Source organism: Canis lupus, chromosome 15, assembly GCF_048164855.1.
Source record: "Canis lupus baileyi chromosome 15, mCanLup2.hap1, whole genome shotgun sequence".
NCBI classification, from domain to species: Eukaryota; Metazoa; Chordata; class Mammalia; order Carnivora; family Canidae; genus Canis; species Canis lupus.
The window spans coordinates 42,937,557-43,009,645 of NC_132852.1; the positions used below are offsets into that span (position 1 = coordinate 42,937,557).

The following is a 72,089-nucleotide window of genomic DNA, read 5'->3' on the forward strand; positions in this document are numbered from 1 at the left end:
CCAACCACCACCTCTCTGGTTGGACCAGCAACACAGATTGCCAGTACCTTCATCCCCCGAGGCTGGTCCAGGGTTGGGGGCATCTCTTCTGCCCCCGCCCACCCGCCCTGGCCTGGGTTTACTGCTTCCTGACTCCTCCCATTCTCCTGGAGCACAGGACGGTGGACGGGCCGGGTCAGCTCTTCCCCACCTGCAGGTGGACCTGGGGAGGCTCGCGTCCCTCCCTGGGTCTGACCATTGCCATTTGTGGGGTGGAGAGTCATCAGGCAGTTTTCTCAGACCCCTTACTTCCTCATTCATTGGAGATCCCACCACTAGCGGCTGCTGACTGTCCTTGCCCCACCACTCACCCACCTGTGGCAGGTTCTCGGGGCGGGGGGGGGGGGGGGGCTCCTTGCTGACAGCGGCATTCCCCAGCCTAGCTCCAGAAATGAACGGATGGGACTGATGTGTGTGTCTGCACACACTCTGAAGAAGAGGCCAAGGCTAAGTCTGGGTGCAGGGGAACTTGGGCCACATCCAAGGTCCACACCCCATCACGCTGAGGAGCCAGGGGAGAAGGGGTTCCGTCCAGGCAAGTGACAGCCCCAGGGGCCAGGACAGGCAAGTCTGTCAGGAGAATCCCAGGAGAGGTGACCCAGAGAGGAGTCTGGGTGCTGGGGGTACCTGCAACGCAGTAGGACCCACCTCCTGGTTCCTCTAAGTCCCGGGAGAAGCAGGCCCTGCATTCCCATCTAGGAGATGAGGAGACTGAGGCTCCAAGGGGCTAAGTGAAAATCAGTCAGAGCTCTTGCCACTCGAGCAGGGCGGGTATGATCCCATGTGTCCATCTCTGTCCCCAGTGCATGACTGACACGGTGACCTGCCCACCACTGCGGCAGCACGCAACTGTCCTGTGATAAAGCAGCAGAGACATATTGTCCCATGGCTCTGGAGACCAGACCCCAGATCACCGGGTCGGCTAGGGCTGCCTCTGGTGCTGGTGCTGGGGAAGGCGGGAAGGCTCCTTCTGACTGCCGGCCACCTCGGCATCCCTGGCTTGTAGACCTGTCTCAGCCTCCACCCTCACCTGGCCACCCCCTGTGTGCATCTGTCCCTGTGTCTATCCTCCTCTTACCAGAATGCCCATCTGGGAGGAGTCAGGGCCCACTCTGCTCACGCATGACCTCATCTTAAGTGGCATCTGTCATGTCCACTGATGCATGGCCACAGCTTTGACCTCACTACTGGGGGGGACCTGACCCAGTCCGCAGCAGGTGGCAGGCCAAGCTCTGACTCTGGCTAAGTACTGGATGCTGGGGTTCCTCACAAAAACAGGGGCAGAAAACCCAGCTCGGTGACCAGAGTTTTGGGGCTGAGGAGGGGACACAGTCCCTGGGGGCAAGAGGCTGCACAGGACAAGAGCCAGGCACTGGGAGCTGGGGCGGAACCTGGGAGTAGGCCCCATGCTGGAGGGGGCAGCGAGGTCAACCCCACGGAGCAGGGAGGTGTCCACACTGTCCCTCCAGCCATCCCCTCGGGGTCAAAGCTGCAGGCTGAGGGGCAGAGGAGTCTGCTTGGGCTCCACTGGCCAGGAACGAAGATGGGAACCTGCCAGGCCTCGACATAAGGGTCGGTTCTCTAGAGCTAAGAGCCACCTCGTGTACAGTAAGGACACAAATAACTACTCAATTAACGGACAGTCCTTAATTGTGAGCTCTTGCCACATCCCCTGGATGGACTATCACACACGCACAAAGGCCATGCAAAAGTGGAAGCAAGCTCATAATGTACGAGAGGAAACTGTCTGTGCTCTAGGAGGTGTGATGGAGGCTTTTGAACCTCCATGGGGAGTAGGGGGGAAACATACGCAGTTTTAAAAAGGTTGTTTTTGAGACTGGGGTGACTTTTTCTCCAACACTTCTCTCCCAGAGTGACATTATTGTGAATATTATTTCACGACAAGACAGGCTTTATTTTAAAATCTTCACATGAAATGATGAGAGAGGAAGAAATTATACTTCAAATAAGCAGGAATTTCTTTTTTGGGGACACTCTTACTGTTAATCTTTCTAAAACGGAGCGTGCGTTCTCCTGCAGGAGAAGCCGAAGGACTCCTTCTGGAATGCTTAGGGAACTCGTCAGACACCTGCGTCTTCTGATGGCAGTCAAGCCCGGGGCAGAGGGTCATATACAGGGTGCTACAGGCAGAAAGAGGTAAGTAAGGGCAAGGTACCCAACCCAAGGAAACTCTCTGGGATGTTTTAGAACATCACATCTCCAGATGGCTCATGTGATGTTCTCTTCAAGGAGGTACGTGAAGAAAACTGACTGGTGTCCCAGCAGCTCTGCTCATCTGGGTCCAGGATATGCTTTCTCAGCCAAGGAAGACCCCTCAGCCTTCCCCACCTCCTGCAGATACAATGAGCAAGCATGTGGGGCAAAGGCAGACACATGCTTCTGGTTTTTAAAGTCTACCACCACCCACTCACGAGTCGCCTATGCCAATGAATTGCCAACTTAAGAAACTATTTAATTCCATCATGAATCTGTTCCAAGCAATGACACCCTCCCACAGATGAGCTCGCATGTCTTGGTGGAGGGGGCAGGGAGGCGCCTGCGGGGGATATTCTCGCCATCTTGCAGAAGGTGGACCTCTACCCTCCTTTTGTTGCACATTTCCCAGGTGCCTTCCTTTGAGGGTGTGAATTTAAGACGGTTATTGCTTTCCCAAGAGCATTTGCTCTCATCACCAAAACATTATCAGAAGAAATCAATTTTCTCGTAAAGCTAGAGCAAACCTTAAACTTCATGTTTGTGCAACAGGACATCTATTTCTCAGCAGTTCGCTCCTCGTGGTGTAACCCAGACACTTCATTTCTCAAAGTCCGGGAGCACTAGAGACAGTCATTCCTTAAATTGGCAAAAAAGTAGCGACAGGGATGATCATAGCCCAAACCCAGTATTTAGCAGACGCTGTGCGTGATCCCGCTGAGTCCCCAAAACAGCCCGGAACTCAACTGGCAGGGACAAGACAACATGGATGATCAGAGCCCAAATTTTCCGTTTTCTCCCAGGAGCCACAGTGGGAGTTGAGCAGGGTGATTAAGAAAATTAGAAGCAGTAAGAATTTGCTTTTACTCCAGGACATAAAATGAGTCACTCCTTTGATTTAGTAAAGGAGTGAGGATCTTATATGGAACACATAGATGGAAGACAGCCTGAGTGAGGAGGGTGTTGTCGGCACGGTTGATGAGAGGACCGGGGGTTTTGGAAAATGATGATATGCATTCAAGGGTCCTGGCTTTACCGTCATGCAACTTAAAATATTTTTTGTTCATGGTTTTCTCTTGATGGAAAGTGTAGAGGTTTTCGTCACCTTTTCTTTGTGTTCTGACCATTAATAATGGACATTAAATGTATATTTTTAAAAATTTACCTTAAAACAAAAAAAATATTACCTTAAAGCCATGTCCTTTATTCAGTTAATGAGGCTGGAACGTGAGAATAAGAAAGTCCTTGGTAAATTAAATCATGAAATACATGGACACATCACAGTAGATCAATTTACGGTTCCCTAAAGAGACGAGGGTGTGCTGTGGTCAGCAAGACCAGCATGGGAGCCCTGCAACAAGGTCCAGCTCCTTTCCACCTAAGCAGGATGCCACCGAGGCTGCACTGGGCTGTGAGGACAGCGACCGTGGCCTCCGGGTCACCTGCTGCTCCAGCTGGGAAGCAGTTTCGGAAGAAGACACACCCCTACTGAGCCCTCTGCACGTGTGGGGGGCCACTGCTGACCCCACATGCCCTGAAGAACGTGGCACAAAAGAACGGAAGTGTTAGGCCCTAGGCCTGCAGGGAGGTTTCTGGCCCACCTTGAAGCAGGTATGGGTGGGGGGAGGACAGCAGAGGGAGCTGGTCACTGACTGGTCAGGTCGGGGGTGGGGGCATCCTCTCGAAGCCGTTGCCCAGACCGTCTGCGGCTCAGCAGACACACCTGGAGGTCCACAGCTCATCTCCGTCGGGCACCGTCTGTCCAGCCCCAGCGAGGCGGCTGGCAAACCTCAAAGCTCGCCTCTCTGGCTGGTGCGCCCCTAGCCCTGAACTGGGCTGCCTGCCGTTATGGTCCAGGGCCAACGCTCCCTCCAAGGCCGCGGTGCTCAGGGGCTGCTGGGGCCAGCCGGGGTTAATTAAAAGCGAGTGAATAGCAGAAGAGCCTCCTCCCAAAGGACGAACATGTTAATATGTCAGGCCCTTCACAGAGGGAAATGTCCACAAAATTGTGTCTTTCTACCTCAAAGAGATGTTTTCTGGGAACGTGGTAAAACCTAGTGCTGGTGATGAGCTAATCCTGCCTATAGACGGTGGCCATGGGCCCGCCATCCTACTGCGCTACAGGTCCCTATGCACGTGTGCATATATGTGCAACCCTGCACCAGCGTGTTTCTGCAGCAACCTATGCATATGTAAATAGACATGCACGCACTTGCACCCACACCCCAGCCCCGCAGATCTTTGTCTCAAGTATTAGGGATTCCACACGACGTGGGAATATTGACCATTCTCCCGAAGGCCTTCACGCCCTTTAACACACTGGCCTCCGGGTGCGCGGGGCAGTGGCATCTGCGGGCTGCAGAGCTGAGGGCAACAGACCTGCAGTGAGGACGGTATCCTTTGACGTGGAAATGAAATGGGAGTCTCGGAGGCACACTTTCCCACTCACATGATCTGAAGAGGAAAAGCACTCCCTGGGGAAGGCAATCTCACAGGGGGACTTCCTCCAGGCACAGGGAGCAAGGATGACTTCAATGGGACCAGGACCTCTGTGTTAATTAGTCGGTTATTTGATCTCATGTCAGTGATAGGGGGCCTCGGAGGGGAATTAACTGTGCTTAAGTCTGAGACTGCTCAGAACCAAAACACCCTGAAAGGTAAGATTCCACCCAATTAACATGAACTGGGAGCCAATCACATATGCAATAAAATAAAAGCTGTGACGGCCCGCAGCCGGCCAGGCCCCAAAGCCAGATGAAAAGTGGTGAGAAGAGCAGACCCGCTGAAGCCAGCCTGTGGCTCCCTCGCTCAGAACCATCAAGAGAAGAGCACGTTCTGGGAACTCGAGACCCCAGGAGACACACAGGGCCACTGCCGGGCAGGGAGTGGGGAGCGGGGAACGCCTCTGGACCCGGGGGCTCTGCGGCTACCCCTCAAATGCCAGCGGCCCGATCACGCACCCCCTTTGCATGCTCGCCCACTTAGCAAAAAGCAAAGAAATAAACGCACAGTGAGTCCGTGAGTTAGCCAGTGAGCTATGAGCCGAACATGCCATCCCCTAGTCCATTTCCCATTTCGGTCGTTTTGTGGTCAGTCTCCATGCTAGACCAAAGTTATTGAAAGATCAGGGGCATGGCTATAATTTACTTCTGGAAACAAATTGTCAGAACGTCTGAATCACTGGGGGACTGACTTTCCTCTGACAGCATCGACCGCGCCGAGGCTCCCTGTTTAAAAGATGAATCTGTAATTCAGAAAATCCCCACATCCGGCAGGACGGGCGGCTTTGAATTAAGCACCGTTTTCAGGGAAGAATGAAAGGCAAGCCGTCAGTTCCAAAGTAATGAAGGCAACTGGTGAATCTGAGCTCACGAATTACCCCTAATTGTCACAATCACGGAAGAGCTTGTTAATGTGCCCTTTATCCTTGAAAGAATGTTAGAGGCAGAGAGGAGTAGGCAAAAAGCAGAAAACCAAACAAGGAGGTCCAAATATTTTGCATTCCCCAGAGTTGCCATCTCCTAAGCAGACAAAGCCCTGGAAGTTGTTTTTGAACAAAGATGGAAGAAGTGCATCTCTGAGCGGGGACCCTGAGACGCTGACAGCCCATGGCCACCGAAGTCGGGACACACGGCCTGCCTGCCATGCACACAAGCTCAGCTTCAGGACTTCATGGAAGATCCAGAGACCTAGTTATGAATATTGAAGGTGAGAGGAAACATTTCTTTAACATATCAGCTCTCCGCGATTCTGCCCTGTTTCCTTCATCGCGATGACAGTAGGAAGCAGAGAGCCCCGTGTGTGGGGACGGGCCCCTGGCGGTGTCCACTGAGCCCAAAGAGCTTTCCTCCAAACCCCCACTTAGGGTCTGCTTCCCCACCCTTTGTCAGATTTGCTGGTCCTGAGACACACGAGTCACACAGAACTCCAGCTCAGGGTCACCAGTGTCACCATAGACCGGAGGAATCTTCTTGCCTTGCTGGTGTGAACAAAACCGCATGATATACCACCTGTGTGGGGAGGTGAGGTGCCTGCATGCGGCTCCCAGCACTGCCAGGCCCGCGAAGGAAAGAGAAAAGAGATGCTCACATAGTCGATGCCCCAGGCCCAGTTACGTGCTGGGAAGTGTCCACACATTCGTGAGGAACTTGTCATGAGTCCAGCTTTATAGATGATGATGTAGAAAATCTAAGAGAGTTCATGCAGCTAGTAAATGCTGGAACTGGGATTAGAACCCAGGATTCTATCTTAAAGCCTACGAGGCACTTGTCCCGGGTCACATGTTCATTCAGATTTAAGCAAAAGGCAGTAAGTGTTCTGCAACGTGACAGTACCTGAGGATAGAAGCTGGTTAAACGTGATATATAGATATATATAGATATATATATGATATATATTAAATTAAATATGTTTAAATTTTATATATACATGCATTTGTATATTTATATATAAGAGTTAGTTAAATATATATATTAAAGGTCAGTAGCATCGGGACTGTTTCTTCTTATCTGTAATTCTCTGGGAATTGTGCCACCAAATGATGAAAGGATGAGCATCTGGCCAGTTACCAAGAAATAACCTACTTTTATCCTTGAGAATATCAAGGGACAAATGCGCTGACTCACACAGAGTTGCCAGGAAGACCCATTCTGGAATGTCTCCTTGTATGAGGGCAGTGGGGACACCAGGGATGACCCCGGCAGGAGAACACACAGCAGCTGCCCAGCACTGGCTAGCATCTGACCTGAGGACCCCTGTTGTGCAGGCAGTAGGTCAAGCTGGGAGTCTGGTGACTTTGGCCAAATATCCTCCTGTCTCTGGCACCCCATTTTCCCATCTGAGAAAGCTCTTCCATCTCCCCCAAGTTGGAAATGATATGATCGAAGGCCAAAAGTTCTAACTGATTCAAAATAGCCATTGATTCAAACCTGGGCTCTGCAAACAGCAAGGTGGCCAGATAAAATACCAAATACCCAGGGCAAGTGCACCCAAAACAATACTCAGGACATACTAAAAAAAGTATTCATTCTTTATCTGAAATTCAGACTCAACTGGGCATGCTAGATTTTCATTTGTTAAGCCTGGCAACCCTTCCTGGGCCAAACTCCAACCTGCTGCCTGTTTTTTTAAATAAAGCTTTATTGGAACACAGCCACAGGCATTCTTTTATGGGTCATTTATGGCTCTTTGCAGCAGGACAGCAGAATTGAGTAGTTGCAACACAGACTGTCCACCCTTAGGGCCTGAAGTAGTTACTATCTGGTCCTTCACTCACACATACACAGAGACACATGTTTTCCGACCCCTGATTTATTTTTTTTTTAAGATTTTATTTGTTTATTCATTGGAGACACACAGAGAGGGGCAGAGACACAGGCAGAGGGAGAAGCAGGCTCCCTGTGGGGAGCCCAATGCGGGACTCGATCCCAGGACCCCAGGATCATGACCTGAGCTAAGGCTCAACTGCTGAGCCACCCAGGTGTCCCTCAGACCCCTGATATAGATGATGTTTATCATGTACAGAACGGACCCAAATGCCATAATTGTAGCCCATAACCCACAACTTGACTCATTGTACCGACCTGTTATTTGATGTACTTCCTTTCCCCACAAACAGATGATAAACTCCTGACATTACTACTTTATATGACATTGGACTGAGCAAAGTCCTTAAGACTGCACTTGTGTAGTTGATCAATATATAGTTATGAATTAATATACTCATAAGTATGTGCTTCTCTGGCACCTGGGACTTGCGTGAGGGTGGATGAATAAATGATGCACGTGGACCTCAGAGCTGGAGCCACAGGTAACCTATCAGATCGCAAGGCCAGGAGCTGGCCCCAATCCCTTTTCAGCCCGTCCTTAAGGGTGTCGCGGAGTTGCGATGCTGCCCCATTGATCAGTAATACAACATGGGATCCCACATTCAAGACAATGCTCTTTCTTGTTAACAGAATAAAGTCCTCAGGCAAGATTTAGCGCATCGGTTTCCAGCAAGGACTGTCCAGTTGGTAACTTGCTTCAATTAGGCAAATATTTTTCATACACGAAGCATAACGCATTTGGTTTCCATGACTCCAGGGAAACATCCACTGTTCTCTTAAAGGCTCATGCTGAAGACAACCTCCTAAGGCACATGTACTCCTCCATCCTGCCTTAAACCCTTTCCTGAAAGTTTTTCCAAGAGCTTTGAAAGGGCCGCTCACTCACTTTGCAAAGAAACCCCAAGATGGGCCTCATTCCTCCATTTCAAAGGAAGGGTAGGAGACCTTTCTAAGTCTCACAGAGGAGGCAGCGAGAAGCAACAGTTTCTCCAGCTGACAAGTGCCCTGTGGGGACAAGGTAGGAATGAAAGAAGACCCTTAAAACTTATTGAATCTTCCTCGAAGTCACCAGTCCAGGTAGGTCTCGTGGCCTAGCCCCGGGCTGGGCGCAGAAAGCACAGGCCCACCTGCCTCTACAGGTGTCACATGAGCCCCAGCAAACGTGCGTTTCATTCTCCGCCAAGAGTGGGAAGGAGCTGAGGAATCCATAAGAGCTCCAAGAAGTCGTTGGGCTCCAGCACCATTTATTCCCACTCCAAATGCTCTCTTTCCTCTTCCCTTTTAGTCCTACATTATTCCCAACTGAAGGAAATCGAAGTCTACAAGGTCATTCTTATGCAGAAAATTATGGGCAATTAATTCTCTTTATAGTTACATCTCTGCTTCTGGAAGAATAGTTGATGCTCGTACTGCCTCTAATATAAGATGACTTTTCTATGCCCTTTTCAAGAACAAGGCTGTTGTAGAAAGTCATGGACACTCCCCTAACATTGCTATTTCACGTCCAAGTGCGGACGTTTGCTTAGTCAACAGTGGCCCAAGCAGGAACCTTTGGGCTAAAGTGCTATATTTATTTTCTCTGAATAGCACGCAAAGCACACCATGGAGGCCCTGTTCTATGTTCAGTGCACCATCAAAAGCCCATTGATGGCATGGAGAAGACCCAGCATTCTTGTTACTTCCGTTTCTCTAGATAAAGTGTCAAGAAAACTGGAATGGGAGTCTGAAAACCTGGGTTCTGGCCTCCAATCTGCCACTGTTATTTGACCTTTGGACAAATATTCAGACAGCTATTTGACCTCTGGTAGTTTACTTCTCATTTTATTAATTCTCTCATTTATAAAATGAGGAGTGTGAACTACACATGGGACAGTCAGGCCTGCTTGGCTAGGGCTGCAACTGGCCAAAGCCATTTTCCATAGTTGCGTAGAGCACAGCCTCTGTACACAAGTGCATGTGCTGTCCCTGGGCTCTGAGAGCCTCCCAGAGATGTGGCATTCTGGACAGCCGCTGCAGAGAGGGTGGAGATGTGGGTGCCCTGGCTCTCCCCTGCTGACAATCAATCACAAATACATAAACCTACACCAATTTCATTGTGCACATGCAGATTTCATTAAAATGTGAGGTCAAATTCAGCAGGTCTGAGGTGGAGCCTAGGACTCCACACTTCTAAGAAGCTCTCAGGTGAGGCTGGTGCTGCTGCTCCATGGATCACACTACTGGGCAGTAGGGGTCCAAACACAAGACAACACTGCTGCAAAGGCATTTGGTTTGGGTCATGGAATAGTCACCTTGTGCCTTATGAAGTAATTGGCTTCAGATGATTCAAGAAATGAGAATAAGGTCATGGGCTTCCCCTATTCACTGTGCTCCAAAACAATCTCCACCAGCCATCCCTCAGAAGGGGGCTGTTAGCATTTGGGGACAGGCAAGAGGATGAGGGTGAACCACCATAATATGCTCAGCAGCAGGTTAGTAGCCCCTTTCAGGGTCCAGAGGACAGCTTAAGCCCGCTATCAGGACACATCTAGTAGCTCTTGCTAATGGAGCACCAGCTCCTCCAGCATTTAGCATGCTTCCAAGTGCACTTCGGGAAGCCAGTTTCAACCCACAAGGCTCCACATGGTCTTCATGTCCTCATTACCTTCAAGACGTCTTGAGCGCAAGTGAAAAATCCTGGGGTTGCCACTTGAGCATCCCCACAGAGAACTCTTGCCCTGACAGGGGTTGATTGTGGCCAACAGAGCCCCCAGCTTTCTTGACATTCAAAGCAAAAAAGGAGTCTCATCTGTTTACTCAGGCTTGTGCCTGAGGGAGCTAAAATAATTTATCGGTATTGAAGCTGCCATAAAGGAGGGTCCCTTGGGAGGAGGTAAAATGTGTCAGCATGTTTTCTTGTTGGTCATAAACGGTGTAATTGAGTTCAAGTCATAGAAGCAGCCAAAATATCCTATCTAAAAATGGGAAATCATTTTCTCAAAACTCCTAATAATTATTCAAGAACTTGCAAAATGTCCAGTTCTATGCTAGCCACTACTTCCATTTTGATTTTTAGAAGGTCCTAAAGCAATCTTTCGTTGCAGGAACTGTCCAGAAGTCATTGAAAGAAAGATATGTCCCACATCTAGGGTTGTCAGATAAAATATAGGATGCCTAATTAAATTCGAATTTCCCAAATATTACACAGGGCATACTTATAAAAAAAAGTATTCATTATTTACCTGAAATTAAAATTTAATTCGATATTTCACAATCTCACACTTTTATTTTCTATTCTCAAGACCTAAGTTACGTGTTTATATTTAGTCTAGAATCCAGAACTCCTCTGTTTGAGGTGGGATGGCAAGGCAAACACCATGGTGAGTCCTCCCAACGATGAGCACTAGAAAGCCAAGGAGATTTGATTTAAAACTTCTGTTTAGCATTTACACATATGTCTCTGTTTGGAAGTACTAAGAAAATCTTAAAGTGTAAATATCTTTATTTAAATTACTCCTTCAACATTGAGAAAAGCAATTATCTAAAAATAGAAACAAAATGGTTTTGTGGAAATAGAAAATACTATTCACTCTACAGACAACAAAATACATGTGGATTTTAAATCATACTTTTTGCCATCAGCCAGCACTGTCCACCTCCCCATCTTGATCCACCCAGTCCCACAAGCCCAAGCTCTACCTGCCATCTGGACTCTGCCTACCACTCACCCTCACGTCCAATCATTCCAGCCCTCAGGGATTCTGTTCATTGACACCTCTCAAGTTCACCACCCCTCTTCAACGTCCAGCCAGTCCCACTGCTTTGGTTTGAGCCCTCATAAACTCTGGTCTGGATTCTTGCTGCTGACCTCCCGGTCTTCATGTGGTTTGTCTTTAACCCACCTTCTACCTGGGATAGAATGATCTTTCCAAAATATAGACCCTGTGCTATTTCGATCCAGCTCAAGGTCTTTCATGGAGTCTGCCCCAGCTGACCTTTCCCATATCTCCTACCATTTCCCTACATATGACTCTTGGCTTGATTATGTCAAACTCCTGCAGTTCCCTAAACACTTCATATTAACACATGACTCCATGCCTCTTGCCCAGACAATTCCTTCTCCTGGGGCACCATCCCTTTCATCTTTGCCCAAGTAGCTCATGTAGGTCCCTCAGGTCCTAAAGAACACCCAGGTCAACTTAGCTGAGTCTCTTCTGGGTCCCTATGCATGCCCAACCATAACCCTTAATACATTGTGATCAAATGATGCCTCCTATGCAGTGCACTCCTTGAGTACGGGGTCATGACTTAATCACCGTTGTATCCTCAGTACCAAACTTTAGTGATTAACATAAAGTAGAAGCTAAATAAATATGTGTTGAATGAATGGATATATATGGGGGAGGTGGGTTGAGAAAGGGAGAGGGAGCCTCCAGCCTCCCAATCTGATGTAGGACCAGCCCTGCAGGACCAACAGAATGTAGCAGAGGTGTGGAGTGAGGCCATCAAAACAGGGTCATAAAAAGCATTGTGGCTTCTGCCACAATGACTCCTGGGTAGCTTTCCAGGGGAAGCTGCCACATGCAGCAAGGATACTCAACCAACCCCACAAAAAAGGCCATGCAAGGAGAGTCTGAGCAACAGCCTGCCAGCTGTGTGAGGGGGCTGCCCTGGGAGTGAGTCATCCAGCCCCAGTCCAGTCTTTAGATGAGATTGAGGCCTGACCAACACCTACTGATATTCTATGAGAGATTTTTTTTTTTTTCTATGAGAGATTTTAAGTGAGAAGCGCCCCATCAGGCCCTTCCCAGACACCTGGCCAAGAGAGACAGTGACAGATAAAAATGTCGATTGCTATTTTAAGCCATTAAGCTTTTGTGACAATGCAGCATAAGAAAGAATACACACATGTGCACACACACTCACACTGGTATAAAGTAATTATATTGATTTTTAATAACATACTCAAGGTCATTCGTTCATTCATTTGTTCAAAACCTTTTGTTGAACACTGACCATGAGCTAAGTACTATGCCCCAAAAGAAGGATAGAAGTGAAAAGATGAGACCCCCATCTCCAAGTACTTGGAGGCATATCCAAATTAATGTTTGGGTAATTTGGTGAGGCAGAGCACTTGGCTTTACAAGAAAGACATGTCTGACTGAATCTTTTTCCTTTAAGAAATAACATATAAAGCATATCTAAATATCCAGTTAATTGCCTTAAAGTCATTTAATTTTTTGTTTGTTTGTATATTCATAAATGGCATCATCCTGCTTAATTATTAACTTTTTCATAAGAGTTGGCTCCAAGTGAGTAAACCATTTGCAAAATCCAAGTATACCTTCAAAAGATGAAGATTTGCCAATATTGAGGCTAATCCAAAGAAATGCCAAAGTCAATTCCAAAAGAGGCGTTCCAAGAGTAAGCATTTGCCCACTTGCTAAAACATGGGGTAAGCATATGGCTTACCCAAGGGATCCTGTAAAAGACACAGCATCCATTTTGAGGGAAATTTCTGTGTTTGTTAAAAAGTCACTCCCAGGACATCACTTCCCCCGCAGGTGTATTTTGGAGGAGCACATCTTTATCTGACTCATCTAGCAAGCATGTATCCCATTCAGCTTGGTGAGCTCCTACTCTGTGCCACTGAGCAGCACTGAGGGTACACAGCAGGAAGAGAGGCCACTTATGTTCCAGGATCTTGCATTCTCCTGAGGAAATATAGTACGGACACTGAAACAACTTATGAGCAAAACAAGATATGAAATCCACAGAGAAGGGCAAGGTGGGAAAAGCCATTTGGAGGTTCAGTTTTTGAGACAGAGAGACAGAAATGGATGCCATATGGTCAGACAGGATGGCCAGCTGACTTCAGGCTATGATTTCAAGGACTCGGGCTCTTTAAGGATGCTCTGACCACCCCCAAAACCTCTCCCAGGGCACTGGTGTAAGGTCATTCACCAGGCCTTAATAGAACGCAAATATATTAATTTTTCCACGTGCAGAAACCATGTGGTGTGTAGACAGAGGTAGGCACTGGGGTTCAGGAATCCTGTATTCTACTCCCTCCACGTTTTATTGCCAACATGTGTGCTAGTTACTGAGATATTATAAAACTCCAAGATAAAAGATGTAAAATGCTTTACAAAGTTAAAACGTTCCATGTTGATCCCAAGAAGCATAGCCTGTAATGCGCTAAACATGACAATCTAAATGAATCAGACAAAAATCACTCACATGGAGGTCGAAACGTAAGGTGGTTAAGTCTCAAGGAATGGGACAGAGGTTAGCTTGGAGGGCTGCCTGAAGAGGAGAGGCTCAGGCAGGCCTTTATGGGAATCAGAAGGGAGCTTGAGGGTTCTGGGGGTTTGTAGGAAGATACTAGAACATTATACAAACAGACACCAGAGAGTTCCAACAGAGACTGGAAAGACACAATGATCTTTAAAATTTCTCAATTGATGAAATTGTACCCAGCTCCATTCTTCACCAATTTGCTGTCCCTTTATCTGACTAGGACTCTTAAAAGGACTGGGTCCTAGACTCAGCCGTGCCATGATGATCACAGATAAGCATTGTAAAGTATTTAAGGTACCTTCCTACTTTAATTCATATCTTCCTACCTTAAATTGCTGAAAGCATAAGGCAGCTCAGGGCTTCCCCCAACATCCCAGCACAGGATCCTTAATTCATCCTCACATTTCAGAGATCTGGATCTACACCAGTGTGAGCCCCTTCTGCAGTAGGCAAGGCTGAGGCGCAGCGAGGGGCTGTCACCCTCTGGAACTGTGAAATGAAGCCTGCCTCCAGCACCTGCCACCATCCTTCCTCTCCCATGGCCCCCCTCCTAGGAGTATGGGCTGCTCAGGTTCTATTTCTTTCCTTCTCCTCCTCCTTCATCACAATGTCTTCCTGGCTAGCCCACATGTTAAAAAGGAACTAATCAAGTCACATCAGCATGTACATGACAAATGATAACTTAATAAATTTTGTCTACTAAGGATATTTTAGTAGAGACTAATCCCCTTTATCCATAGAAGTACAACAGCAAGAAGGAACTTCTCGGGCACTTGGCAGAGCAGTGCAGAGGATGTTTTAAAGAGGGGATTTGGGAATACCTGGGTGGCTCAGCAGTTTAGCGCCTACTTTGGCCCAGAGTGTGATCCTGGAGTCCCACATTGGGCTCCTTGCAAGGAGCCTGCTTCTCCCTCTGCCTGTGTCTCTGCCTCTCTCTTTCTCTGTGTGTCGTTCATGAATAAATTAAAAAAAATCTTTAAAAAAAAAAAAAGAGTGGATCTTCTCTGAGCACACCTGAGTCACCTGACAGCCACCCACACTTCTTCCACCGAGCTCACCTTGCCTGCGAGGCTCTTCTGCAGCCACCAGCACCTGGAGGAGCATGTGCACGCCTGTGTTTGGCTCCATCCTCACTCTGACGTCTAGGTCAGAGCAGTAGCAGCTCTAACGCAAATAACACCCACATTAGAGATGCTTCTTATGGAAGGAGGGTGTGAGAGCATGAATTGCTCTGGAGGACCGGGGTAAGGGCTTGGAACACAACCCTTTGAGGGCTAAGCCAAAGTGCTTTCTTGGCTTTCTTGTCAGTTTCTGCATTTCACATCCGCGGACACCAGGGTCCCTGGAGAGAGAATCTTTTCCCTGCCTTTGGAAAAGAGCGAAACTCAGGCTTCTTCCCATAGCCCTCAGTGCAGCCAACTAAATCCCCAATTAGCAATTCAAACGGATTAATTTGCACTCTTCCCCGCTATTGAGCAGGTTTGGAGCATCTTATTTTTGCTGCCACTTAAAGGGAACCAGCTGGATTTTCACAGAAGAGGTTGACCTTTTAGAGGTTTTTGCCACCCCCCACCCCTCGAAAGCCGAGCTGCACATTCAACCACAGAGTGTCCAGCAGAGAGAACTCCAGAGATGACCCTGAGTCCAACGTCTCGCTTTCCAGATGAGACCACTGAGGCCAAAGGGAAAGCTTAACTGCCTGTGGCCACAAGACCAGTGAGCAGAGCCTATGAGGACCTGGGCTGCTGGCTGCACCACCGGGGTTCACATGATGGTTCTGGTCTACTTTTGAGTGCACTGATAGAAGAGATTATATGAACTTTGATTTACCCCCTAAGAGAATTTTAGAGCCATTATATATATTTTTAAATAAACTTTTCATTTTGGAATTCTTTCGGATTTATAGAAAAAGTTACAAAAATAGCCCAGAAAGTTCCCATGTTGCCCTCACGCAGCTTCCCCCAACGTGACTCTTGATACCTGGGTCAAAACTAAACATTAACACCCGTGGCGTTCTATTAACAGACTCTTTATAGATCTCATTTGTTTTCTCCCTAATGTCTTCATTCTGTTCCAGGATCTGATACAGGATTCTGAGAGCTATTATGAATCCTGAAATCTATAAAGAGACCAAAGACCTTCTCTGCCCAAAGCCACTTCACACCTTTGCCGTATTAGTGTAGGTGGCTGGTGACTAATTAGCTGATTCATTCATTAGGATCCAAGACACACTTATTAATCACAGGGAGCATTTGTTTCAAGAAAGCTGCTCTTATTTCATTAGTACCTGTTACTGGAAGGTCATGTGTTTGGATTCCACGTATCCTGCTTATCATATCACCATCAACAGTCATGGGCAATACTACTGTATATGACACTTTCAACCAAGGCAAGAGATCCAGCAGAGGATAACAGTTCTGTTTCACAATAGAGCCATAAACAAGAGCTCTGAATTTTCTCACTGTTCTTCTGGCTGCAGCGAGGAAAGAACAAAGAGGCAGAACCATGCGAAGATGTATTTTTTTGCTGAGCCTCATCTGTGGTTTCCTATTCTCATTAGGCCGGTTAGAACACATGAAATGATCCTTGAGGATCTACAGTCTATTTTCATGTGATGTCTGAGATACAAAAATACATTTGCAAATTCAAAGATAATTTTTTGTACATTTCATTAACACCAAGACAGAACATTTTTCTTACACAGAGAATCAATCTTAGCAGCAACACACTCTTTGAACAACAACCAAAAAGATGGCTTTCTGGGGCAGCTCAGGTGGCTCAGCGGTTTAGCGCCGCCTTCAGCTCAGGGCGTGATCCTGGAGTCCTGGGATCGAGTCTCACGTCAAGGTCCCCACAGGGAGCCTGCTTTTCTCTCTGCCTGTGTTTCCACCTCTCTCTCTCTCTCTGTGTCTCTCATGAATAAATAAGTAAAATCTTAAAAAAAAAAAAAAAAGATGGCTTTCTGGGAGCACTGATACAAAGAATTTAGTACTCCACAGGGTGCCATGTATAATTGAGGCTTCTTTAGTCCTCCCCAGTCCACACCAAATAGTAGCTGCTCCTCTCTCCTCAGTCCATGCTTTCCCTGAATGTGGAGACAAATCTTGGTGAGGGGTGGAGGATGCAGGTCAGGATAAAATATGTTCAGTGAGGGGTGGGCTGGTGGAACCAAGAAGGAGCATTTGTGGAAGCCGACCAGGGAAAGGTGTCACAGGGCCACCGCCACACATGTCATGATATGGCAGCATCAGGGATTACTTCATATGGGAAGACTTTCAGTAACTTCCCAAGTGTTCTTTGGAAACATGAGCATGGCCCCCGCTGGTAGAAAACCCTGACACAGGCAACCCAAGACAGGCAGGCAGCTGAGGAAAAATCTCTTCTGTTCAGTGCCAACATCCAGGCTATACTGGTGTAGAGTCATCTCCTCAAATGTGTGGTTCAGATGGGTTTCACATTTGTATTTAGAGTCATGAAGTTTCATCATCCAAAAGGACCTTAAAGGCCACCCAGTCCAACCTCTTGGTCAGGACACCATCCCATTAGATAATCTGCTAGCCTCTATATAAAATACCCCAAACTGGAGCCCTTGTCATCTTCTTCCTTGTCATTTTTTTTCCTCCAGAAATATTTCTTAATCATTTACAACTCGCTAGCAATAAGCATAACATTTGGAGATATAAACACATACACACACACAAGTATATATATATTCCAGAAGTCAGACTAAGGCTATAGTGATTGCCTGGGAGGGCTGAGCCACCAGTATTTCTTACTTCTCCCAGCTGTGTGTTACAGAAGCTATATCCCAGGGAAGAACAGCTGAGAGGTCTGGGGAATCTCTTCTTCCACCCAGGACCCACTTAGAGTTCAAAAGCTCCAGCTTGGGTGCAGCACACCAAGACCATGGGCCCCAATCACTCTTACCAGAGCATACTTATAGGACAGAGATTCCATTCCAATAGAGGCAAGCCAAGACCAGAGGCCAACACCCCTCACTCAGTCCCCTGCTGGCAAAGCAGGGGTGTCACTCAAAAGAAGCAGGCTACTGTCCCCTCCCCTAGTTATAGAAAGGGGATTCAGAGATTTTTCCCAGGAGGTAGGAATAGGCCTCAGGAATAGAGAGCCTTGTAGCTCTTTCCAGGGAAACTGACTTTATTTGGAACAGAGCATAAAGAGGTTCAACCTACATATGCTATAAAAAGTGATGGAGATTTTGATAAATAAGAAATTAAGAAGAAGCTGGTAGCTTTATGAATATAAGCTGACCTACAGACCAGAGAATAGTTTACCAGTGAGAACCAGTGAAAGAGATAGCTAAGAGCCTTCCTGGGACTAGAACAAGACTCAGAGACAGGCCCCAAATACTTACCCTGCAAAGGGGCATGAATTTAATTGAACCTGACTGTGGCAGTTTATGCCCAGGGGCATTGTCAAAAACAATAGAGCAATGAGCCAATATCAGTGGAGGCTAACAACTGAGTGTGATACCAACCAAGGAAGACAACTTAACAGAGAGAACAGGGAAAGAGATAGTCAGAGAGGGCCCTGCTAAAACCACTGTCATCCGAGGGTGACTGAACACACGCCTAAGACTGTGCCCTCTGGGGAGTGACATCAGAGGTTGCACACTGTGAATCAAGTCCCCAAACAAATAAGCAAATAATAACGAGCCCTGCAGATGGAAGAATCAGTACCCAGGGTTGCTAAAATATATTACCTAATATGTCTAGTTTTCAACAAAAAATCATGAGACATGCAAAAAAATAGGAAAGTATGACCCACATATAAAAACAATGAGGCAACAGAAACTGTTTTTGAAAGGGCTCAGATGTTAGACTTAACAAAGACTTCAAAGCAGCTATTATATGTTCAAAGAACTAAAGGAAACTATGCTTAAAGAAGTAAAATAAGGTATAATGACAATGTCTCATCAGGTAGAGAATTTCAATAAAGAAATTGAAATTATTAAATAAAACAACCAGTGTAAATTCTGGAGTGGAAAATTATACAATAAGCACAATGAACAAGTCACTGAAAGAGTTCAACAGTAGATCTGAGCAGGAAGGAGAAAGAATCAATGAGCTTGAAGGAATATTGATAGATATGTACACAATCTAAAGGGAAAAGATTAGTGAAGCCTTAGAGAAATGTGGAGAACACACAACACACCAACAGGTGCATAATGGGGTCACCGTAAGGAGTGAAGTGACACCAAGGAGCAGAAAAAATATTCAAAGAAATAGTGGCTGAAAACTTCCTCAAATCAACGGAAAATATTAATCTATATATCTAAGAAACTCAACAATTTCAAGTATATGTACAGAGAGAGCCATAAACAGATGCATCATAGTAAAAATGTTGAAAGGCAAAGAAAATTTTGAAATCAGCAAGAAAGAAATGACTTGTCACTTACAACCAAATGCTAGTAAGATTTACAGCTAACTTCTCATTAGAAACAATGGAGGCCACAAGACAGTGGATGGAATATTCAAGGTGCTGAAAGAAAAAGCTATCAAGCAAGGCTCTTATATCTAGAAAGACTATCTCTGAAAAAAGAAGGTGAAATAGACATTTCCAGATAAATAAAAACAGATGGATTGGTTGCTAGTAGACCCACCTTACAAAAAATGCTAAAAGAAGTTCTTCAGACTGGAAGCAAGTAACACCAGATGGTAATTTGAATTCACACACACACACAAGAGTGCTGGTAAAGGTAATTATGTAAGTAATTATAAAAGACAGTATAATTACATATATCTTCTCCTTTCTTCTCTTAGCCAATTTAAAAAAGCAATTATATAAAATAATATGATATAATTGTATTGTTGGACTGTGACATAACTATGTAATATATTTGACAATACACATAGGAGGTGAGTGGTAGTAAAGCTATATTAAAGTAAGAAAATAACACCAGATGGTAACTTGAATGTGCAGGAATAAATTAAGAGAACAAGAAATGATAAGAAGATTAATATAATGAACATCAAATATATATATATATTTGGTCTCCTTTCTTCTACCAGCTTTATAAAAAAAGATACACAATTATATAAAGTAATAATTATAACAAGATACTGTTAGGCTTGTAACATCTGTATATGCAATGTACACAACCAGGGGACTATATAGGAGTAACATCTTAATAGTTCCCTGAGTTTTTAGTATAAATCTGAAGTTGATTCGAACTTAAGAGGTATACTGTGAGCCCTAGGAAATAATTTAAGAATATATGGGAGTTATATGCTATTGATGAATAACTGAACTCTACCTCTGAAACTAATGATGCACTACATGTTAATTAATTGAATTTAAATAAAATAAAATTTAAAAAATAAAAAATAAAATGGGTCTCTTGTAGGCAAAAAATATATATATTAGTGAAAAATCATTACAGAAATTACAATGTCATACTAGAAAATAGCACTTAGAACAAAAGAATGCCCTAAAGGAGAAATATTGAAACAAAAAGGACACAGACATATGGAAAAAAAATTTAAATGGTAGACATAAATCTGACCATAGCAATACTAACAACAGTACAGGTGAAAGGATTAACAATATAGTCAAGAGACAGATTGTTAAACTGTATTAAAAAACAAAGATCTAACTAACCATTCTTCCCACAAGAGCTGCATATAGATTCAAAGATTCAAAAAAATTAAAAGTAAAAGGATAGAAAAGTATACACTATGCAAACAGTAATCATAAAAATCTGCTCATCAGGACAAATAAATTAAAAATTTTAAATGTTACTAGACATAAAGAGGGACATTTTGTAATGATGAAAAAGTCAATCCATCTGGAAGTATAAGAATTATCAATGTGTATGCACCTAACAACAGAGCCCAAGAACACATAAAACAAAAACTAACAGAATGAAAGCAGGAAAGAAAATTCCACAATAGTTGGAAACTTTGATAATCCACTTTTACAAATGTACAGAACCACAAGGCAGATCAACAGGCAAGTAGAAGACTTGAGCAGCCCTGTACCTTGACCAACCTTAACAGGCATCTACGGGATGTGCAACAACAGCATACACATTCTTTTCAGGCACACGTGGCACATTCTCCCAGATGAATGATGTGCAAGACCATACAGCAAGCCTGACTAAATGTGAAGGGATATAAAAGTATGTTCTCAAAAAAATTTAAAAAATAAATAAAAGTACGTTCTCCAACATCAATGGAATGAAATTAAAAATCAGTAACAGAAAGAAATTTGGTAAACTTAAAATTATATGGATATTAAATAGCATATCCTAAGTAACAAATGAGCAAAATAAGAAATACCAAGGGAAATTAGAAAATACTTTGATTGGACTAGAAGAAAAACGCATAACAATACAAAAACTTATGGGATGCAGCTAAAGCAGTACTTAGAGGGAAATTTATAGCAGTGACTACCTATATTTAAAAAAAAAAAAAAAAAAAAGACCTCAAACTGATAACCTACATTCCCATGATAGGACATTAGAAAAAGAAGACAAAACTAAACCTAAAGCAAATAAGGAAGGAAATAATAGAGATAGATCAGAAATAAGTCAAATGAAGAATAGAAAAACAATATAAAAAATTAAGAAAACCAAAAGTTAATTCTTCGTAAAGATCAATAAAATTAACAAACTGTTGGCAAGGAGACTCACGTTATTAAAAAGAGGACATTTTAAAAGAGGGACATCTCTACTAATCTTGTGAAAATAAAAAGTATTACAAGATAGTGCTATGAGGGGCACCTGGGTGGTTCACTTAATTAAGCATCTGCCATCAGCTCAGGTCATGATCTTGGGGTCCTGGGATCAAGCCCCCCATTGGACTCCCTGCTCAGTGGGGAGCCCATTTCTCCCTCTCCCTCTGCCCTCCCCTCTTGCTCAGGCTGTCTCTCTCAAATAAATAAATGATTTAAAAAAAAATAGTGCTATGAACAAGTTAGATAATTAGGTAAAGTGGACATATTACTAGAAAGATGAAAACTATCAAAACTTCCTCAAGAAGAAACGAGAAATCTGAATAGACCTATAACAAGTAAAGAGATATCATTAGTTATTTTAAAACATCCAGCAAAGAAAAGTCCAGGACCAGGGGCACCTGGGTGGCTCAGCTGGTTAAGTGTCCAACTCTTGATTTCAGCTCAGGTCATAATCTCAGGGTCATGAGATGGAGCCCCATGGAGCCTGTGAAATGAAATCATAGGAAACAGAACTACAGGTGGAGAAGGAAGGAAGGAAGGAAGGAAGGAAGGAAGGAAGGAAGGAAGGAAGGAAGGAAGGAAGGAAGGAAGGAAGGAAGGAAAGAGGGAGAAAAGGATTGGAACGATCCTTTTGGAATAGTTTGGAAAGGAACTATCTCTTTTCACAGATGACATGGGCTTGTATGTAGAAAATCTTCATGAACCCACTGAAGAAATTATTAAAAATAATTTTAAAAATTTCAAGAGCACCTATATAGATAATTAACTTGGCCATTAATATGTACAATGGGTTTTGAAACCTATTTCTCCATTGTCTTAAAGACTGATTTTTTTATTATTAAAAATAAATAAATAAAAGTAAATAAAGTTTAGTAAAGTTGTAGGATACAAAATCAATATGCAAAAATCTATTGTACTTCTTATACACCAGCAATGAACAATCTGAAAACGAAACCAGGTAAGTAATTCCATTTATGGAATTCACTACCTAGAATAAAATACTTTGAAATAAATGTAACAAAAGAAGTACCTAACTTATACCCCTCAAACTATAAAACATTGTCAAAAGAAATCAAAAAGACCTAAAAAATGAAAAGTCATTCATGATCATTGATTGGAAGACCTAATTTTGTTAAGATGGCAACACTCCCCAAATTAATGTGTGGATTCAACACAACTCCTGTAGTGTCACAGGTGCCTTTTTCCTACAGACATGCTGATTCTGAAGTTCATATGGAAGCAAAAAAAAGACCATAATAGCCTAGATAGCCTTGAAAAATAATAAAGTTGGAAAATTCACACTTCCTGACCTAAAACCTACTACAAAGTTGCAATAACCAAAAGAGTGTGGTACCAGTATGATGCATATTGATCCACGAAATTGAATTCATAGTCCAGAAAGAAACCCTCACGATTATAGTTCATAAAATTTCAATAGGAATTGAGACAATTCCATAGGGAAAGAGTATTTTTTTTCCAAAAACGGCACTAGGGCAATGGGATAGATGGCCAAGTGCAAAACAGTGACCTTGAACCCCTGCCTACCATTTGCAAAAACTAGCTCAACATGAACCGTCCACACAACCGTAAATGCTAAAACTATAACTCTTGTTATTATTCTTGTTTTTAAAAGAATCAATGTTTTAAATTTTTTATTTTTAATTTCCAATATAAGAAACAAGAGTTCTTTGGGGTCTTTGGGGCACCTTTGTAAGGGTGCCACAGGGGTCCTGTTCACAAAGAATGTGTGGAAACTGCTGAGTCCAAAGGACAACCCTGCAGACCCCACGGAGCGCAGGGTCAGGGACTCGGGGAGGGACAGGTGCCTGTGCCTCTGAGGATGGGGCGCGTCAGGAAGGGTGGATCAGTGACCTCGCAGTGTTTCTGCGGGAATGAGGCTCTTGACAGTGCAGCTGCTCAGGAGGTGGGGACAGGCAGAGGCAAGTGATGGGACCCCCCAGTCCCACGAGGAGGACCCGGGGGGAGACAGGGGAGGGGAACGCGGCAGGTGACAGGCTGGCAGTGACAGCGCTGGGCTTCCTGTCCGACTTGCTGAGGCAGAGATGAGAGAGGAAGCCAAAGGGGAGACCGGAGACCCGGAGCAGAAGCTGGGGCGGGGGCGCACTGACAGAAGCCAGGTGGGAGCGCAGCTGGGCGGGCGGGCGGCTCCTGCAGACACTGAGTTGGGACAGCGAGGTGGGGACCGTGGCCTCAGCCACGGGAGGAAGTTGTCGAGGGCTCTGTGCCTCACAGGTGCAACCCGCTCTCCATCCATGGCTGTATCCTGGACACAGGCGAGCAAGGATGCTTCCAAACCCCCCGTCGACCAGACTGTCACTGATGGGCATGCCCTTGTGGGGCCGAGGGGGTGAGTGTGTCCTCCTACACATGTTGGCGGAAGCCACCCTCCCTCAGGGGCGTGGGATGCTTCCAGATACTGACACCGCACTGCCTCCCTGGACACTGGCAGGTTCCCCAACTTGGCAGGCTACTTAATTGTCCTGCCTTGGTTTCCCTGGTTGTTGCATGGGGACAACAGAGCCACAAAGGCCAACAGGGCACAGACAGCAGGTGTTAGCTTGCCTGTCCTGCTTGTCGACGAGCTGGCCCACTGGCCTGTCCACCTTTCTTGCACTCAGAGCTGTCAAGCACAGAGTGCAAGGGGTGCGGGAGCCGCTCATCCGGTCCCTCATGGGAAGAGGAACCCAGACACAGAGGGGACGTGGGCAGCCAGGACCCTGGTGCCACTGTTGGCACCATGTGACCAGGGGACACCAGGGCCCCTGGGAAGCTCTGTGGAACAGTCAGACTTGTGAACGCGGCTCACAGGCTGATTTCCTGGCGCTTAGCCGGGCTCTGGCTTGCCAGGCTGCCAGGGAAGAGAGTCATGCCAAGGCGGTTGCATAAAGAATGCAGCCACGCTCCGCACAGAGCCGTTTCTCACACCAGGAGCCGGGGGGATGCGGCGGACGCCTGGCCCCTCCTGCTGCAGGGCCCTGGCGTTCCTTAGCTCTGCGCATCCACACATAAGTTTACCTCTAATTTCCCAAGGATGACAGCTCTGAAAACTGAGGGCAGCAAGCAGCTGGGAGGGGTTGGCAATTCTTCTCCATCAGCATGGAGAAGGGGCTGCGGGACATGGCTCCTGGGGCCTGTGTTGGGCAGGCGTCACTTCCGCTCTCACTGTGAAGGCCAGGGTCAGGTGTGCCCGGACCGGTTGCCCCTCGCATCTGCCCGCCTCCTGGACCGCAGCCCTCGGGCCCCCTCCTGCTCCCGGGAGCCAAGTAGGGCCTTGCCTTCGCCTTCGCCTTCGCCTTCACAGATGCCGGTCTGGCGGGGGTGGAACCTCTTACCCCTCCCCAGGCTATCCCGCTGAATCTAGCTGCTGCCACATTTTGCCAACAATACCATAAAAAGATCCTGGAAGTGAGAAGGACCAGGGAGCAGCTAGACACCCTGACTTCCCCCAGTTCCCTGGCAAATCCTTCCTTTGCAACAAAAAGCTCAATTTGGCCAAGGGCATTTTTTTATTTCAGGATCTTTTTAAAGAGGAGTGGAGAGACCGGACTGGCCTCACAGTCCCAGGTGAGCCTCAGACAGAGATTAGAGGCGCTGCTGGGGGTACAGCTGCCCCTGCTCCAGCACTGAGGCCCCGAGACTCCTTCCTGGCATGCAGGCCAGCTGCCTGCGTTCCGGGAGCACCTCTGGACAAAGTGGGTCTCTCTCTGTGGAGAGCCGGGTGCATCCGGTTCCCCAACCATCACTGGCCCTGAGCGCCCTCCCCATGGTCTGCAGGCTCCGGGAGGTTCTGTGCACCTCACGCCCTTGGCAGCAGGACCCAGACCTTCCTGCGGGGGCTTCTCCGGGCGGCGGCTTCCCTCCCACGCGTGAGGTTTGATGAGCTCTGGGAAAGGTTTGATGCTGATCCTGACCCCTTGTTTGGTACATGTTCCCCAAGGGTTTGGCACTGGGTGTGCTTCTTATAAATCCAAATGATATATTTGGGTTCGAATGAATCAATAAAAATGTCCCTACCTTGGCAAGGAGGTGTCTTGGCTTTAGGAAGGAAAAGGAAATAATCCTGCTCCTAACGCTGAGTGGGTGATGCTTTTTGATAAGAATATCCATTAAATGAGTAGGAACACGTTTTCTAAAAACAGGAATCTTTAGGGGGAGGTCTCCTGAGAGGCGTGAAGGGGCGGCGGGGGGGATTGGCTGTGGGGGTGGGGGGGGCAGCCCGGGGGCAGGAAGTCAAGTGCTCCAGAAGCGCCTGGAGCAGGTGGGCAGTGTCACCTCCCAGCCTGGGGCACCTGCGGCCTCGCAGGTGGTAAGGATGACACTGCCATAGCCACCATTCGCCGAGGACCCTGTGCTAAGCGCTGACACAAATTAGCTCCGTTAATCCCAACAAGCAGCTGCAAAGCACACGGTTTACTGCTCCTGTTTCACAGAAGAGGAAAATCAAGGCTCCGTGTCGTTAGCTCCTGGTCCCGGATTGCACGGCCAACAGGTAGCACAGCTGAGACTCAAACCCAGGTCTGTGGGACCCCAAGGAACTGTGGCTGTTCGCCCGGTGCCATGGTGGTTCTGCAGGGGCTCATCACTGTACTGATCACGATTTACTTAGGGATTTATTTAGCATTTCATGTCCTGAAAAACACATGCATGTTGTTCACATATAAACCTGTACACAGGTGTTCACAGCAGCTGCCTTTGTGGTGGCCCCAAATTGGAATCAACGAGGATGCCCTTCAATAGGAAATGGTTCAACAGGCCATGACCCCCTCCACACTGCTGAGTTCTGCTCAGCAATGAGGAGGAAGGGACCACTGAGCCACAAGACAACTTGTAGGGAAAAATGTGGGATCTCAAAGAGGGCGCGATCCCAAAGAGGGCGTGATAGATGCTGTGCCCTGCCTGGTGCTCCCACTGGCCTGTGCCCCATCACTCTGCGTGACCGCTGCTGTGTGCAAGCCTACAATGAGCTCAGAAAGTTTCTCAAACCCGAGTGTGAACCTGTGAGTGTGGGGATCTTCTGACCTGGGTGTGATCTTGTCTGTGAGTGTGGGGATCTTCCGACCTGGGTGTGATCCTGGGTGCATGGAGATCTTCAGACTCTGCTCTGATCCTTCGTGCTCAGGGATCTTTAGATCCAGGTGTGTGCCTCACATGCTCAGCGTCCTGATCCCGAGGCACCCGCACACACAATGGATGGTGGGTTTCCAAAGTCTAGGTTAGAGACCTGCTCTCACACTCTGTTTCAAACTCTGAGTCTGGCCTAGAGCACCTCGAGGCTGAGTTCAGAGGGGCAACAGTTTGCAACCTGACCTGGATTTTGAGCCCGACCTCTTCCTGCACCCTAGGCTTCTGCCATGGAGGTTTGTCACTGAAAATGAACAAACAAGAATGGGGTGACACTCTGAAAGGAACAAACATTACTTTAGGCTGGACTGTGGCCCTTAGAGCAACACAGAGTTGGAACCCAGGGGCCCTACTTGGGGATGGGGTGGTGTGTGGGGAGGGCTAGGGGCAGGCTGGTCCCCGAGTTCAGTCTGTGTGCCCAGCAGGAGGCACCACGGCCAGTACACACAGGGCTCCTGAGGCAGGCCTGGGTCACACTCTTCTCTGCCAGGTGATGAATGTGATGAATGTGGGAGTCACAGTCCTAGATCCGCGTGGGGGCACAGCAGCATCCACAGGCTGAGGGACCCCCCAGCTCCGGGCACCCAGGCCATCGCCCTGCCCTCCCCTCCACAGCCTTCCCTGTGCACAGGGCTAACTCCGGCTAGGGTAAAGGGAATAGGAAACGGCTGGAATCTTCTGGAAGCGAGGGACAAGGCCCCTCCCTTTGTGCTCAACGCCACGTTCTCCGTGAGCTATCCAAGGCACATTGACTCCATGGGGCTCCTCTCCGGGCCTCAGTGACTCTTGGGCTCGGATGGCCCCTGGGTGGACTTGGTAAGATCTGCCTGCCACCACAGCAGCCCTGCCTCTAGCAGGACTCTCCATGAGCCAGGGGGACAGAGGGGCAGCTCTGGGCTCTGACTTACTCCTGCCGCCCCGCCCAAGACGGTGCTCCCCGGCCCCTCCCCAGTCCCAGGGGCCCTGTGTGTCCTCAGAGCTGTGACTGCAGCCTACATACCAGTGCACCCTTAGACTGCAGCTTGACTCCACGTCCCTGCTTGATTCCAGTTGGGGCTGCAGCACTGGGACTCGCCCTGACCTCCTGCAAATAATTGCACACATTTGAACCAGTGAACCCCAGGCTCCCTCCCGCGCACACACGTGACACACACACCCACGCAAGCAGGATGAGCTGCAGGTCTGCTCCTCCTGGGAGAAGACCCAGTGGGCCGAGCAGCCCTGCGTGCACACAGCTGGCCTCGGGGCAGTGTGCAACCGTTATCGGCAGGACAGAAGCCCGCCCCCAGGACCCTCAGGGCTGGGCACGGGCAACATGACATAGCAACAAACTCCAGGACACCTGAGAATGCTGCTGCCCCGGAGGGGGGAGCTCCTGGAGGCTCCAAACCCACCTCGCCCTTGGGGGACCCCTATTTCCAGCCGTCCTCTGTATCCCGCACGTGTTTCCGAGATGCCGCACAGCCTGGCCTGGAGGGTCCTGAAACCAGAGCAGGAGCCGGCCCGCCAGCACAGACCAGTCTAGGGACAGGCCCTGCCTTGGGTTCTCCCCAAAGGCCTGAGCAACAAGGACGGACAGCGGGGGCCACGCCAGCCCCTGCCCCGCCCTGGGGAGCAGCACAGGCTCCGCCAAGGATGCCTAGATGGGGGGCCCTCCTTCTCCTTGTGGGGGCGCAACGGGGCGGGGCACGGGGGGCGCGGGGAGGCAAGGTTCAGTTTCATCCCCAGTGGCGCAGGTGCACACAGCTGTCTCACGGGCATGGGGGACAGTCACACGTCACCAGGCTCCCGCAAACGCGTGGACCTCACACAGGAAAGGCAGCAGCCGCACGCGTTCCCGCTGCCTGGGCCGAGGCGCGAGGCCCCCCGCCGCCCCCCGCCGCCCCCCGCCGCCCCCACCACGAGCTGCAGCCCTCGCGGCGGCCTGTGGCCTGTGCGCTGGCGCCCTGCGCTCCGGTGCTCGCGCTCGCCGCCCGCACGCCCACGGTGCGTGTTCAGGCCCGTGCTTTCGAGTCGCGTTTGCTCCGAGGAAACCATGTCCCTGTGCTCATTACCCTCATCTCATTCTCGGCTTGAACGAACGCTGACCCGCACAGTCCCGGGGCGTGTCGAAGCCCAAGGGGGAGGCGGGAGGGGGAGCGGGACCGGGACCGCTTCCCGGGAGCTGGGCTCCGCGAGTGGGCTCCGGCCGCTGCCCGAGACCCCCAGGCCCCGAGGCCCCCGGAGCAGGGCCCGCGCAGGTCCACGACACCCGGTCTTCCCGCTTTCCCAGGGAGCTCGGGGCCCTGCGTCTGGGAGCCGCCCTTGCTGGCTGCCCTCGGCTCGGCTCGGCTGGGCTCGGCTCTGCTCTCCCTCGCCGCCACCCCGCCCGCTGCTGAGTCAAGTTCAAACCTCGTCCCACCTCCCAGGGCAACTTTCATGTGGTTTCTGTCTAATCTGAAAACTCGCCCCGCCGCCCCACTGCCTTTGCGCTCCTGGACTGTGTCTGAGGTCTCCGTGCGGCGCCTCGTGCCTAGGAGCCTCCGCGGGCCTGTGCACTGCGGGGGCCGGTGCGGGACGCCCTCCGCGGGCCTGTGCACTGCGGCGCCGGTGCGGGACGCCCTCCGCGGGGCCTGGGCCGGGGTCCTTGACTGGAGGGGGCGGGGCAGGCCTCCGCACCCGGGGGGAAGTGCGCTTCCACCAATGGGCACCCTCTGTGGGTGCTCGCTCGTTTGAAGCTCACTTAGCCCCCGGGCGACCCGTTAATCCCCGAGTGGGAAGAGGAACAGACCCTGCGAGGCTCGGCGTCTGGAAGCCGGCACTCGCACCCGGGCCCGCGGACTGCCACGGGCTGCGCCTTCCCCGCCTGAAGCCACCACCGCGCGCCGCGCCGGCTGCAGGGCACCTGTGCAGCTCTGCACGGCCGCGCCGACAACCTGACCGCAATGCTGGTTCTTCCCTGGAAGTGGGGCTGTTTTGGGGGCACCATGCTGCAAATTCCTCTCTAGAGGGGATCCCTGGGTGGCTCAGCGGTTCAGCGCCTGCCTTTGGCCCAGGGCGTGATCCTGGAGTCCCAGGATCGAGTCCCGTGTCCGGCTCCAGCATGGAGCCTGCTTCTCCCTCTGCCTGTGTCTCTGCCTCTCTCTCTCTCTATGTCTATCAGGAATAAATAAAAACTAAAAAAAAATCTTAAAAAAAAATTTCCTCTCTAGATGCCAAAGAAGCTGCACCGAGCACGTCCTGTGCAGACGCCAGCGCAGGGAGTGCCACCTCAGGGCTCCCTCTCTCTCTCCCTCGAGACAGCCCACTGGGTCCTCGGCTTTCTCCTTCCTCTCAGGAGCAGTGTCGCATGCTTCAGAACTTCCCCTGGGATAGATTTAAACTATGCTTAAGGTTTGACAAGTTACACTTGCAGTTTTCAAAAGAAATAGTTTTCTTTTTCTTTTCTTTCTTTCTTTCTTTCTTTCTTTCTTTTTTTTTGTGAAGAACTACCTTTCTTGGCATAAAATAATTGGAAAGTACCATGGATATCTCAATAAAACACATCAAAAGTAACTTTCTCTGGCTTGTTTTGACACGTCCACTTGTGGTTTCTGTCAACTTTAGCTAAACATCAGGTTTTCTCAGACAGAACAAACCATTAAAATATTCAACAGAAAAAGCAAATAGATATAATTCCTTTTCTGTTTGCCTATTTTCAAATAAAAGGTAATATTGAAAGGAGCGGCCAGCCCAACTCAAAGCACATTTTTCTGATTCATATGTTCGCCATAATTATTTGCATAGGATTTAAATGTCTAAGCCCTGGATCTCACTGATTTTTTTTTAATGTTGCATTGTGAAGCTGAAGCATACTAAGCTAGTTCCATATTTACAAAAGATTGTCCAGTTCTGTTGAGCCTGATAAAAGTCAGAAGAAACTTGTGTAGGTTTGAGGTTAGACCACTGAAGTAGGGGCTTGAATCGAACATCATCTTGGGCAAGACGAGGGGAATCCAGTGCATTAGCCCAGTAATGCCATTCTTATGACTTCCCCAGGGGACAAGACAAACCCACATCCAGAACGGGGACCCTGGAGACAGCACCCTTGTTGCACCGAAGTGACATGAGCTCTCTTCACAACAGGGGGTTGGGTCTCTCAGTAGCAAAGGCAAAACAGAAAGCTCGCCCAAGAGCATAGTGTTCATCTTCTAACAGGAAGAAAGCTTAACAGATTTATCTCGAGACAGAAAACAACATGAAACACAATGACTTGCCCATAGGGAACTGGCAGGAACCCGTGGCCAGAGTCCTGTGTCACACACAGAGCAGCCTTCGAATGGGGCTCAGAAAACCAAGGGACAAAGCCCTTCCCAACCTTTTGAAAAGGCAACAGCCACAGGCAGTTGTTTATAAACCAGGGGAGACACTGCACCAGGAGGCTGAGTCAACAGGGAGGGAAGCTTTGCACCCCCCCCCCTTCCGAGAGTGGCTTCCCCAGGAGCAGCTGCCGTGAGGCGTGTGGGGCCGGCCCTGGGGGCTTGGCGCACCCTCCATGTACTCCTGGTAGTAGCACCACGAGGCTACTCCTGGTATCATCCCCGTTCTGCAGATGCACAACGTGAGACAGAGAAAACATCCTCCCGAAGGTCGGAGAGTCACCAAGCCCGAATTGGTGCCCAGGACGCCCAGCCCCCAACTGGCGAGCTCAGCCGGCCCTGCACAGAGGTTAGGATCGGTTTGGGGGCACAAGCCCACTAGGGCCTGTTCTTGCCCTCATGGAGCTCACCGTCTCCCTGGACGTCAATCAGCTGCAGCTGGGCCCACAGGGGTGCATCAGGTGGGCGGCAGGAGAGGGGACAGGAGGCAGATAGGGTGCAGGCAGGCTGAGGCGACAGGCCCTCCAGGCCTTAGGGCCAGCAGGCAAGGAGATGGCCCGTGGCAGGGACACTGGCGAGAAAGAAAGTTGGGCAGACGTGCGTTCTAGTGCAGTCTGGGCGCTGGGCGAGGACGCCTCAGAGAGGAGGGCAGGACAACAGTGGCTCCTGTGGTGGGAGGTGATGAAGGACAAGGGGGCACCCCTGAGTCAAAGGATTGGCTCCCCAGGATGCAGTGACTGCAGGAATATGGGGTGGAGACAGAAAGACCAGATGGAGGAACAGACACTGATGCAGAGAGGGAAGCCCGGGGCGAGCCCCACGGCTGGGGGAGCAGAGAGGCCGTTGTTGGTGGGAGGAGCCCAGGACGCCAGGTAAGTGGCAGAGAGTGAGTAAGTTCAGTGGGACATGCCCTGCGAGGACCGGGTGAAAATGCAGGTGGGCAGCGCCTTGCCCTGGGCCAGGAAGCAGCGGAGGCCCTGGCGGGTGGGGCTGACGGGTTTAAGTGCCACCTCCGCACAGAGGTCCTCAGAGCTCACGGCATGTCCCTGCTCCCTGGGCCGCTCCCTGGGCCTCCATCTGGACATCCCCCCACCCCCTGGCCTTCTCTGAGCCAGGAGGCCCCGGGCTCAGCGTGGGGGTCTGCCACGGGGGCACCGTGTCTCCCGGATCCGTGCGCCAGTGCCCAAACGCCTCACACCTCCAAGCACGGCCTGATTTGGAAACATTGTTGCTGCGGGTGAGGTTAGTTAAGATGAGGCCATCGGGATGGGCCTAAGGCAACACGATGGCGTCCTTATCCAGAAAGGAGGTTGGGACACAGAGACAGGCAGGGAGAAAGCCACGTGGACATGACGATGGCCACCAGCCCACTCAGGAGGGAGCCGAGAGCAGATGCTCCCTCTCAGCCTCAGGACGAGCGCCCCACCTCCGACACCCCGACCCCAGACTCCTGGCCTGGGGCACTGTGCGCAGGGAAGCATCTATTGTGGGGGTGTGCAGGGCCGAAGTCCCAGGAACCTCACCCGGGGTGCAGTGCCACATGGTCCTCACAGCAGCCGCGTCCCCCACTGGCGCTGGTGGGAGAGAGGCCCCCAGGAATGCTGCCCCTCCCACTGCAGGGACGAGGTGACAGAGGCGAGAACTCAGAGCTGCTGGCGGCAGAGACGGTCACCATGGAAACCAGACTCCTGGCTAGGGCAAAGGATGAGTTGGGTGTCCTGGGCCAGAGCGCGGGGGCTCCCGGGTGGAAATCCACCTTCCAATACGGGGCAGGACTGAAAGACATTTTGGGGGAGACACAGCTGAGTCCTTATGTAACAGCAGAGTCGAGGAAGTGCAACTGGATGAAGTCACCAAGCTGAGTGCCCCCAAATAGCTGAACGAACTAATCTGCTGGAAAGCCTAATTTAAAACAGCCGTGGAAGTGGTGGCAAATGCCTCCCAGCTACAGAAACCCTTTCTGAGATGTAACTGGTGCTGTCCACCGACCTGGCCCTTCTAGCTGGTGGGGCCAATGCATCGGGTGGCCCCTGATTAAAGGCCACGCGGTGGCACCACCAGAGACTGACACTTGTCTGCCTCCCGCTATGGCAGAGAAGACCCATGAGGACAAAAGCAGAAGGGAGCGACTTGGGACCCTGCCCCGGTGGCCCCGCAACGCGACGGAAGGTGGATGTGATCCAGGCCGCCCTCCAGCCTTGCATGACCAGCAGCCCCATGCGTAAAGCAGACGTGAGGGTATATCCCTTACAGGATGACATGGAGCAGAAGCTCTTAGAGTCCGCAGCAGGTGCCATACAGCCATTGGTTCTCCCAAGGAGATTGGTCCGCATCCTGTAGACTGGGCCTGGCCACAGGACAGCTGCGGCAGTGCTCTGAAACACGGAGATCTGAGGATTTCACGGGTGCTCGGCTGCAGGTTGAACTGAACGCCATTGCTAGAGCCATGAGCTCCACAGCCTTGAGTAGCTCCCAGGGGCTTCGTGATGGGGTGGCACGAAGTGCAGCAGGTGTCAGGAACGCTGCAGGCAGGCCCAGAGCACTGGCGGGTCCCCGTCTGGATGCCTCCTGCCCAAAAGCCTAGTCCTGAGGCCTCTCTTGGCCCGGGGCCCCATTTCCCTCGGAGATCCCTAACCTGGGATCTGCACCAACACTGTCTGAACAGGCGTATTGTCCCATGAGCTCCACAGGGGAACAGGAGGACTGTGCACTCAAAACCCTGGGGGCAAACCCAGGACACAGCAGGCACTGAGTGAACGTGGGACGCACGGATGATGAGCTCCGGTTTTTCCAATGGTCTCGGGACCATCGCCGAGATCAGCAATTAGCAGAAAGAGGAATGTGACCGAGTCCGGATAATTCACGCAACACCAGTAGCAGCCAGGCAGGGCAGCAGGCCTACAGTATCAGGCACAATAACTCATCTTTGTTCTTCTCTCTGTTTAGAGTCTTCTCAGTCAAATGCTGTATAAATATACAATTTTAGTTTGGTCCTTTCAGTTTGGGTTGCATGTGGAATAGATGTGTTAGCTTAGGATTTGTCACCATAACATACAAAGTGCTAGAAAAAAGATGAGGGGATAGCTAAATCAAGGCTAAGAATAGAATCTCATTTATGCAAGTTGATTATACTTGTAGCAAGAGTGATAATTAGAGATATTTTGAAGGGAAAAAAAGAGCTCAAAAGTGAAGATAATTGGAAGATTTACTTCTCCTAGCTAGTAGATAGGAGAGAATGAGATCTTTAATTACACTAATAAGAAAATAATTATTGATAGTCACAAATAACATCTCTATCGGTTCAGGGACACTCAGCATCTATGAGAACAGAGTGATCAATCTAAAACCTGCAGAAGGTTTTTCAGAATAAGGACAGGCTTCAAGGGAATAAGCCGGCCGGCCTCCCGTGAGAGATGCCACCCCCACTATCGATGTGTGATAGGTGATCACTGGCGGCCAGAAGGAGAAACCCCACAGATGGGAGGGGTGGGGATGCTGGGGCGGGATCACGGGGAGCCCTGGGAACCTCCAACTGAAGCCCCCCACTCGTGGGTTCTGTGGGAAGTCACAGGGATGCCCCATGTAGTTGCCCATCTCCCTCTCTACCGGGGCTCGCTCCCCATACCTCTTTCAGCCCCAACAATGCATATCTGTGATCATTGTCCTTGCTTTGTACTTGGAGAAATGTTTTTTTCCCACCAAACTCACCGGGAGGAGACTTCTCAGAGAAGTGGACCTGCTGTGGGCCAGTTCCTCTTGTCCAGCTCCGGGCTCCCCAGCTTCCCTCAAGCGTCCCCCCTTCCCCCACAACTGCCTGGGTGACCTTGTCCTGCCTCCGCTCTGCCCCCGCAGCAGCCCCCAGCCCTTCCCAGCTTCTAGCCACAGCTTCTCTCTGGAAGACTCGACTAGTCCCAGCTCCCCTGTGACTGGAGCACAGAAGTCCCTTCATGGGTAAGGACCCCCACAAAGCTGTCTTCTCAATTAGTCACTGTCTGGTCTAGACATGGGCTCTGTGAGTGATGGATAGACACCAAACCTGCCAACATGGTGGGGAGACCTCACCGTCTGGACCAACTGACCTGGCCGTCCCCGGCCATCCTTGGCCATCCCCACTGTCATCCTAGGGAGCCTCCCAAGTCCCTGCATTGCTGATGGCTCCTTGTACCCATGGGGCTCATGGCTGACACCTTCTCATGGCACGAACCTTGTAAGGCCAGCCTCAGTCTACCCATCTCTAGTCCACCAGACTGGTTCCTGGAGGGCTGGCCTCCTGCATGACCACAGGGCATTCCCAGGGACAAGCAAAGGCCTGGCACTCCATAGTGCTTGACAGAGACACATGCACTCTGTCACAGACAGAATTCCCGTGAACCTGAGGCACTGACTATGGAAACCATGGTCAAGCAGCACTTCGCCACAGGCAAGAAATCAGAGCAGGGCAGAGAGGCAGGTATTTAGCCCTTGCTCCACACCGCCTTCCGTGCTGTGTGCTTGCGTCCCTCCTACAAGGACTTCATCCCTCCTGCAGGGACTTCATCCCTCCACAAGGATTGAGTCCCTCCACAAGGACTGAGCCCCTCCTATAAGGACTGAGTCCCTCCTACAAGGACTGAGCTCCTCCTATAAGCACTAAGCCCGTCCTACAAGGACTAAGCCCCTTCTATAAGGATTGTGTCCCTCCACAAGGACTGAGCCCCTCCTGCAGGGACTGCATCCCTCCTGTGGAGGCTGACAGGCACCGCCCATGAACCTGTCATTGGCCCTCCCTGACAAGTGGTAACTCACCTCACCTCCTTCCTCAACATATCCAAGTCTTTGTCGCTTCTGTTGGTTGCTCTCACTGGTTTGACATCCACCGCCACCTCCTTGTGGGATACGTCGTGCTCAGCCCTGGGGACCCAGAGCCTAGCGAGCCCCCTGTACTCCAGATTCTCTTGGAGAAGCTGGACTGACTGATCCTCAGCGTCCACTTTACTGTCTTCTGTGGAGACAACCCCATGAGGAATCATAAACAAACAAAACTCACAAAAGGGCCGAATGGCAGAATTTCCTGCGTCTGGAGGAGAGCAGGACCAAGGAAGGCACAGTGGGGGTGAGGCGCCCTCTAATCGCTGACCCGGGGGAGGTGCCTCAAGGCTTCTCACCAGAAGGCTCTTGGGGCTCAGGCTTCGAGCCTCGCCAAGCCCTCCAGGATCCAGGTGCACCTCTGCGAAGAGCTCACGAGTCAGAAGTCACCAAGGAAACCCTGCAGCCTGGCGAGGGGCCCCTTCCAGGAGAGCGTGCAGAGCGTCCACGGCAGCTGTGGGGTGTCATCCACAGACCAGGCGTTCCACACACATCAGTGGAGGCTGTCAGGGAGCGACAGTGACACCAAAGGGCAGATACATCTTCTCTAGTGCTACGGAGTCGTGTACTCTGTTAGAGAAACAAAGTGGCTTTAGAATATGTCTCTGTTAGGTTTGCGTCTAAACTAAGGCCAAATCCCCACCCTCCCCCAGGAGCCCTCACCACTGCCCTGCTCCCCACGGTCATCTCTCTGCAGCTGCAGCCAAGACAGAGACTCCTTTCCGAAGCACTGCTGCGCACACCGAGCCACAGGGACCCCCCTGCCGTGCTGTCAGCCTCCTGGGTCCGGCGGGCTCACGCATTCATGGAAGTGTCTCAGCCATCGGCTAGGCATCACCTGCCACAGATGTGCTGAGTGCTGGTAATGAACCCGGTAAAGAATCCGGGGTTCAGGGTGAGGAGCTCATCCACTGACCCGTGGTCTCTGACTCGTCGCCATACTGTGAAGCCTCACCGCCAAGTCCAGGCCTGTGAGCCCTTGTCCTAAGTGTCCTGGGGAACCAGAGGGAGGATGAGGAGGGGAATGTGGCCACACCTGTGGCTCCCTGCAGAGGGCCCCGGACACAGCACAAGTGATGAGGCCGTCAGGCTGGATGGAGCGGGTGAGCCGCAGCCACACAAGGCAGACGAGTGTGCTGGATGCCAGACAAGGCACCAAGTCACCCTAGAGCAGGGTCAGCCCCGAGACGAAAGGATCTTAGCATCTGCCTCTGATTCTGTTCCAGAGAATAAAGGGAAGTTTCACACCAGTGGGTGAGCTGCTCCAGGGGCTATATTTGAAGAATTACCATTGAGGAAAAAAACCACGACCAGCGCAGCTTGGTCACCATAAGCACCATGTGCTGGTGGTTAAGAGCACAGATCAAGGGCTAGAGCACACATTCACGTGGGACCTGAGCCTCCCCTGGCCCCCACCCCCACTCAGGAGGCCCCGCACTCACCCCAAGGTTCCAGGCCATGGGCCTCTGGGCCACAAGTGCCCCCAAGAAGCCAGAAAAGGTGCTCCTGGCTTGAGTCCCAGCTCCTCTACCTGCTAGGTGGTGCCTTGGGCTGAGATTCTGTGTCAAACAAGGCGCCAGGGGATGCCCAGGACCAGGGTGAGCTGCAAGGCATCTGACCACAGGGAGCACTCTGCACACGGGAGCCCCTGCCATTTCCAGGCAGACCGCTGCACCGCCTCCAAAGGAAACCTGGCTTTCAGACTGTCAAGAAAGATTCAGATGATGTGACGAGCACGACGGGTGATGAGTTTGAGCAGATGCCTCAGCAGTGAGGCAGAGCTTCTTGTGCATCTGGCTCTGGGATTTATTTTTAGCCTTAAACACAGGCGTGCACATGTACTAGGGAGCTGGGGCTCGCTTTCCCCAAGGTCCTCCCTAGGACACTCCAAGACACCTGCAGCTGAGTTGGCGTTGGAGTCACCTGAGAGTTTCACCCCAGACATTCTGAGTCCGTGTCTCTGGCATCCAGATAGCACCACTCTCGGTGGGGCAGGTGCTCTAAACCAAATGTCTTGGTGGTGGGTAGAAGGCACCTCAGGCATGCCATCAGCCAAGCAAGGGAACAAAGCAGATTTGAATGTAAAGTGGTCCAGGACATTGAAGCAGAAAGCTGGACCTCATATCACCTCCTCCCTGGGATTTGCCTCTCCCTCCCGCCACAAGAGTAGCAGACACCCGGGCCTTCTGCTACTTCCTCCTCCCACTTGACAACCAGGGTGCTGAGGTATCATGACTATCGTGTTTCAACATGGAGCTAACATGTTCCTATCTCTCTTCTCCCAAGACTGTACCCCCAGTCTGACTTCCCATTCTGCTGTGTTCAGAGTTTTCTCTTCCTTTGTGTTTTCCTCAGCTCCACACAGAGGCTTGCCTCTCAGGCAGTAGCACCTCTTCATTATGTGGCAAGTATTTGTTGAGTGCCTGCTGTGTACACTGGGCCATGTTTAGGGGACAGGAAGAAGAGAGTCCCCGATCTTAAGAAGAGCATAGTCCACTGGAGGAAAGATGGAGAGAGATCATGATGGGCATGCAGAGAGCAGCTGCCCAACCCGGACTTGAGGCAGGAAGCCTTCCTGGAAGCTGCAAGGTGGGCTTTGGACTGGAGGGCAAGCAAGAGTTCACCAGGTGGAGAGGACGCAGAAGAACATTCCAGGCAGGACGAACAAGTCTTCCATGGTCCGAAGACGAGGCAACCAAGTAGAGTTTCCAGCATGAGGCTTTCTAGGAAGGCCACTCAGGGTGAAGGTAGGGTGCTCAAGTCTTGTCCTGAAGACAGCAAAACAGGAGTGGAGTTGTGCTGTCCCATGAGGCAGCCACCATCACCTTTCTATTGAACATTTTAAGTGTGATGGTTCCCGACCAAGATGCACGGACACCATGATAGACGCACCCGGTGTCAAAGACCTAGAACCAGGGAAGAGTGTATATAAGCCATCTCAATAATTATTACATTGAACACACGTTAACATGATAATATTCTTGACATGTTGAGTTGAATAAATCTATTAGCAAATGATTTTTTTGAAAAGCCTCTCTTCAGATGATCTGCACAGCCAGGGAGGGGATGGGCACTGCTGCGAGGCCCAGGGCTTCCAGACAAGGTTCGCTGCACACTCTTCCCCCACAGCCTCCAGACATAAGGCACTTTTCCTTGACATTTGACTTGTCTGAGGAACCTGGATGAGTTTATGGAAACTGGGTGAGGAACTGGGAAGGAGCAGTACAGCATAGAAGCTCAGGAGCCAGAGAGATTTTGGAAGCGTGCTGGGACAGGGACAGAAAGAGGCACCAATTACAAAGGGATCTTAGAGCCTCCAGGATGGCTGGATGGGCCTTCTCCCTGGAACAGTGGGAGTGGGCAGCCTCCTCCACTAAGACTCCTCCAGACCGTGCCCCCTGCCAGCCGAGCATGAGCTCTCAGTGCTACCCACGCCCTCCACACACTCTGCACAGCATCCCCCTCATCACCCAGCCCAGGGGCCAAGTCAGCACTTAAGCTCCTGCATAAGGTAAACAGGGCCTAAAATCACTGTCAACAAGCTATCTTCTCTGGGAAGATCTGCCTTCTGGAACAGAGATTGCAAAAAGAAGTGAGTTGCTTCAAAGTAAATATAAATATTCCTCATGTGGGGAGCAGAGGACAGATGTGAGGTCTGGAAAGTAAAGGAGATAAATAGTAGATAGATATAGACAAATAGTTGATATAGATGATGGATGCATAGATAGATGGATAGACAGACAGATGATAGATTATAGATGATGGATACATAGATGATGGAAAGAAAGAAAAGAAGAAAGAAAGAAGGAAGAAGGAAGAAGAAAGAAAGAAAGAAAGAAAGAAAGAAAGAAAGAAAGAAAGAGAGAGAGAGAGAGAGAGAGAGAGAGAAAGAAAGAAAGAAAGAAAGAAAGAAAGAAAGAAAGAAAGAAGGAAGGAAGAAAGAAAGAAAGAAAGAAAGAAAGAAAGAAAGAAAGAAAGAGAGAAAGATGATAGATAATTGATACATATAGACAGATAGATGGTAGAGATAGATGATGGATACATGATGGATAGATAGACAAACATGATAGATGTAGATAGATAATAGATAGATGGTAGATTGATAGATAATAGATGATAGATGAATGATAGATATAGACAGATGATAGATAGATAGATAGATAGATAGATAGATAGATAGATAGATAGAGGCAGATGATAGACAGACACACGGGTAAGGTGGGTAGATGACCAAGAAGCAGACAGGGGGGATGAAAGGGGCCCTGCACAGGTCAGTGATGCAGTGCACCTCAGTGTGAATTGAAGGACATGACGAATTCAAGCCCTACATCCATGAGGTACAAAGTCACCATCATCAAAATTTTATTAATTCTTGCCAGAAAACGAGAAACTTGCTGTCACCCGTGTCCCCACACAGCAGACTGGTCCGAGGGTGGGAAAGCGTCTGGGAATCTGAAGTGATGGAGTTCTCCATCTGGCCTCCCCTGGGAACCCCGGCGTCACTGCTCGCCGGGATCTCCTCGTGGCAGAGTCCAACCTGCCGCCCAGACTGGGAGGAGAGGGACAGCAAGGGAGGCTGCCCCAGGGCCTCGTGCCCTCCACCTCTGGGGGTGCTTGCTCACGGTCCTCTTACATGCAGTAAGGGTGCTATGTAGTCCTTATCACCTGCCCAGAACAAATGACTCTGAGCAGGGGCTCACCCTTCACCGGCGAGATCAAACCTTAGGGGGCATCTTCAGGGTGAGGCGTAACGCGGCCCAGGGCACCCACATGACAGTGACATTTGCTGTGAAGAGTCCACAAGAAAAGGCGGTGGTGTGGGCAGGGTTAGCTAGGGAACCTTGCTGGGGAAGGTAAAAATTTGTGATGAGACTTATTTTTAACTGAGAAAGGCCAACATAATTAAAATATAATAAGTCCCATTAGGAGAGGGCACACCTGTGTTTGCTTACTCCATGGGTGCAGTCAACTCAATTTATCCCAAATTCCAGCAAACAGAAGAACTAATAAAGATTATTTTCATCTACAGCTGTAGACCTATGTATGCAATGCTAATTGATGTTTATTAAGACATCTTTGGGGAAACAGAAAAACCCCAAAGGACCTTATTATCCAAAGAGTCAATTACTTCCAAATTGTTTGGATGTCAAGAGTAAGTTGGTACATTGTCGATTCACATTCAGTCTGGTATTTGAGAAATAAATGAAGATGTTATGTGTCTGTTCACTCAGTTAATTATATTCCCCATAAATCTATCCATACAGAAAATCTGTGACTAGACAGTAATTTGCTTAGATTCAGTCTGCATATTAAATGATCATCTGCTTTTTTTCTCTTTGTTTTTGCTTTATTTCCTTTTTGTTTTCCTTATTTATATTCAGTTACTGCTTCCAGCCTCCTAAAAAACAGAATGTTACTGTAATTAATTTCTAATAAGAAATAATATGGATACAGACATCATGTAGAAAGTTAATCTTTTTTAGCCTAATTCCACAGAATGTCCTCAGGAGCTTAATTCCATAGTCATTAGTCAGGCAATCATGTCAAAGGCAAATTCATTTCTAGCAAAATGGGAAAACAGATTATTTTAGATCCATGAAAAATAGAAAAAAAAAAAAGGACTTTGCTCAAAATAGCTGACCTATCACAGATTTTTTTTGTTGTTGTTCAGATTTTTTCAAAAACAAGGTATTACGTAAGTATGGTATGATGGGTTAATTATCCGATGTTTGACCAGCATGACACACATCAGCTGCCCTGTATCACTCATTCCCAGTCCATGCTGGGCTTGTGGTGTTGGACATACTATCATCTTGATCTACTGGATGGAGAACAGTTATGAGCTATTGCTACTGTCCCAAAGCCCAAGAGGATGATGCATGTTCCAACAAATGACAAAAAAAGATAATCAATGCCTTTTACAGAAGACAAATGGATTATTCATGCAAATGAAACCCTACAACCGGCCAGTGGGATTTTGCAACACCAAGCTTATGAAGGAAAATAATCCTCAAGTACCAATTTCGCTTAGAACAATATAATGTCGTAGAATGCCCTGGAAGTTGTCTCAGCAATTGTCCTCACTCCTGCACTAAGATCAGTGTCCTGGGACTCGGATCTCAAGCCCTAGGTCATGCTGAGCCTGCCCCCCTAAGATGCCCATGTCACGTCAGACTCACAGGTGGGTCTCAGGGGCAACCCACATCATAGAATCATGTTTGCTGTTCTACATTTGCCTTCTGCTCACACTCAAGAGCCGAGTTTCAACTGTGCCTAGTTTTTTTTTTAATAGTTCTGAATATCTCATAATAAAATGCAATATGTAAATTCAGTATTGTGCGTTCACCATTCTGGTCAGAAGTTACTCTCATGATATGTGGAGAGCTGCCTGGGGCTTCCAATGTCACTATTTCAATCTCTCCCTTTCTACAAATGAGAAGACCGAACCCAAACAGGTAAACTGACTTATTCAAAATTATGCCACTAGAGAGGATGAAAGCCAAAACTAGAACCGTCCTCCAAAGCGATTTTTCCCATTATATAGCTTTATGTCAATTGTATTTTAAAACGAAGGGAAATAGAGAGTTTGGCTCACTTCAGTGGCTTTTGAGAAACTTCTCCTGAATGAAAGTTCAATTTAATTTTATTTTTTAAAATATTTTGTTTATTGAGCAAGAGCACGAGTGAGAGGGTTAGGGTCAGAGGGAGAGAGAAAGAGAGAGAGAGAGAGAATCCCAAGCCGACTCTATGCTGAGCCTGACGAGGGCCTCAGTCTCAAGACCCCAGTATCATGACCTGAGCCAAAATCAAGAGTTGGTCGCCTAGCCAACTGAGCCACCCAGGCGCCCCGAAGAGGATGAAAGTTTAATTTTAGAGCTCTCTTATGGTGTAGAGTATTACATGATTCAAAATCTACTATAAAAGAAATACATTTCCATTCCTCAAAAAATCACAGAATTGTCTTATGCCCAGCAATTCTGCTCTGGAAGCAGCAACTATTTGCAATAGCCAAGAGGTGGAAGAAACCAAAGTGTCCATCAGTGGGGAAATGGATAAGCAAGATGCAGCCTATGGAGTGTTATTCAGCCTTAAAAACGAAGGCAGCCTGACACCTACTATGATGTGGATGAACCTTGAGGACGTCATGCTCCATGAGATAACCCAGCCACAAAGGACAAACACTGTGTGATTCCACTTGTGTGGGGTCACTGGAGTGCCCCAAATCACAAAGACAGAAATGGGGGGGGTAGGTTCTGAGGGCTGGGCATACAGGAAGGGGCCTTGTCATGTGTGTAGTGGTGACGGAGTTTTAGTTTTACAGGATGGGAAAGTTCTGGAGACAGCTTGCACAACAGTATGAATATACTTCACGTGAATGGACCATACTCATAAAGATGGTTAAGATGGCAAATTTCAAATTATGTGGCTTTCACCACGATTAAAATACTTTTTTGAAAGAACCACCATTCCTTCCATGTTGTCTCTGAATGTGCCCTGAGCACAGTCTCGCACAAGCTCCAACGCAGGCCTCAGTTCCAGGAAGGCTTGACAACATCTGTGGCCCCCTTTCCCATCCTAGGGGGCTGCTGCGACGCCCAACAGGGAAGCACAGAGATGCCCCCTTTCTCTCCTCCAAGGCCACCCCAGGAAGTACGTTGGTCTCATGTTCCTAGTTTCCAGATCTGCTAAGCAGACCTCTAGTCTGAGACCCCTCTCTCTGTGATATAGCACAGCCAACACCACCAACTGAAGTGTCACCACGAAGCCTTTTGGACAGAATTTTTCACTATTTTGATTAAGTATATATATTAGACTCTTGGAATTAATGTGTTTGACATGACAGATGCATTTCTGTGCTCATTTAGAATTTTTAGTCATTTGCTGTTTATGTGGTGCTGGAATCAGGGGTCTTGTGAATTTTATTCCTCTCAGATTAGCAATTTTTTCATATTCTGTCATTTTATAGTTATTTCTGAGTAGTCTTCAAGTGTAACATGCAAACAGCATTTTAAGGAAACAAAGGGTGGCTGGTGCAGGCATGAGGACTCATTCTAGTTAAGACAAGCCACTAACTTTCCACTGATTCAATTTTAACGTTTTCTGATTTTAGCCGGAGCTCCCAAGAGGGTTTCCACGGAGCCTCGGATCTGTCTCCTCTTTCCCAGCCTCAGAGCTTGTGCCAGACTGAGATCCTCGTTGGGCCCACTCCGTCCTGGACACAAAGATGCCCCTTCAGTCTCCCGTGGCCTGTCCCTCACCCACCGCACCACCCAACCTTGCCTCCCTGGGCCACGCTCGCTGCCCGCACCCCTTGAGAAGCCTCCCCTGACACCAACCCATGCTCCCCGTATTGCTGCCCAAGCCTCCCAACCGTCCTGACTATGAAGGGTCCTCGTGCCACCCCAAGCCCCCCCATAGACCCTCTCCCAACCTCTTCACCCCCTAATGCCCCTGGCTCTCCAAAGCCCAGTTTAGATGCTCTTATGTATACACCCAAGAGAAATGAAAACCTATGTGCACACAGACTCGTCCACGAATGTTCACGGCACCGGTAATCATGATCAGCCCAGGCTGCAAATACTCCAAATACCCACCTGATGCACGGAGACCGAAGATGTGGCACATCCATCCAACCCATCACCATTCAGCAATTGTGAATAGTCAATTGCTGACATGTGCTCCATCGAGGAGGAAGCCCGGAAGCTGTTGTGAAAAGCCGGACCCTGAAGCTCACCTACGGTATGAGTCCATTTTCTGGGATGCCTGGGAAAGGCAACTGATGGAGACAGAGCAGGTTGGTGGCTTTGGGGGCTGCAGGGGAGAGTGAGAAGCCACTGCAAATACCCAGCAGCGGTCCTTTCAACACGGCGTAAGTGTTCTAAAACTGGGGCAGGGGTGCACGCCGGGGTGTCTGACACACTGTTGAACAGTGCAGTGACAACTGTGGACTTTATGGTGTGCAAGTCGTACCTCGATAAAACCATTAAAAATGTCTTTGAAACCTGTTCACGTCCACCCTCCCCTCTGTGACCTCACTGACACGGCCACAGAGCGTACCCAGGCCTGTGCTCTTCTTGCCCTCAAGTTACAAGGCTCGTTGGAAGCAAAGCAGCGCCCCCTGAGTCAGGCTGATGCCAGAACAAAGCCACCCTGCCCACCCGCGGGCCCCCAGCATTTTCAGGGCTTCAGCTGTTGGGAAGTGGATCTTGGATCCCTGTTGCCTCTCCCTCACCCTCACTACTCAGTGACTCCACTACCAGAGTGCGAGTTTTTGGAATTCCCAAATTGCATCTTTTTCAGACCTCTCCATCCACCCCTTTCATGCGCCAGCTTGGGAAAGTCATCCCAGCCCCCATCCGCAAGTCCTCATTTCTGCCTGCATGAGAGCATCCCGCGTCTGTCTTCACCCACCGACTCCATGTCCCTCAGGATTCAGGTGTATGCTTGCTCTCACTCACCAGGTCAGGACTCGCATCAGCAATAACCAGGTTTGGGCACAAAGAACAGAAACCCAGGCTTATACGGGCTTGAACGAATGGGTTGGTATTTGCCCCATAAGAACAAGCCTGGAGATGGGTGAGGCGAGTGCCCGGGCCGCTGGGACCTCTGTGCATCCATCTGCAGGACGGCTGCCTTATTAATGCAGACAACTACCAGGCACACCCTATTCCTCAGGGACAGAAGCGTTGAATGCTAGAGGTGAAGGCTTCTCCCGAAGATGCTTCGCCTTTTATTTGAGGAAGGGGTGCCCACCCCAGACTGATCTGCCTACAAGCCATTTGGGAGCCAAAAGGTACTAGCAACTTGCATGTTTGGCAAAACACACTGTTCGCCGAGAAGAGTGGAATCTCATTCATAAAGAAAAGGCAGATGTGGACACTCTGTGCTCTTCGGGCAGCACGTGTCACAGACAAGGGTCAGAGAGAAGAGAGCCCTAACTTGCGTACCCATGTCCTGGGGCCACCATCACGCAGTAGCACACACCAGGTGGCTTCCACGGCGGAGACGTATTGCTCAACCCCGAGGCTGGGAGTCCGAGATCTCCGTGTGGGCAGGGCTGGTTCCTCCTGAGGCCCTGATCCCTGGCGTGTGGATGCTGTCGTCTCCCTGAGTCCTCCCATGGTCATCCCCCTGGGTGTGTCTGTGTCCCAACCTCCTCTTCCCATACAGACACACCAGTCAGGTTGGATCAGCACCCATCCCAATGATCTCATTTTAACTTAAGGGTCTCTTTAAAGACCCTATCCCAAAAACAGTCACGTTCCGAGGTTGTGGGGGTTAGGGTCTGACGATTGAATTTCAAGAGACACAATTACTCCCGTAATAACTGAAAATGACCCAGGAGTCACTCTTGAGATGGGAAAACTTGTCCAAATGTACCAACCTGAGCAGTTCTGCAAAGTACATTTATCTATTTTCTCCGTAAAAATATCTATTTGCTCAAGTTTGTTTTTTTAACAGAACACGGGAAACATCTAGACACCAAGTGTTCAGACTCTCACTCCGATCAAGTAATCCTTTTTAAAAGTTATAAAGTAGGTCAAGTAGTTAATTGTATGATTACTTTTTATACTTGTGATCGAAATCTGGCAAAACTAAAGACAAGTTTAACTTACACAATGTGAAGTAGAAAACTATTAAGTGCCCAGAAAAACTGGCTTAATTTTCTACCTAAATATAGGTACAGAGATTATTATAGCTGTGCCCTTGCCAGGTACAAATGGCCCTGGCTTTTATGATAAAATACATTCCTGTTAATCATGTAAGACAGGTTGCTATAAGCCTGTGCTTCTGAATTCATGTTCTGGAATATGATTGTCATCATTAGTAGGAAAAGACTTGAAAGAAATAAAGAGTATTTCTTATACAGAATTAAAAGAAAAAAAGGATGTAGCTGCCAAAGGCTGAGAAGCACAAAGCAGGATTCCAAGGTTCAGGAAATGCTTGCGATATGGCTGCGTGGCTTCCCCTTGCCACCTACCTGAGTCACCTGGCTGAGATGCCATCCCGTGGACTGATCGCCCATCTCCTCGGGGCATCCTGCATAGCCATAAGGCATAAAGCATTTTGGGGGAGAGAAAGTCTCTCCCTCTTTCTTCTTCGCATGGTAACAAGTTTCACAGGTCACTGGTCTCTGAGGCCCCACTGTAACTATCCTGGGGGGTATTTTGCATTTGACCTCAGCCCTGGAGGGGATACTTAGGGTGGCTGAGCAGAAGGCAGAAGAAGGAATAGATGGAAGTGTCCCCGGTCAGGCCAAGGAAAGAAAAAAAAAAAAAAAGAAAAAGGGCTGAAATCTCAGCTCAAGCAATTTGGAGACTTGCCAGTGCCACCTGGCAGAAATGAAATTTGGGAGTTACAGGTGAGCTCATACCTGGGCTGCCTGAAGACATCTACTCTTGTATCCCGCATCTGCCAAGCAAAACCTCGCCAAAGAGCCAGATGTGCAAACTGCCACTCGTGCTTTGTGCAGTTGGCCAACATCCCATCTTTACGGAACTCACGGTCAGGGCAGTGGGACACATGAAAGACGATGTTCTGTCTGTGTTTTGGGACTGGGGTTGCACACAATTGACACAGGGCTCAGGGAACGACAGGTTTGGGGAGTGAGTCCAAGACCTAGTACGTGGTAGGCGATCAAAAAGTGCTTCTTCAAGCTTTCCCTGAACACGCTCCATGTGTGCGTGTCCAAGGGGCTGCGTCTTCTAAGGTGAGGCTGGACAAGTGCCCCATGTGACCGAGTAAGCAGACATGTCAGGCCGGCCCCTATGTCGTTAGGAGGACACAAGCCTCCTCCCAGAGTTGGGTCAGCACCAGTGATCCTCATTTGGAGCAAGTCTGGGTCGCCTGCCAAGGGGGCAATGATACCATCCGTCCAATGAGATAGGAAATCCCAAAACACACATGACACACGGCCTTGCAGACACAGTGACAGCCTCGTCTGAGAAGGAAGAGGGTTTCATTGAAAGACAAGTGTAATTGTCAGAAATAACACTTTCAATAAAATGTCTTTGAGTTCTGGTCACAGCTCTTTCACATGAACTGCCCCCATTTCGTCACAAAAGCCCGAGGGGGGACCAGCCATCTCCTCTGCATTTGGCAGATGAGGAGGGTCTAACCAAGGCCACCAGGGTGGGCCAAAGGGGACCAACGGGTTGGGCCAGGCTCCAGACCCAAAGATCTTTCTAAAAGTATTTTAGACATGTTTTATAAGGGCAGAGATGGAGCAAAGGAACGTGCTAAGCTTTGCTGCACTTCATATAAAGAAGAAAAGCCTTTACATTCTGAGTATTTCACAAAACCAACAGAGAGAGACAGTGCGTTTTCCAAAGACACTTGCCAGTTGTCTAAGAAGAGTCAGTAGTATGTTCACGTCGTGCTACGGAGTTCCAGAACCTCTTCATCCTTGCAGTCGAAACCCCACACCCATTAAACCCCAACCCGCCCCCTGACCCACCCCCACCCTTCTCCGTCCCTGACTGGCCCCTGGCAGCCACCTCCCCAAAGTGGCACCTTACAGTATTTGTCTTCTTGTGACTTGATTGCTTCTCGTAGCGCGAAACTCTTCCACATCGTAGCACATGACAAGGTTGTCTTCCGTCTGAGGCTGAATAATATTCCACCACATTTTGTTCATCCATTCTCTCTGACAGACACGAGCCTGTGGCTTCCTCCTCTTGGCTGCGGTGAGTGTGGGAGCACAACTTCTCTTCGAGAGTCTGCTTGTAATTGTGTCAGATGCACACCTAGACGTGGAATCACCGGGCCCCACGGGAACTCTTCCAGGAGCAGCTGTAACCACTTTCCCCTTTCCCTGGCACCCGTGCCGCCCTCCACACCTCCATGTCCCCGCCGACATGTGCCTGCCAGCTGTGTGATGAAAGCCATCCTGACAGGTACGAGGGCACATTCCACTGAGGGTTGGATCTGGGCTTCCCTCAGGATGGGTGATGCTCAGCATCTTTCCACATGTCTGTCGGCCAAATTGAACTCCAATAAAAAGAAATAAAAAGAAGATCTGGTCTATGTATACAATGGAATATTACTCAGCCACTAGAAACGACAAATACCCACCATTTGCTTCGAAGTGGATGGACCTGGAGGGTATTATGCTGAGTGAAATGAGTCAGTCGGAGAAGGACAAACATTATATGTTCAAATTCATTTGGGGAATAAAAATAATAGTGAAAGGGAATAGAAGGGAAGGGGGAAGAAATGGGTAGGAAATATCAGAAAGGGAGACAGAACATGAAGACTCCTAACTCTAGGAAATGAACTAGGGGTGGTGGAAGGGGAGGAGGGCAGGGGGTGGGGGTGAATGGGTGACGGGCACTGAGGGGGGCACTTGACGGGATGAGCACTGGGTGTTATTCTGTATGTTGGTAAATTGAACACCAATAAAAAATTAATTTATTATCAAAAAAAGAAAAAGAAAAAAGAAAGCTAACAGATGGAAAAAAAAAAAAAAGAAGTCGCACAACCACATTCAACATCATTGTTGGAGACCTCCCTGTCCGGGTCCTTTGCCCACTTCCTAATCCAGTACGTAGGGGGTTTTGTTGTTGCTCAGCCATGGGAATGCCCATCTAACTCCACATATTAACTCCACATCACGTATATGAATCGCAGGTATTTCGTCTCTTCCCTCTTCCCTCTGTTGACTGTGCCCTCTGCCATACACAGTTTTTGAGTTTGATGTCATTGTCTTTGTTGATTTTTGGTTTTGTAGCCTGTACTTTGGGGGTCATAGCCACAAAATCATTGTGGAATCCCGTGTCATGAAATTTCCTCCTTTGTTTTGTTATAGAAATTTTGTTAGTTTGAGGTCTTATGCTGTGATCTTTAACCTTTTTGAGTTGATTTTTGAGAATGGGGTAAAAAAAAGGGGGTCTAAGTTCATTGTCTCATATGTGTATATTTGGTTTTCCCAGCGCCCCCTGTGGAAGAGACTGTCCTTTCCCCATTGCATGATCTCATTCGGCTCCCTGCCAGAAGATGCAGTGAAATGCCGGGACACCTGCACCCCAATGTTTCTAGCAGCTATGTCCACAATAGCCAAACTGTGGAAGGAGCCTCGGTGTCCATCGAAAGATGAATGGATAAAGAAGATGTGGTCTATGTATACAATGGAATATTACTCAGCCATTAGGAATGACAAATACCCACCATTTGGTTCAACATGGATGGAACTGGAGGGTATTATGCTGAGTGAAGTAAGTCAATCGGAGAAGGACAAACATTATATGGTCTCATTCATTTGGGGAATATAAAAAATAGTGAAAGCGAATAAAAAGGAAAGGAGAGAAAAGGAGTGGGAAATACCAGAGAGGGTGACAGCACATGAGACACACCTAACTCTGGGAAACGAACAAAGGGTGGTGGAAAGGGAGGTGGGCAGGGGTTGGGGGTGACTGGGTGACGGGCACTGAGGTGGGCACTTGATGGGATGAGCACTGGGTGTTATGCTATATGTTGGCAAATTTAACTCCAATAAAAAGAAAGAAAAAGAAAAGGAAAAAGAAAAAGAAAAAGAAAAAAGAAAGCTAACAGATGAAAAAAAAAAAGTCGCACGACCACATTCAGGAGGATTTATTTCTGGGCTCTCGGTCCTGTTCCATCAATCTATGGGATAGTCCTTAAGTCCGTGCCACACTGTTTCTGTAAATTTGTAATATTTTGCTTTGAAACCACAAAGTGTGAGTTCTCCAAGATTGTTTTGGTTATCCAGCTATTTCTGTAAAAAAAAAAAAAAAAAAAAAAAACACACACACACACACACACAACTGTTATTGGGGTCTTGATAAGGATTGCATTTAACATGTAGGTCACTTTGGGTGGCGTTGACATCTTAACCATTTTGTGTCCTAATCCACAGACACAGGGTGTCTTTCCACTTGTTTATGTCTTCTTTAACTCCTTTCAGCATATAGTTTCTAGTGTATAGTTAAATTTGATCCCCGAGATACTTTTTAAAAAAACAAAACCTATGAAAAGAATTAAAATAAAAGTAAGATAAAATAAAAAGATAAAAAACAATACCGTGTGTTCATCTCATTCAGCAGCATGTACATTAAAATTGGACTGAGGGATCCCTGGGTGGCGCAGCAGTTTGGCGCCTGCCTTTGGCCCAGGGCGCGATCCTGGAGACCCGGGATCGAATCCCACGTCGGGCTCCCGGTGCATGGAGCCTGCTTCTCCCTCTGCCTATGTCTCTGCCTCTCTCTCTCTCTGTGTGTGACTATCATAAATAAATGAAAAAAAAAATTAAAAAAAAATAAAAATAAAATTGGACTGATACGGAGAAGTTAGCACAGTCTCTGCATGAAGGTAACACACAAATCAGTGAAGTGGTCCACGCTTTGCATTCTTCATCCAATGCTTATGCCAATGCTTACGCATGGGGAAACTGAGGCTCTGATAAGCCAAGCGACTTACCCAATTGGGCCTTTGGGTTTCAAACCCTACCCCAGCTCCGCCTCCAAAGAACAACTACTGTGTCTAAGTGTGAGGATTTTTCTTCCATCTTCTACTTTCTTCAGTAATGTCAATCTAAATTACTGCTGAGGGGTGTTTAATCATTCCTTTTTAAGGGATGGGATTTACGTATCATAAGAGCCATAATGATTGCATATTGTCAGCGTTCTTCAAAGTAGACCCTTTGAAATCCCAGCCCAAGGCAGGGGCCATTTGGAGCCCAGACAAACTTCCACTCTGAAGACCGGCCATGTAGTCACCAGATCCACAATAAAGGATTATATTTTCCTGGAATTTTCAGCATAGGCAATGCACTTGAACTGAATACTGGTATTGTTAATCACAGGGAAATAGAGGGATAGCAAATAACCCCCACACATCACGACAGCCATCTTGAGGGTAAAACAGGAGCAATTCTATTCCAAGGATGTCAGCACCGAGGCCAGCTGCTCATGTGTGGCAGGGCTGCTCACGGCATGTGGAGCGGCTCATGGCCCGTCATCTCGGCCGGGGGGCAAGAGCAGGTGTGTGCAGGTGCTTCAGGTCTGGGCTCCCGGGCTGCAGCTCAGAGTATCAGCGGGCAGACTGACATGCCACGCCCGCAAAAGCATCTTGACATCTAAGCCCTGCACTTGTTGAAGCCCGCACCCCCACCCGACACCCCCCAGCCACAATGAAGGCTTGACGAGTGTGCCCCTTTCCAATAGGTGTGTCTGCCACCCCAAGTCTCCACAGGACATTCAAAGGTCCCGCCACCGCCACCATGCTCCCCACTCTCCAAGGCCCGTGCAGGAAGGGACAGGGTCAAGGTGGGCGGAGGAGCATTTTCGACCATTTCCCCTCGATGTGTATTGAGTGACATCCTGGTGGAGTGACAGAACATCATCCTGCAGAGCAGCCCAGGAGCCAACACAGAACACCCAGGGCCATGCGTCACCACGTGCCCTGCAGGGACTGTGCTGTGAGTGTGAGAGGAGAAGGCTGGCATCCCCAGCCCCTCGGGCCCTGCGAGGCTGCTCTCCTTAGGCAGCAGGCTGCATGGACGGGAGCCCCCCACCCCTGCCTCCCCACCAGGGGAGCAATCTCTCAGTTGAAAAAACCCCCTCTGAGATCTGCCCCCAGACAGACTGGCCCTCACAGGAGTGAGGACCCCTGTCACCCAGCACTCAGGAAGGGGGAGTTACCCATGGGCTGAGGGTGCCTAGAAGACAGCAGGAAGCCAGACCTCCACTCTCCAAGGGGCAGGCGCAATACGGGCAAGCATCCAGGGGCCACTGTGGTGGAGTTTGGGGTGGGAGTGGGGGGTTGTGGGGTCTGGGGGTGGGGGGTAGCCAGCCTGGGCACCCAGAGCTGACTAGGGAGGCCCTGGCAAACACCAGCATCTTCCTCACGCAGTAGCCATGTGTGGCTTCTGACCTGTGAAGGACGACTCAGGGCAAAAGCAAGATGAGGAGCAGGTGATCCGCAGAGAGAGGCACCCAGCCCCATCCTGCCCACCTCAGCAAGTGCCGGCTCTGAAGTCCAGCCTGGCAGCATCAATCCGAGAGCTATCCAACATCCCACACCTGTATCTCCAGTAAAGTCCACAAGGAGTGAGTCAGAAGGTAGCAATGATTCCTTCACAGCTGTGGTGTGCATATATTTCTGAATCAGCCAGCCCACTGGCAGACACTTGGGTTGTCACCTGCTGTACAGTTGCCTTTGGTCGCTGCCGAGTTTAACTGTCCTGTGGAAGGAAGAGGGGTATAAGCAGACCCATGGGGCTCAGGCGAGCTGGGGTCCCTAGGGGTGTTGTCCCCAGAACATGTGTAAGTGTATAGACTGCAGCCCCCTGGAGCTCGGGAGCAGGTGGCACAAGTCCAAAGCCATGACGAGCCGCCACCCAGAGGTGCACCTGATGTCACGTGTAACTTCAGGCTTCCTGAAAACTAGAAAGCGAGAGGACCCAGGTGGAGCCAGAGGGTAACCCCCTGACCAGCAGGGGACTCTACAGATGCACAGCCCTCGCCTGCAGGTATGGGAACCCTAGCCCGAGCCCAGCACAAGGAATCCAGGCTCCGGGCAGAGGGTGGGGCCTGGGGCTGCCTGGTGCCATGGCCCCAGTGTCAGGAGCCTTTCCCTGCAAGGCTGCTCAGAGATGCACTGACTGCAGGACCCGGGTGAGCCTGCCCTTTTACTCCCACCCCATGTCCCCAGGCCCCACAGCAGGCCTCGTCTGGGAGGTCTGCTTTGCCTTTAGATACTCTGTCCATATGGAATCTGCTTGTCAGGGAGCACGTCCTCATCCAGAAGCCCTTCCTCATCTGTAGCACTTCCTTGTTGGAGTACTTCCTAGTCTGTAGCACTTCCCAGTCTGAAGCACTTTTTCATCTGGGAGTTGTTCCTCGTCTGGGAGCACTTCCTCATCTTGGAGCACTCCCCCATCTGGAGCACTTCCTCATCTAAGAGCACTTCCCAGTCTGTAACACTTCCTTGTCTGGGAGCACTTCCTAGTCTGGCACACTCCCCAATCTGGAGCACTTCCTTGTCTAGGAGCACTTCCCTGTCTGGAGCACTCCCTCATCTGGGAACACTTCCCCAGTCTGACCCTCGCCTGCTAGCTGCTCCTCCTCATGGAGCTTCTTGTCCCCTCTTCCTGCGTGGAGCACCTATCCTCTGACCCTCGACCTTTCCCCTTTCTCGCTGTCCCCCACCTGCCCCCCGTGACCCCACTTGGTGACACATCTTCTGCATTCTCTGACAGCTCCCCAGTCCAGCCCCTCTCCACCCACCCACCCACCCACCCCCGGAGCTGCAGACAAAGGTCACCGAGTGCCGTCACCCCAGAAAACCTGCCTCCTCCGCTCCCCGTCTCCATGGAAGCTGCCCCAACCCGCAGGCGCACAGGCACGGCCCTGGGGTCCTTCTGGGGACCCCTCCCCTCACAGCGCACATGTCCAAGTCTTTAGGCCCTGCCCTCCAAGACACCCAGGCCAGCTGCTCCTAGTCGCCGCACTCCCATCGCGTCTGCCCGAATTACCGCAGTGCCTGTTAGCGGGCCGGCACCACCCAGTTGCGAGGTGGGGTGTGATACTTCCTCCTCAACCCGCCCACTGCTTCACGCAGGGTGAGCGCCCAGTCCTGGCAGACTCTCCAAGTCCTGGATTTCTCTAGCCGCATGACTTGCATTCGACTTCAAACTCGCCAGCCTCCTGGCTGTTCTAGGATGCGTTAGGCCCACCCCTGCCTCAGGCCCTTTGCACCTGCACCTCCCTCTGCCCAAAGGCACTGCCCGCACTGCTGGGTCCCTCACCTCCTGCTGTGTGGCCTCCATAGCACGGTAGTGAGACCCTCCCTGACCCCGGTTACTAATAGTCATTCCAACAGGGCCTCCCTGCACTGCCCTCCCTGTAGCACCCCACGGGACACAGGTACTCATTCGCCACCCGTGTCTGCGGGCAGAGTGCGGCCCCCAAGGCCACGTGCCCCATTCATGCTGCGCTCCTCACGCTGGCGTACTCAGGGTGCTCAGGAGCCCCCACGGCTCCCCACTGTCGAGCTTCCTGTGCGCAGCACCCATCCTGTCAGCCACTGACCCCGAACTTCCAAGACTCTTCATGTCGGTCACCCAGGCGGTGGCTTCCAGGACTAACGCTGGCCATCTTGGGTCAGCCCCTCTTTCCGCCTGACCACGCATGCCCCTCTCCTCACTCACTATACAGACTCCGCCTAGCCATCGCCTCCTCCAGGGAGCCATCCTGGATCAGCCCTGCCCACTTGAAGTAGGACCCTCACCCCTGGAATCACCTGGGAGCCACAGCATGCCTACCGTCTGGACCCCAGTTACCTGTCCTCACGCGGCAGGCTCTGGTCCTGATCCTCAAGGTCAGGATGAGCTCGTCATGGCCCTGCCCTGTAACCTGGCAGCCTCCAGTCATGTTCACTGAGTGACTCAGGGGTGTGTTAGGTGGAGTTCGTTCGCATGAGCGTATAAATAGCTGATATGCCTCTTCTGCGAAAGGCTGGATTGGGGAGACACGGGGAGACCCCCAGAGCCATGTGTGCCTGGAGAGAAGGGAGTGGCCCCGCCTGCAGCGGGGAGACCCCCAGGTCGGCTCCACTTGCACACGCCCCACCTGCTCAGGCAATGAACTCACGCGGCAGCGTGGTGTCCTCTCACACTGCAGGCAGCCACCGCGGAGCAGCAGGTGAAACGCAGAGGGCTTGTGGGGCACCAAGGGTGCCACTCACCGCAAGGGACTGACTCGGTGCCGTCCAGCTCAGGGACCCCGGGCAGGGACCCCAGGCAGGGATCCCTCCCAGCCGCCGCCCTCCTGACTCAGGGTCATCCCCCCTCAGGTCTCTCAGAGGTGAGGGCGCATCCCGCTTGACCATTTGCCTCCCTGCTTGCCAGGCTCCAGCCGTCCCAGCAGGGCAGCTTGCACCCAGAGCCCCATCCCCTAGCCCTTTGCACCCCCACGGCCCCAGGGCTGGGTCTAGGGCACTCCAGCTTCTCCACGTACAGCAGCGTCCTCTCTCCTGCCCCCAAACGCAGGCTTGTGCTGGGCACCCCTGTACTCAGGCCTCCGTCCCTCCTCCCCACGGAGACACAGGGGACCTGCGAGCCATGGTAGCAGTGCAGATGAGGCAGGCGCCCCCCCTTGTGGGAGCCTGGCATCCCAGAGTCCAGGGGGTGCATATGCTGCCTCGTTAGGAACTCTGGTTCTGATGTATGAGGGGATCGTGACAACTATGGGCTCACAAGCCAGGTTCCCAGGCTGTGAGCCAGCATCCCGCAACAGGGACCCAAACCCCACACGTGGAGAAGGGTATACACTGACACGGGACAGTTATGATGTGGTGCGGGCTGTGCACGAGGTGTCACAGCCGCATTTCCGTCTGTCTCTCCTCTGCAGGCGAGCAAGCTCACCAAAATTCACCAGAACTACTTAAAAGTGTCTGTAATAAATGAGTCTTACAATGTTGCATGTTTGCAGTTTGGTCAGAATCAGCCAAGACCTGTGAAAATCTGATGAGGGGAGAAAGGTGAGGGTGATGTGGAGAATGTGAGCAGGTCTGGTAGCGGCCTGATCGCAACCATCAAAATGTGGGATTGGTAGAAAGTGGTGTCCGTTTTCCCAAAGTTAGCCCTGACACACGCATGCACACATGGGCTCACCTGCGTTCGCCGCACACGGCCGCCGGGTGACTTCCCTGCGACATGAACACGCTGCTTTGCCCACGGAGCCCCCTCCCCAGTTGTGAACTTCCACACGCCTACCCTCTACCCCGGAAAGTAAAATCCACATAGCACAGAAGTGAACCTCCGCTAATAACTGTATTCATTCCACCAGACAAGCTCTTCCTTTTACGGGAATGGCCACGGGCACGTGAGTCATAATAATTTCCGTGGCTCTCTTCCAGGGCACAGGAACGAAGGGGGGCAGTCACTGGGTGGTCTCAGGGAGAGTGGCAGGGCTAAACGGCACCTTGGGGTGTTCGGGAGACATCCTCAGGGAGAAGCGTGGGGGTGCGGGATGTGAGGGGCTGCCTGAAGAGGTGGGGGTGGGGGACAGATTCTCCCCAAGAAGGCAGCATGGGCCCCACGAGATCCCTGCAAGTGCAATGCTGACTTCTGTCACTACCAGACAACGGGTCCGTGCAGGGAGGGCCTCCAGCAGCACCAAGGAGACCGGCAATCTCACTCGTGGCGTCGTGGGCACGTCTGTGAAACTGCCGTGAGCCAGACACACAGGCCATAGCAGAGAAGCAGAGTCACCCCTAGGGTCCCTCCCAGCCGGCCTCACCCCAACCCATCCCCGGCCCACCCCCGACCTGCCCCTGAGGCCCAGTGTCACCAGCGGCACACGAGGCACTTGCTGAGGTCATAATAGCAGGAAGGGTGTTTGCTGTGTTTGCAAGGTTCAGTCCAATTATCTGTTGAGACACGGGTATGGATGAGCTGCAGGCGCCTCGACTAAGTGGGCTGGAGCCGCCTGTCCTTACCTTCGCCGGAAAATCATCTATGTTGTAGGAAGCTTCCATCCTCATCCTTCCTGGAGGTAAGCGGAAATCATCATTTGTACCGGAAGATACGCTGCCATGTTCCTAAGTCGGGTTTTGACATAAAAGGGGTAGCTGCCCGCATGTGACAGAGGCAACTCCCGAAGCTCCGCTACAGCACAGGGCGCTGTGTCCCGCTGCACCCCTGCACAGTGCTCCGCTGTGTGTGCCCTGCTGCGCTGCCCGCACCGCGCCCACCGCACCGCCCCACTCTGCACCACGCTGCATGGCACTGCTGTCACCACTCCTGGGGTTTTCTGGCGGGACTCCCATCGCTGTGATTATTCTCTCTAAACAGCAGGGCCCCTTAAGGGGTGCAGACATGAACACACCAGGCTCCTACTTCCCCTGAGAAAACGTCCCAGCATGGGGTCCAAGGACCCATGCATCGGTGCTACCAGGAAGATGTGCCGGCGTCACGGCAGCCTCTGACCCGCCGACCCGCTGTTGCAGGGTGGGGCTCTGAGAGTCTGCACTCTGAGAAGCCCCCCAGGACGTTCTTGGGCTGACCCAACTCTGGGAGCTTACGACATAGCTGGAGAAGCACACACAAGACAGGAAGCTGGCAAAGGCAGTACGGCCCGGCTTATTTCTGGTTCTAGCTGGATCTGTGCATCTGGAGTCCCCGCGCTGGGGCTTGGTGGCACACAGACACCCACCCCACCCAGGGCAGACACGCACAGGCAGCCCTCCTCCCTGTCAGGAGGCCTGAGGGAGGCAGACGGGGTCTTTGTTACCCAGCAGGGTGAACGGGGAGGAGGCAGATGCATGAGGGGCCGAGGGCTCTAAACGGAGCCTGACGCCAATGTTTATTCCAGTGACACTTGTCATTTGCTTGCAGAGTGGGTGAGATGGGTGTGACTTGCTGCAGATGAGTGACCGTCCGCTGTCCCCTGCTGCCCTCAGCTGCACATCCATGCAGACCCCAGCCATCCCAGGCCACAGGCAGAGCCCTATCTGCTTGCTCACAGAAGCTCCCCCTGTGGCTCTTCACACCCCCTCCAGCTCAGGGGGACCAGGAGGAAGGAGCCGGGAAGCCGGGGTGCACACGGGAGGATGATGGAGGGTGAGGGGCACCCTCAGGACGCCATCTGCCTGGCCTGTCTGTGGTCCGCCCTCCCACAGTCCTGGAGCCCAGCACCCCTGAACTAGACTCTCTGTGTGCCCACATCCGTGGTCACAGACCAGCTCCACAGCCTCCCTCCCTTCACTGCCCAACCTGAGTCTCATGGCTAGGCCCCCACCCTATAGACCGGGTCCCCCTGTGGAAAGCCTCTCACAGATGCCTCAGGGACTCATCAAACTCCCCGTGTCCAAGACAGAGCTTGCCTTCTCGAGCCCTGCCCTGACCCTCACATAGGCTCCACCTCCTGTCTCGTGCCCTGAAACATACCTCCGTAGCCATAACATTGGGAACCTGGACATTCCTGCTGTCACTGTCATTCCTCACACCCTCACAGCCCTGTACACCTGCAGGGCCCTCATGTCCCCCAAGCACGTGGCCTACACGCCAGGCCCCGACGTCACCCCACCTGACCCCACCTGCTTCCCCCTGGGCCGCCCCCATCCCCCTGTTCACCCCAGACTCGCTGGGCAATGCAGAAGCCCCCACCTTGTGTTTGAGGCCATGAAGCAACGACCCACCCACCCAGGTGCCTGCAGGGCTCAGAGCCTTCCTTTCCCCCTCCCCGTAGGGACCCCCACCTGGGGCTTCTAAAGCCAGCCTGGTGGGAGTCGCTGGGGGGCCCTGCAGGTGCACAGAACAGGGGGAGAGGGAGGTCATTGAGGAGTCGTCAGAGCCCCACCTGTGTCACTACAGTGGTCCCTGAGGTTCATAGGGCAGTGCAGGGGGGCAGTGCAGGGGGGACAGAGTAGGGGGGCAGTGCACGGGAGCAGTGTAGGGGGGACAGGGTGGGGGGACAGGGCAGGGGGGCAGGGCCAGTGCTGGGGGCCAGTGCGGGGGGCATGCAGGGAGCAGTGCAGTGGGGGGTAGTGCAGGCGGGTAGTGCGGGGGCGGGGGGGAGCCGTTCAGGGGGCCATGAATAGGAACAAACCCGGCCATGACCTGGGAGAGCTGTGGCAGCACCAGAGGAGAGGTTAATGTCTTGGATCTTATAGACTAGGTTCTTTTTTAAAAACTGCTTTAGTATTTTAGCTAATTTTTTTTTAATTTTACTTAAATTCAATTTAGCTCACACATAGTGCTATTAGTTCCAGAGCTAGATGTCAGGGACTCATCAGTCTGATATCACACTCAGTGCTCACCCCATCACGTGCTCTCTCTATGTCCATCACCCAGCGACCCTGTCCCCCACACCCTCCCCTCCAGCGATCCTCAATCTGTTCCCAGATTTAAGAGTCTCTCATGGTTTGTCTCCCTCTCTGATTTTTATTTTATTTTATTCTTCCTTCCCTTTCCCTATGTTCACCTGCTTTGTTTCTTAAATTCCACATAGGAATAAAATCATGGTATTTGTCTTCCTAATTCTTCAAAGAACATGTCAGTCAATAGTTCACATCCATACAGTGGAATCCCAGGGAGCATAGGAACAGCCCCTTGGAAGGTTGTCCGGTGTTTTATTTAAATCTAAATGAGCAGGACTCCTGGGTGGCTCAGCAGTGGAGTGTCTGCCTTCAGCTCAAGGTGTGACCCCGGGATCCTGGGATGAATCCTACATTGGGCTCCCTGCATGGAGCCTACTTCTCCCTCTGCCTGTGTCTCTGCCTCTCCCTCTGTGTCTCTCATGAGTAAGTAAATAAAATATTTTTTAATAAAATAAATAAATAAATAATTCTAAAGGGGAGTGCAGAACCATGGGCAGAGCAGATTTTGTCACTTATGCTAAATATATTATTTATATATAAATACATAATTAAATTTTACATATATTTGTTTACTTGCTTATTTTAACCCTGTGGGCTGTGCTGTATATAGGTGCAAGTCTTCATAAATTCACTCAAGCTGCCTGGATGAGAAGGCGCCAAGCTTTGTGGGAAGGGTGTGAAGGAAAGGAAAAGTTTTCAGCTTCTACTCCATACGTTTATCCTTTACAGTGAGAATGTATTTCTTCAGTATTGTTCAACCAATACAATTTTTGGCGAATTTTATGCCAAAAAATTATACTGATATTATTTCATATACATTAGCTGAAAAAAAAAGAGAACCAAACCCATGACAGGTGGGAACAGAAGTGCCTAGAGTGCTCACCTATGTTGAGTGTAAGTTAGGAAAACTGCTCTGATGATCGGTGTGTAGAAAACGTGCCTGGCCTTCCACCCAGAAATTCCACCCTTCGATTGACATCCCGGAAAAATTGTCAACGTGGCCAAAAATCATTGACCTTAATGTTCATCTCAGCATTTCCTAGAATCCCGTGTTTCAGTCATTGAGAATGGATCCATGAACATGGTAAGCTCACATGGTGCTCCAGCCATGAGCCAGTCAACACACTGGAACCCATGACCCAAAGTAGGCAGATCTGAAAAACAGCACAGAGGGAGAGCATGAGCTGAAGGAGTTCAGGTAGGAACAGAATGATGCCATTTACATGAAGTTTTAAAGACACACAGAATAATATTGCCCATTAGTTGTAGATGCAACTACTTACGGTGAAATTACAGAGGCAGCCGTAGGAACATCAAATACAAACTCAGAATTTGTTCTGACATCAGAGGGGGGTGCCTGGAGGCACCAACTGTGTCTGTAAAATTCACTTTCTATAGCCAGGGAGGATGCCCATTGTATTTTTAGCCATATTTGTCATGTCTGACAAATTCTAAATTTTAGCAGTCCATCCAAGTAACAGCCATTGACACACTCCTAGAGAGAGGAGGTAGACCAGGGGTGCCAGGGTGGGGAGGGGGTGGGAGCCACCGGGTCCTGGTGTGACACTGATGTTGGAGAATGTGCTGGGTGGACAGAGGCTATGGTTGCACCATGCTGTGAATGTGCCCAATGCCACTGACTTGCACACTTTCAAATGGTTGAGATGACAAATACTACGCTGCGTGCATTTTATCACCACAAACCCAGAAGAGACAGATATTCAGTGACACTCGCTGAGCTGTGCACTGAGGACACCCGGTGAAATGCTGTCCCCCTTCCAAGATACAAAAAAAAAAAAAGGTCTTAAAACCCATGAAGGCTTCCAGAAGCTGTCCGAGGCCAAGCACAGACAGAGGACGTGCATCTGGTTACATCTGGAAGCACGCCGCCCAACACCAGCTCTGGGGAAGACGCCAGAGGGTGGCCAAGCCCCTCTCCATGTGGTCCAGGGTGTAGGGGACACTGACGGCCAGCGCCTTCCATGCCACTGGTGTGTGCGCCCCTCTCTGCTTCCTGCCCAGAGTGGCTCACTTGTGCAGAGGAAAGGCCCTGGATGAATCAGGCCAAAGTTGGCAACGAGGACCAAGGGCTGCAGGTGTGGGGGGGGGTGCAGGACAGGAGCTCTTGGCCTTGCTGCCTGGCATGCTCCTCCTCTCCGAGCTGCACCTGAGATCCCAGGCCAGTGTCAGAACAGTGTGAAGGGTAAACAGGTGTTTCCCTATGCCATAGCCTGAAGGGTACCACTGAAAAGACCACCCAAAAACCATCTTCGGCAACTCGCTCCCCTGGCACATCCCCATCACCGCCCCATAGGCATCAGACACTGGGCTCTTTGAGCCCTTATTTTAAGTGTGCACCGGGGGCGCCTGCAGGGCTCAGTCAGTAGAGTGTCTGCCTTCGGCTCAGGTCATGATCCTGGGATCAAGCCCCCACATCGGGCTCTCTGCTCAGTGGGGACCCTGCTCCTCCCTCTGCCCCTCCCTCCATTCGTGCTCCCTCTCTCTCAAATAAATAACAAAATCTTAAAAAAAAAAATCCAAATCTACACCATGCTGAGCACACCATATGGGTGTTCACTCAGCGATTCTCAGGTGTTATATCTTCCCCGTTTAACAGATGAGAAAACCCACACACATTGGAAGCCTTGTGTGAGGTGGTCCACTGGTGCCTGGGCACAGGGATCTGAGCCCTGGCCTCCCCACTCTAGGGTCCATGCTTCCAATCAGGGCATGTGCCAGTTCTGGATAGATTCTTATTGAAAGAGTAGGTGAGTTCATTGTCTGGGTGGAGGCGACATTGCTCCAAATCTTCCCCATTTATGTAAAAATGAATCTGGGACAGGGACACACATCAGTTCATTTTTCCGTGTCACTAGCACTACGGTGTGTAAATAACTCATGGCAACTAGGGGACAGCCTCCTACCAAGGCCCAGGGAGAAGCCTGGAGTGTTGGGAAGGGGGTTGAGGGCACGAGGATGTCGTTCTGAAGCACGGAGAGATTGCAATGCTTCGTAATGATCCAAGCAGTCAAAAGAAATGAGGGTATTTGTACAAGGAAGAGGAATTTCCCAGCAGGTGCCGGAAGTCAGTAATGGGAGGGTCAGGGAGGAAGGCCACGGTCCATGGGACAGGCTGGCAACCCTGGCACCCAGGGAGCGCTCAGAAGACACCAGATGAACAGATGAATGTACGGAGACTTATGTTGAGGATCAGAGCCCTGTTATCATGAGAAAAGCACTGAACTAGTCACCGGAAGACTAGGTTTCTGGTCACGGGTCCACCAATCACTACGTGTGGCACCAGACATGTCCCATCACTTCTGTGCACCAGGCTTCTCTCCGTCGGGCAGCAGGCTGAGTGTGACCCTGATACTCTGCCATCTGTGAGTCATGCTGGGCTCTGGGGAAACAAGACAGAACAATGGGAGGCAGAGGGTAGAGTCCACGGGGCACGTGGGTTCACAGGCCCTGGCGGAGGAAGCACAGTGACACCCGGCAAGGGGGTGACTCAGGGAGGTGGCTCTCCAATGCGTGGATGGAAAAGCTCTCCCACACATGACCCCCGCGTGAAAACCATGTCCTTACGGTGTTACAGGGTTTAGCTCTGCCCCCAAATGTGAACACAACTAGAATTCCTGGCTTGGCGCTATCAGAGCAATGCCCTGGATTCCTGATCAAGTCTGGTCCTGTTTAGAGAGAAGAATCAGGGCTCACTGGTTAATTGGGTTTGAGTCACCACCAGAACTCTGCAGAGGTCATGATTAATGTTCGTGTTATTTAGGGAAAGAGTCACAACGCAATCATAATACTCCTTCCTCTTGTCCTCCCTCCGTCCCCCACTCGCTGGCACCAAGCCTTTGTTTTACCAGAATCATGAAACAAGGCTCAACTCTTTGGGTGACACCAACGCTAAGTCTCAAGTAACCAGAACGTTTCTGCAAGCACTTTGTGGGACCAAGAGTTGCTTGGCACAGAATGGGCTTAGGCTGCAGGTGCCCAGGCTCCTCACTGGAAGGGCTCCAGCCCTACCCACCCTGCAAAACAATAAAATGGTTTTCCAGCGGCCCCCCAGGGCCTGGTCAGACACTCAGGATCTGATCCCAAGCTCAGGTCACAAAGGCTTTGACCGCCAACATCCCCTCCCTAGCCTCCCTGGTGTCTGGGGAAACTCTCCTACCCACCCTCCCCGCCAGCCACCAGGTTTGCTTTGTGACAAGGAGCAGCTCCCAGTCTCCGTGTGAGAGCCACAGAACAGGGACGCTCGCATCCCATTCCAGAGGGGTTTCTCCTTTTCACGCAAAGACAGGACCACGGGGCTTCTTCTGAAACAAAGACTTTCTCCACCCTGTACGATTATTATCCAGGACGACGGTCCCCTCGATACAACCAGGACAACCTGAGCCAACTCTGATCCTTCAGAAGGCAAATGGCAACAAACTTCCAAAAGAAGGTGGTTTGGAGGAATGTTTCTTGTAATTTCTGCCTGGCTCCAGAAGGGCTCATTTTTAATCAAATCTGTACACAAATGTCAGGATGGGATAAGGAGCAAAGAGGAGATGCTTGACACTGAAATAATGCAGCATTTCTGTCTGAAAGACTGTCCGATTGCTCCTTGCCACTTCCACTGGGAACCCATGGTCATCTCTGCTCCCCCAACACCTTCCACAGCATTTCCTTGGGCATGAGATGAAGACATGGGGTTACAACCCAGCTGTCGTCCAAGCTGTGTCCACCAGCAGTGTTTGGGAGCCGGGGGACCCGAGAGAAAGAATCCCGAAGAGCTGCTCTTATCTGCTTATGAGACCAGAGGGATAGAAGTGTCTCTCTAACTTGGCTGTCACGTGGGACGGAAATGAAACATCCACCCAAAACATCTTCCATTTTACTCTGAGAACCCCTTTTATGTTTTTTGGAGTTTGTCATTTGGAGCAGAGTCCAATCCCACTCACCGAGTGCTGCGAGCACGTTTATTTGCTGAGAGCCAGCATTACAGAAGGTTCAAATATTGTCGCCTGCAATCTGAATAATGATAGCAGAGTCATTTTCTCTCAAAGCTAACTTTCTTCTTGGAAACAAAGAGAAAAATGGATAGATGAGACATAAAAATATAACCTTTCTGGGCAAAAACCAGAGTCAAGAAATGTCTGAAGCATGTGTGGTAATGAGAAGTGAGCATCCTCCATCGAAAAGCTCAGGGCAACCAGCAGTAGGAACACAGGATGCTCCGAAGGGGAAAGAACTGACACAAAAAGAAGTAGAAATGAGCAATCGAGCCAATTTTGTTTGTACCAAAGAAATACAATGAAAACAACAGGGCCAGTCTTCTTCGCTCCTTACCCCGGCTTGACATGTGTGTACAGATTTGATTAAAAATGAACCCTTCTGGAGTCAGGCAGAAATTATAAGAAACATTCCTTCAAACGTCCTTCTTTTGGAATTTTGTGGTGTTTGTCTTCTGAAGGATCAGAGTTGGCTCAAGCTGTCCTGGTTGTACCGAGGGGACAGTCGTCAGCCCTGGTGCTGTGTATGCACACCCCACAGGGCGCCAGCAAGTGAGTGGCACCAACACTCCTTCCTCTAGCTTTCCCCAAAATGATTCGATGACACCCACCAAGCAGCTCTAAAACCATTCGTGTCCTTGGGCCCACCAACTGCACTTCTCAAAATCTGTGCTAAGGGAACAGTAAAACATTGCTAGTAAAAGCATGCTATTTTGTTGACAGATGAGAATCAAAATCCTGTGTGTAATAGAAAAAAAACTGTAAACCAAAAATGCTTACCCAAGTCACAGCATAGTACTCAGCTATTAAGGAAAATCCTATTTACAAAGAATCTTTAAAAAGTATAGAAAACTCACATGATAAAACTTGGAGTAAAAATGGAGAGCACTATGGTTTAATCAGCTACGTGCATGACCCTCTGAAAATATGTGTAAGGAAAACTGGAAGGAAACGACGTATCAGAGTGGACACTGCTCTGACTTTTCACCTCTCTCTCTCCTTGCTAAAGTTTCCTTGTAGCTTCAAAAGATTTTATAATATGCATACATTATTTTTATGATAATGCGAAAGTCTTTCTGAAAGCTCCACTATTGGATATTAACCCTCAATATCCTACAGCCCCGTTTAGACAGCTGCCCCAGGGATGGTGGGAAGGCATGAGCCTCCGGGAGCGGGCTGGGTGAACCCACATTTGGGACCCTGGGAAGAAGACGTAGGTTATGGGGATCCTGACGCACCAGCCAGGAGCCTGCCCTCTGCCCTCCTGCTGGCACCAGCCACCCCTTTACCTCATGCTCTCCAGGGACATGGGGCACACTCACCTGTTGGTGTCTGTGCCCTCTACAAGATGCTGAGGCTCTTGAGGAACAGGTCTTACCTGTCACCATGCCTCTGGTCTAGCCTGCTCCCTGGAATGTAGTAAACATTCGATAAACACATGTTGAATGAATAAACTGTACGTGAAATGAATAAACTGTACGTGATGGACAGTAAGTAAACTCCTTGTTGAAGACATGGGAGCAAGAACTGTGGGGGCAGAAGGCGGGAGTGGGTGGGGGCTGGGATAGTTAGTGCACTGCTTCCTAGTTAGGAGTCACCATCCATCACACATCCCGGGGACCACACAGCTCCTCCAGCAGCAACCTCAGAGGGTGGTGGGAACCCCTCCTTCTTGGGAACCCCTCTTATGCCCCACACCCTCCCACTGTTGAACATGCTTCATTCCAGCAAGGAAGCTGAAAACAGATTACTTTAATCCCCAAAATGGTGTGGTCTCCACCTGCCTGTGGTGATGAATGCCCTCTGTGTCCCCTCCGTGTCCCCTCCATGTCCCCTCCGTGTCCCTGCCAGTGCATCCTGCAGGCTGCCCAAGGAGCCCGTGTGGAGACAGGCCTGGAAGGCACGGGCTGGAGTTGGCACCCAGGGAGGTTTGAGGACGTGCGGAAGGCCCTAGTCCCCACCCCCACCCCAGCCTCCGAGGCCTCTGGATACCTCCTGATGCCTCAAATGAAGGCATCTTTACAGCAGGGCCCTTCTTGCCGTAATTAGAAATTCAGACACATAGTCTGATGGTATTTTAAATCTAGCCTATTCTGGAAAAACCAAGAATATGGTTATTAAATCTGTGTCCCCTGTAAAACTCAGAAATCGAGAAATTAAAATGTGAGCCCTTCATCTCCTTGGTTATTAGATCAAGGAAAGATACTTAACAAGCAGCTGGCAGGTGTATCTCTGAAATAGCAAATTTCATAAAAATCTAAGGGACCCATCTGCAGAAATAAAGTAAGAACATTTTCACCTTGTTGCCGTCTCATACGGTACTTTTTCCTCAGCAAGTTCAAGTTCAACTCCATAGACTGCAGCCCAGCAGCATTTGGTGGCTAATGGGCAACTGAGCGAAGGCTTCGTTTGGGAGGAATATCTGAGCTCACGTCTCAGGTGGGAGGGCACCACTGGGCTGAACATTTGCATCGTTGTAAAAAGGGAGAACATCATTGCCGTGGAATAAACGCCAGATCACAGGCCTGATACACACCTCAGTCAACATCTCCCAGTCCCTACCCCATGCGATGTGCAAACGATGCCCTGTCCCCACCTCCCACCCGACCTTGCATATCCTTCGTCAAAATACCATAGAGGCCCAAACACCAAGAGATGCCAGGTCTGGGCATATTCTGGGTGACTCAGAGCCTCTGGAAGGAAAAATGAAGACAATACAAAGTACAGTCGAAGCAATGCTGGCCCTGCCTGTGCGTTTCCTGAATTCTTCAGTTTCACTGAGTTACCAAAAAAAAAAAAATCTCCAACAGAAGGACATTTTAGGGAAAGCCCATATTCCCTCTCTTTAGGAATTCCTGAATCCTTCTTTGGATTCCTAGGGAAATAGTTTTGCTAATGATCTGAGGAGTATAGTCTGATTACCTCTGTGTTTCAAGAATGATTTCCAGGTGACTTTATGTCAAAAAAAAAAAAAAAAAAGACGATAACCCTGTTCTTGTAAAAAAACAAAACAAAACAAAATAAAATAAAATAAAATAAAATAAAATAGAATATCCCCAACACCACCAAGAAGCAGACTTCATCCCACCTGAACTAGCTGGTTCTGTGAAGACACAAGACACTGTTCCTGCCCTCAGGAATTTGCCGGAAACTAGAATCCAGAATTTTTGTTGGGAGACAGCTAGTTCTATGGTACCACACATACTCATGAGATACCTGCACCTGTGTCCACAGGTGCACCAGGTACTGGATGCCACCAGGACCCCAAGTTCCCAGAGCCAACGCAATGGTGCAGCCCTCAGAGTACAGCTAATATCCTTACAAAACAGAGACCCTCCTGCCCTCTATAACCTAAGGTCTGCTGCCACTCAGGATTTAGAGGGAGGAGCATCTTGCACACCCTGGGCTCCCAGCGAATAGGTGTTGGGTGAATAAATGTGTTGTCTTTTGCAAATTATCAGGCCACCTGGGGAATATTTTGGGCTGTAGGTTTATGTTTCTAGAACGAAAATATTTAAAACACTTTGCACTAAAAATAACAGGGAGGGGAGACAGAGCCCAAACTGTCACTCTATCCCCAGGGCACCATGATCATTAGGAAGTTTCTGGCCCAGAACAAGCCCGCGTGGTCCCTAACTCTGCTATTTTCACTCGGGGAGCTCTCACTACCCTCGCTGCTTCTCCTTAGCGAGGAGCCCGCACCTGATACCAGCTCTAACGATTCCCGCACCTCCACTCTAGGTGTGAACCCATAAAAGAAATCACACTGGCTCCCCTGCCTATCACCATTTAATAAATCAGCAGCTCCGTTTCAGTGGCCTGATGTAATGGCGTTTATGGGCACTGGCAAAGTCATGACCACTTAACCGAAGCAATTAAGCTGTGCCTTGCTCTTATTATAAGAGATTGACTGGTGATAACTTATTTTTTCCAATGCACCTGACAAAGGAAAGGTAATATGCATACCTATGGAATACTTGCATCAAAAAAACACTTCCTGTCTGTCTCATTGTTCATTGCTGCATTATACCTGTCCTCCGGGAAGATAGCAAAGCATTGCCTTCACATGGATTTTAGCATATTCAGGGAGGCATCCCCCAGAACCAGGCGCTCCCATGGAACCCCAGGACGCTTCTAGAAATCAGAGCGTCAGTGCTGACCTCAGCCAAGCTTCTCACTTACAGAGGATGCCCAGCGGCAGGAGGCCAATTGAGGACAAAGCCTTAGGACACTTTTCTGAAGCTGCAGTCACTAGATCAAAAGCAATGCATGTTTTAAAAATAGAGGTTTTTAAAATAATTTCAAAAAAATTAAATTCCACACCTCGTTTTAAATAGAATTTTTAAATCTCTAGCCCCCTAAAAGGGGGAGAGCTAATTCATACTATCCTCTACCAGTGCCCCCTCCTAAATTCGGGTGCTGGCATGAGGGATGTGTTGCTGGTTTGACAGGCTGGTGTGTAGGTCTGAGTGCAGAGACGAGCAAGCCAAGGGAGGAGATGCCACCGTCAAGTGAGGACAGAGGTTCTGGAAGCCCACCCAGTGGTTCTGCCACTGTCCTATGCCCCTCATCATGCCCCTTCTCTCTGCAGCTGCCCTGGACTCCCTCTGTCCCCAGGGCTCTGGCCCTGCTACTGGCCTGGCCCGCTGTTGTGGGACTCTCAGCCCTGGCTCCCTGTGGACCATCCTGTCCCCTTGTCACACCACATTTCAGACCACAAAAACTTGGCTTCCGAGAGATTTTTTCCCATCTTCTCAGATTTTTCTAGAAGGAAGTAAATCTAAGTAGTTCCATGAGGTGATTTATGCTCTAGTCTGTTTCCAAGTTTTGTAAGCACTTATCTGGAAAACTAGAAATAATCACAGGTGACCGTCCCCCACCCTGCGCCTCCTCCCTAACCCCTGAACTTCCCTCCCTGGGGTCATCCTGCCTTTCAGCTACCGATTTGCCCTCTCGGTTTTGGCTTATCTTCTGATAACTCTGCAATGAGCCATTCAGAGTCAGTCCCCCATTGTCTCTGATCTCAAAATACCGCTGCTTTTATGTTTCCTTAAAACTCACTTTAAATCAAATACTAAAAACAAAGACCAATGGAAATCCATCCGTGCGGCTGAACACACATGAGAGCACAGACTCTACACCGGGTTCGTCCACTCACAATATTTTCCCGACGATCCGAAAACTCAGACCTTCTGGTGTTTTCTCTCCTGGAGAATTGTGAGACTAGCTGCATATGGGTGTTTTTCAGATCATTTCTGCGCTCACACCTGGGCCTGCAGACCAGGATCCGTCAGCAAATCGTCTGGCGCCAGTCTGCCGGGCACTCTCGCCGCAGCCGGAAGAAGAGGAGAAGGAGGGAAGATGATCAAACCTTGCACATCTATTGTGTCCTGGGCACTACAGCGGGAGATGAAAATTATGGTCCATTTGTTAATCTCATCTAGTAAAGAAGGAAAGAGAGTCTTTGAGGAGCACTGTTCGGCTAGGAAGTGATGGATCAGAGAACTTTGTGCTGCAGACTGTGCTCCATCAGGGGCTGTGAGCCCCACTCTGCCCCCTGTCAGGGCATCCGTCTTGCTGGGAGGCAAGGCCAACACATGGGATGACTCCAAAGCTATGCCCTGAGACGGATCGGTTGGGAGTCCACATCCAAGGGCTAAGCAGGGCTCTGTTAGGTTGTCCTATTCCCTGTCTGCGAGCCGTCAGCAAATGTCTTCTCCAGTCTCTGTCTCCTTGTATCTACCTTCTGCCACTAACCACCCCCCACAAACACACACTAACTACTTGTGGCTTTAGATCAACTGCTCCAGGGACCCCTGTTGTAACCACCAGCATGCCACGTCCACATGTTCCCCTCCCCCAAAGGTAAACTTCCATCTGAATATGCCTGCACAGACCCTGCCCACCAGGGCCCCCTCTGCAGTCTCCTGCCTGCTACAATCATTCGAGCAGAGTACCAGAGCATTGTCTGATGCTGTCTTTCCCTGGGGAATATTGGCACCATAGGCATCTGGGGACCTCAGCCAGGCAAGAGTGAGGGATGGGGGTCCCAAGCCCTTCACTGGACTGGCCCCACAGAATGCCCTCCTGGGCTGTGGGCCCCTCACCCCAATCCCAGCACCTCTTTCCTCCTCTGTGTTCAGTCTCAGGGTTGGTGCCTGGCAGCCTGGCATCTGCTACTTGTCCTTATCCTCCTGTCCTCAGACAACACCTCTACGACAAACTTAGTGATGAGAAAATGCAGGGCTAGCCTAATGGCCAAGAGCAGGAACAGCAGAACCAAACCCCATCTCCACAGCCCCCAGATGGAGGGTCTGCAGGTTTATTAACTTCTCAGTGCTCAGTCTCACCTGTAACAAGGGGATAATGAGAATAGTACCTTCCTCCCCAGAGTGCTGTGAGTATTGAATGAGTGAATACATCTAAGTGTTTAGGACATTGGCTGGCCTAAGGTGACACTACACAACTGATGACAATAGGGTAAGGATGACAATGGTGACACTATACAATGATGATGGTGGTGATGGTGATGATGATGGTGGTGGTGACGGTGATGATGGTGATGATGATGGTGATGATGTTCGTGATGGTGGTGATGGTGATGATGGTGGTTATGGTGATGATGATAAGATGATGATGATGGTGATAATTATAATGATAGTGATGATAATGATTATAGTGATGGTGGTGATGGTGATGATAGTGAAGGTGATTGTGATGATGGTGGCAGTGGTGATGGTGAAGGTGGTGATGATGGCAACACTACACAGTGATATTGATGATGTTGGTAATAGTGATGATAGTCATGGTGACACTACACAAGCAGTCACAATGATCATCATTGCCCTCATTTGCCAGAGTCACAGTAGAACTAAGAGTTTTAACTCAGCCCTCTGGCTTCTTGTCCTAAATTCTTTCTATCACATCACAGGAAGAGTCAGCAGGCAGTCTGATAAGAGGAAACTCCATTGCTTGGTTTGTTGACTTTTTTTTTAATAAGTTGAACATATTGGCAGTGATAACTCCAAGGCCTTGGATGCATTCTATCATGGGTGATTCATTTGGTTTCATCTCCTGAAATATGCACTGGATTTGAACACCTTATCCCCAATAAATTGATCTGAAAGAGCAAAGCAAGCAACCCTTAAATCCAAATGATCTTGCAATCCACACAAAGAAAAAATCTTGATGGAAATCTTATTTCTCTTCTCTTGCCTCCCCTGCCAAGTCATCTTACCCTGGTGTCAGGAAGGTCCAAATACGCATAGTGGATACCAGAAAGGGGCTTAATCGCTGGTGCCTCAACCCCTGGTGCCTGAGGAAGGACAAAGCCTTCTACCACCACTCTAAAAAGGTATAGCTACAATACT

At 49.9% G+C, this 72,089-nt stretch overlaps 1 long non-coding RNA gene across 3 annotated transcripts; it reads right to left on the reverse strand.

The window, feature by feature from the left end:
* Window positions 1-24,812: 24,812 nt before the first annotated feature.
* Window positions 24,813-32,714, reverse strand: LOC140604980 (uncharacterized). Of its 3 annotated transcripts, none has more exons than XR_012007768.1 (4): window positions 32,557-32,714; window positions 27,697-27,780; window positions 26,595-26,940; window positions 24,813-26,204 (listed from the first exon to the last, which is right to left on the reverse strand). It is a non-coding gene; the product is annotated as an uncharacterized lncRNA (long non-coding RNA). The 3 variants fall into 3 exon arrangements; XR_012007767.1 differs by lacking the exon at window positions 24,813-26,204 and adding an exon at window positions 31,444-31,604 and having other exon boundaries at window positions 26,220-26,940; window positions 32,557-32,651; XR_012007766.1 differs by lacking the exon at window positions 24,813-26,204 and having other exon boundaries at window positions 26,220-26,940.
* Between the last annotated feature and the right edge of the window lie 39,375 nt (window positions 32,715-72,089).